This window comes from Sturnira hondurensis, unplaced genomic scaffold, assembly GCF_014824575.4.
Source record: "Sturnira hondurensis isolate 20B ecotype Veracruz unplaced genomic scaffold, ASM1482457v3 Scaffold0020080, whole genome shotgun sequence".
Taxonomy (NCBI): domain Eukaryota; kingdom Metazoa; phylum Chordata; class Mammalia; order Chiroptera; family Phyllostomidae; genus Sturnira; species Sturnira hondurensis.
Genome location: NW_028092711.1, coordinates 2,678,691 through 2,750,779, shown reverse-complemented (window position 1 = coordinate 2,750,779; position 72,089 = coordinate 2,678,691). Strand labels below are relative to the sequence as shown.

The following is a 72,089-nucleotide window of genomic DNA, read 5'->3' as shown; positions in this document are numbered from 1 at the left end:
TACGCCCTCATAGAAATTCTATTTCCTGAGTCTCGGGACTTAAGTCCACCTTTGAGCTCAGATATGCCCAAACAGTACTGACTTCCGGAAACTATGCATTTTGTCTAGAGTTCAAAACTAAAACAGGAAAAGAATATTTCAGACATTTGTCACAAAGCTAGGAAAGTGGGGAGAAAAGCATAGATGGAGTTAACCTAAGCCAAATACAAGACAGATAATTCATCCAAAGAAATGTTCAAGTACTACTTAACTAAGGACATAAATGTCTAACATGCTGCATCTACATTTGTTTTAACTTTTGTCATTCTGGTCACAATGATACAGGGTGCAGCCAAGGGGGGGCCCCAGAAAAGATTTGGAATGGTGTCCAGAACTCAAAGTGTACAGAAATATTGGAGGAAATATTAGGATGTCCTCACCGCCCCCCCCACCCCCACAAGCTGTCAGTTGGGGGAAGGGACAAATGGAGCAGGGCCATTGAGAGCTGTTTTGCATAGCAACAGTTTTGCAGCTAACCTCTGGAATGGTCATTTAACATATCTATAACCTTTAACTGGTTTCATAGATATGTTAAATAGCTGTGGCCAAGTTTTGGGCCAGGGAGAAGTGAGTGGCTGCTACCCAGGCTAGAATTGGGAGCTGCTTCTCTGAGAGAGGGCCTGCCAGAGAGCCATGTGGCTTTAGCAGAGTGGGGGCTACCCAGGCTGGAACTGGGGCTGCTTCTCAGAGTGAGGACCCTCTGTAACCATTAGGAGAGAGGCATGTGGCTTTAGGAGAGTGAAGACCCCCTCTTGGCCAGGGGAGGGGGAGAGCCACGCTGTTTTGGAAAGATGTAGACCCCTGTAGCCATTAGGAGGGAGAGCCATGCGGTTTCAGCAGAGTGCAGACCCCCTCTTGGCCAGGTGAAAGGGAAGACCACGCAGCTTTGCCAGAATGGAGATCCCTGCGGCCAGGTGAAGAAGAAAGACACGCTTTCGGTGGAGTGCGGCTTTGGTAGAAGAGGCCCACGCAGCTTTGGCGTGCTCCCTTTGGCCGAGTGGCCTGGAAAGCAGGAGAGACTTTGACTAGGACTTGGTACAAAGAACTCTTGCCGGAGAAAGGTGCCGCATGATTTTGGATTACTTGGAGATCCTGCCTGGACAGGCAGGCGACACAGCTCACGTGCCAGCGGCCTGGGAGAAAAACGGACGTGTGCTCTTTTCCTGATTTACGGTACCCGGAGTTGGGACAGTGGGAGAAGGGAGCGCTGTGTGTGTGTGTAGGTGTATATCCTTAAAGACTTTAATATTTTAAGGAAGGCATTAGGCCTGAATAGCATTAAATAAACATTTTGTTTCCTTTTCACAAATCTCTGGCATTGAGAGATGTGTTTCCAATTGGCGGCGGACAGAAGAGCCCTATAGATATTAGAGTACCGTCCTTGGGAGGGGTCCCTGTTTTCTGTAGCAGTTTTTGGCATCCCTTGGTGGGCCAAGTATTGCCCCCCCCCCCTCGGACCCTTGTTCGGTCACAACAATACTCAAAGCATTCCAAAATTGAAAGCATCTTCATAAGGTCTAATCAACATGAATTTCCTGCTAGGGGAAAAATACGATGTAGGCTTCTATGTGAGCATGTCACCAAACCGATTAAATGCTGAGGGGAGCTTGTGGAGATGACTCTAAGATCATTGGAGTTACCAGTAGAGTGACTTTATTTTTCATCCAATTGCAAATTATTTAAAAAGTGTTATGCTCCTTAAGATGTAAACACGTTTTAGAACAACTGAAACAAATGATCTTTATTTCAGACAGCAGTGAGCCATGTAAAGATGGGCTTAAATCAATAGATGATAGGTACCTAATCATTTATGTGTCATAGAACATTCTACAGAGGTGAAGCGACTTGTCCTGGATCTCACTGATGGTAAGTGGCGACATAAGGAGTAGGATCCAAGGTGTCTTTCCCCTAAGCCTGGCTGCATTTACGCAGGTGGGCAAAAGTAGGTTTACAAGTATGAGTATACAAAATACAGAGTTCATTCTTGTATTATTATTTATTAATTATTGTATTATTTTCCACAGGAACAATTGTAAACCTACTTTTGCCTCACCCTGTATATTACATTGCTTCTAGAGAGAGCCATGAGAGGCATAGATGTTCGAGAAATAAACAACTTCAAATATGCAATCTGATACATTCAATGCCATGATTGTAATCTATTTTTTGCAGTTTTTTTATTGATGTTAAAATACAGTTGTCCCCATTTTCCCACCACCACTTTCCTCTGCCCTACCCACTCCCACCCTCAATCCCACACACCTTTGGCTTTGTTCATGGTTCCTTTATACATGTTCATTGAAGACCCTTTCCCTTCTTTCCCACCTTATGCCCCTCCCCCCTCCTCTCTGGTTACTGTCAGTTTGTTCTTAATTTCAATGTCTCTGGTTATATTTTGCTTGATCTATTAAAACAATTGAAAAATTGGTTCAAGCATGTACAGTCATTGGCTATGCTGTTTTCGTCCGTAGCTTAACTGAAGCTCAAAAATAAAAAACAGCCCTGGCTAGTGTGGCTCAGTGGACTGAGCATCAGCCTGCAAACCAAGGGGTTGCTGGTTTGATTCCCAGTCAGAGCACACGCCTTCGTTGTGGGCCGGGTCCCCAGTAGGGGGCATTCAAGAGACAACCACACATTAATGTTTCCCTCTCTCCCTTCCCCCACCTGTCTAAAAATAAATAAATAACACCTAAAAAAAAACACCCAGAAAACAAAAACTTCCTCTACACTCCAGCCCCCCAGCTCACCTTGGGTTCATCTTAGACTGGTCACATATTAGGCTTTATAACTGTTTAAAAAATATCTCTCAAATAAAGCAGGAGGACCCAAAGTTTTTTCTGTTGAAATGAGTTCATTGATTTGATTTTATTCCCCACCCTTTGTTCTGTTCACCTTAAAATGGTATACTTTCCAAAGCTCATAAATAACAGATTCACACAAAAAGGTAGTCAAACTCATAAGTATATAAATGAGGACAAAGAAATATCAGTAGAAGTGAAGCATGAATTTGTGTGCATACTAGAAAGCTTAGAAATGGCAAGCATTTTTGTCACTGAAGGGCTGTAAGGCCTCCAAAATCAACATAAGCCAGTAGGTTATATACAGAGCTTGTTCAACTCTGGACCCAGTAGTCAAGATCAAGGCCATTTACTGAGAAGAGCAAACCTTGAACAGTATTTATCCAGGTCTTCTTATCTTTAAAAAGCACTCCAGCTGTTTGGAACATTGAAACCAAATTACTCACATGCGGCCTTGATCCTTTGTGTGCCCTACTTTTCACGGTGTTTTTAGGCTGAGGCAGTTCTCCTGCCTTAGGTCCAGAAAATCCAGATAAATAGCATTAAGAAAACAAACCACGATACTGTCTCTGCGCTTTCACTAAGAACCCAAACGATTACGTACTCAGTAGGGAAAATGCTATTTACAACTTTAAAGGAGGCCAATATCATTGAACGAACTCCCCACCTTTTTCTCAAGGACCTCAGTTGGTCTGACTATTGGCCTAAGTTTAGGAATTAGAGACAGAAAAAAGGGTCCACTTAATGGAAGGGTTTGGAACTGTAGGGAAGTTCAAACAGGGAGCGTAAGCCTGTGGGTGCAGCCGAGCAGGAGGCCAAGAAAAATTCTCTGGGGGTGAACAGTAAGACTTCTGAAAATAAAAATGTTGAGTGTTCCGTCAAAGTTGTTTCTTTGGCTGAAATACTTTATTTCCCTCCCCATGCAATCTCCTTTTAGTAAAGTTCACTGCTGAAAGAAAGAAGGTCTTTCATGGGAAGTTTTATTTTTGCTGGGCGTTGCTTTTCTAGGAGGGCAGTGTGGGAAAGGAACCCACAAAAAGTGTTTAAGTTTGACATAAGACAGGAGACGTAGGAGGGGCAGTGGGTGACCCTGAGTCAAAGTAATTAAATAAAAGCAAGGAGTTTGGGGCAAGGATGCTTGTGAAGACCAAGTGAATGGGGAGCGGTGTTGGGAAGGGTTTTGATCTCCTTAGGACATGGAAAAAAGTCAGAGCCAGCCTCATCTAGAAATTAGGAGGAAGGGAAACCCTAGTTACTGCTGGTAGAAACACTTTCTCACCCTCTCTCTGTCTCTCTCTCTGTCTCTCTCCTTCTCTTTGGAAGGTGGGTAGTTAACAAATAGGTAAGTATTTTGACCCAACTTAATTTTCTCACCCTTGGGAGATGTTACTTCATGTCATTGCACTTCACAAATGTGTGTTTTTCACAAATCAAAGGCAAAACCCTCCACCAGCGGAACTTCGGCTCACTTTATTGTGGTGGAAAACAGCCTTCAATATCTCACAGGTGTGCCTGCAGTAGTGCTACAGGGTGCAGCCAGGGGCGGGGGGGCCTAGAAAAGATTTGGAATGGTGTCCAGAACTCAAAGTGTACAGGAATATTGGAGGAAACATTAAGATGTCCTCACCCCTTGCCCCAGGTGTCAGTTGGGGGAAGGGACGAATGGAGCAGGGCCATTGAGAGCTGTTTTGCATAGCAACAGTCTTGCAGCTAACCTTTGGAATGGTCATTTAACATATCTATAACCTTTAATTGGTTTCATAGATATGTTAAATAGCTGTGGCCAAGTTTTGGGCCAGGGAGAAATGAGTGGTGGCTACACAGGTGGTATTTGGGGGCTGCTTCTTAGAGAGAGTGCCTGTGTGAGGCATATGGCTTTAGCAGAGTGAGGATCCCCTCTTGGCCAGGTGAGGGGGAGAGCCACGCTGTTTTGGAAAGATGTAGACCCCTGTAGCCATTAGGAGAGAGAGCCACATGGTTTCAGCAGAGTGCAGACCCCCTCTTGGCCAGGTGAAAGGGAAAACCACGCAGCTTTGCCAGAATGGAGATCCCTGCGGCCAGGTGAAGAAGAAAGACGCGCTTTTGGTGGAGTGCAGCTTTTGTAGAAGAGGCCCACGTGCCTTTGGCGTGCTCCCTTTGGCCGAGTGGCCTGGAAACCAGGAGAGACTTTGACTGGAACTTGGTACAAAGAACTCTTGCCAGTGGAAGGTGCCACATGACTTTGGATTAGTTGGAGATCCTGCCTGGACTGGCAGGCAACACAGCTCACGTGCCAGCGACCTGAAAAATGGACGTGTGCTCTTTTCCTGATTTACGGTACCCAGAGTTGGGACAGTGGGAGAAGGGAGCGCTGTGTGTGTGTGTGTGTGTGTGTGTAGGTGTATACCCTTAAAGACTTTCATATTTTAAGGAAGGCATTAGGCCTGAATAGCATTAAATAAACATTTTGTTTCCTTTTCACAAATCTCTGGCATTGAGAGATGTGTTTCCAATTGGCGGCGGACAGGAGAGCCCAATAGATATTAGTATACTGTCCTTGGGAGACGCCCCTGCTTTCTGAAGCAGTTTTTGGCATCTCTCGGTGGGCCAAGTATTGCCCCCCCCTTGGACCCTTGTTCGGTAACAGTAGCGTCTATTTAACTTTATGGATGAAGACCTTAGAGCTCTGAGTGGCTTTCCCAGGTCACTCAGGAACTAGTGGCAGAGGTAGGGATTAAACTGGTCTTTGACTCCAGGGTAATGTTTATTCTTCCAGGCTACCGGGAAGTGCCTTGGGCCTCTTTCTGAAAAGCATACTCGTTTACTGCACTGGGGCCTGGGGTGGCTTCTGTGACTTAGCATCTGCAAAGCTGTCTTGAAACATTAGTGACCCTAATTGTTTATTGATCTATGATCTGATCCCAAAAGAAATAAGTAGATGATTTAAAAGAAATGAATGAACTTTGCCTTATCATAATTCTCTTTTTGTTTTTCAGCATTTGCTCTTCATCAGAGTCAGTTTTCTTGGATGAATGTTCTCGAGAAAATAGAACATTGCCGTTTCTTTCATGGAAATTGCAGGAATTAGAAAATATGCATGATGAAAATATGGGAAAGAGTTCATTATGTGGAATTTAGGGACAAGTGGGAGAGAATGACAAGTAGGCTGCAATTTAAATGCAGTGAGATTTAAATAAAATCTTGGAAAGGTAAGAAAGGCAGTTAAATGTCCGTTGACATAGATGAGACCAGATGTTAATCACAAATGGGAGCAACTGGAAAATTTGAAGATGAGAGATCACAGTGAGGAAGTGATACAGGGTGCAGCCAAGGGGGGGGGGGGGCAGAAAAGATTTGGAATGGTGTCCAGAACTCAAAAGTGTATAGGAATATTGGAGGAAATATTATTACGATGTCCTCACCCCACCCAGGTGTCAGTTGGGGAAAGGGACGAATGGAGCAGGGCCATTGAGAGCTGTTTTGCATAGCAACAGTTTTGCAGCTAACCTCTGGAATGGTCATTTAATATACCTATAACCTTTAACTGGTTTCACAGATATGTTAAATAGCTGTGGCCAAGTTTTGGGCCAGGGAGAAGGGAGTGGTGGCTACCCAGGAGGTTACTGGGGGCTGATACTCAGAGAGAGGCTGAGTGCCTGTGGGAGAGGCATGTGGCTTTAGCAGAGTGAGGGCCCCCTCTTGGCCAGGTGAAAGGGAAGACCACGCAGCTTTGCCAGAATGGAGATCCCTGCGGCCAGGTGAAGAAGAAAGACGCGCTTTTGGTGGAGTGCAGCTTTGGTAGAAGAGGCCCACGTGCCTTTGGCGTGCTCCCTTTGGCCGAGTGGCCTGGAAACCAGGAGAGACTTTGACTGGAACTTGGTACAAAGAACTCTTGCCAGTGGAAGGTGCCACATGACTTTGGATTAGTTGGAGATCCTGCCTGGACAGGCGACACAGCTCACAGTGCCAGCGACCTGAAAAACGGACGTGTGCTCTTTTCCTGATTTACGGTACCCAGAGTTGGGACAGTGGGAGAAGGGAGCGCTGTGTGTGTGTGTGTGTGTGTGTGTGTGTGTAGGTATATACCCTTAAAGACTTTCATATTTTAAGGAAGGCATTAGGCCTGAATAGCATTAAATAAACATTTTGTTTCCTTTTCACAAATCTCTGGCATTGAGAGATGTGTTTCCAATTGGCGGCGGACAGGAGAGCCCAATAGATATTAGTATACTGTCCTTGGGAGGGGCCCCTGCTTTCTGAAGCAGTTTTTGGCATCCCTCAGTGGGCCAAGTATTGCCCCCCCCTCGGACCCTTGTTCGGTAACAGAAGGACTGTGGAGGTTGTTGAGGAAGAAGAGGCTGACGAAAAGCCCACCGTGGCCTTTTCTGACAGTGGAGGGTGGTGAAGTGAGGGCCCAAAGCGAGGAGAGAATTGGAGGGTGGACGGCTCAGGCAATTCAGGTGTTCAAACAAAGCACTTCAGAGGCAAACTTTGACTCGGACTCCACCAAGGAGCAAGATCGAGGAACATATGAAGACATCAGAAGTGTAGAGACATTCAAGGAGAAAAACTGTTCTCTCTTATATCTTTGCGGGGAGGAGGGGCGGGAAAGGAGAGAGGGACAGAATTAATGAGAATAAAGCAGACAAGATTTTCAGGAAATAAAGAGCTGAAGGAAATTATGACAAGTCAACAAGAAAAAAGATTGTTGGGGGTTGAGGGACTGTGTGAAAAAGTTGAAGGGATTCAGAAGTACAAGTTGGCTGTACAAGAATGGTCACAGGGATGTAAAGTACAGCACAGGAAATATAGTCAATAAGATTGTAATTTCTATGTACGTTTCCAGGTGATATTAGACTTACTGGGGGGAAATTACTTCTCAAGTTAATTCAGTATCTAACCACTGTGCTGTAGCCCAAATCTAATATAATGTTGAATGCCAACTGTAATTGAAAAATTTTAAAGAAGAAAAGATATTGTTTTAAATGAAGAGTCACCATGCAGCAGAGTGGCACAGATTGTTGAGTTTTTTAGTGATAAAGACCTCAGAGAAGTGACTAATTATGTAATCAGATACTAATTATGTATCTCTGCACTCAGTGGCACAGAGATACTGAAGGAAATTTCACACCAACTCCTCATAATACACAAGGATAGAATCAAAGAAGCAAGAGTGGAAATAAGAATGAAATAAAATGAAAGCCTAAAATAGTGAGGAACAAAGAAAATATTTTTTTAAAGATTTAGAATAGAAGAAAAATACGTCAACCATCTGGAGGTTAATGGGAAAAGCATAGTAGTTACTTGCTACCCTATGCACTATTTTATATAATTCCCATTACATTTGAATCAAATTTTGGTCAATATAATCAGGTAACTAAGGTTTAGAGTTTTAATGCCTTGACTAGCTGGTGAATGGTGAAGTCAGGGTCAAACCCAGGCCTGTCTCCAAAGCTTATACTCGGCTATGCTTGTTAAGTAACCCTTGTCTGCTAACATATTGTGTTAATGAGGATTAGCAGTTTTTGAAGACCTGACTTTAGTCTACATTAAATAAGAGTATTTTCTACATACCTAAAAACATTATCACACTTCACAGAATCACCCTTATTTTCAATATATCCAGTCTGTATTTTATAAGTTGCCCTCAAAATATCACATAGAGCTGGTCTTTCCAATCAGGATCTGGTCCAAGTCACACTCGTCCAGCTGTATTCCTTTCCTGTAAACTAGAAGAGTCTCTGTACAGAATGGTCCCAGGGATGTGAAGTACAGCACAGGAAAGACATATGAAGACATATGTCTTCATATGTTTTTTTTTCATGACGCTGAGCTGTCATGTAAAATGTTTTTCTTCTGGCGTTGTCAGATTGCCTGTTGTGTGGCAACATCCACTTATTCTTCCGCGTATTCCCTTCCAGCTGAAAGTCACGAGTCAAGGCCTGATAGACTCACGTGAAATGCTGTAGTTGAGTACATGGCAGGTGACATGTGCGCACCCCAGGCCGTCCAGTAGGTGAGGCATCACAGCTGGTTGTTCCACCGCCACGGGTGCCAGGTTTGGCCAGGGAGTTAGGAGGCTGACACTGTTCCCCGCCTCATTGCTCCTCTTCACGGTAGTCACGATGTTCCCCGTGTGATGAGAGTGCAATCCCCTAATAATTTTAACACCAACTGGTAATCCTTGCCTGAGTCAATCATTTTATGAGGGACTGCAAAATGTTGATTTTATATTTCAATCATCATCTATGTTTGTTAGCTGGCATTTTTCTGTAAAGTACAGCTTTTACTTTATCAACAGGGCCATTGGTACTCAGGAGTACGGGGCTTTACTGGAAAGGCAGGATAAATACGCACTTCCCTCTACTCACCGGTTTCCAAAGTAAGGAGTGGTTTACTGGCTGCCTCAAATGGGGACGAAGAGATTCCCATGGCTCCTTTGAGAATCATGAAGGACTTAGGGGTTTTTATAGACCTGATTTCAGTTAACTTTCATTTTGATGCTGAAATGGTGCCAAACTAGGCCAGTGGGGACCACTTCAAGCTGGCTTCTGTGCCCTTTTGCTCTGACTCCACTGGTCTTTGAAATTACCTTTACTTCCAATCACAGCATAGCCTGTGCTCATCTTGTATTTCCTTTTCCCTGAAATCAGCCATTTCTTCGAGGAGCCCTGGTTACTTTTTATACTTTAAAGATTTTATTTATTTATTTTCAGAGAGAGGGGAAGGAAGGGAGAAAGTGAAGGAGAGAACCATCAGTGTGTGAGAGAAATATCAGTTGGTTGGCTCTCAAATGTCTCCAACTTGGGGGCCTGGCCTGCAACCCAGGCATGTGCTCTGACTGGGAATTGAACCAGCAACCTTTTGGTTTGCAGGCCAGTACTCAAACCACGGATCCACACCAGCCAGGTCTTTTAAAAAAGATTTTATTTATTTACTTTTAGAGAGATGGTAAGGGAGGGAGAAAGATGAGGGAATAAAATATCAATGTGTGGTTGCCTCTTGCATGCCCCCTACTGGGGACCTGGCCTGCAGTCCAGGCATGTGCCCTGACTGGGAATTGAACTGGTGATGCTTTGGTTTGCAGGCCAGCTTCCTGGTAAATTTTAGTGAGGAATTATAAAAGACCTAAATTTGGGTTGGAAATGGTAAGCAGGGTTTAAAAAACAAGAACAACAACTAGACTCATTGATTTGTTGTTCCACTTTATTTATGCATTGATGGGTTGCTTCGTGTATGTTCCCTGACTGGAGAACAAACCCACAACCTTGGTGTATTGGGATAAGGCTCTAACCAACTGAGCTATCTGGAAAGGGCAACTTTACTCTTATCATGACTTTTTTTCCACATCACTAAATATTCTATGAAACATTTCAAAAATAACAACAGTATTATATGAAGGCACCAACCTATTTTGTCGAATAGATCTGTGCCTAAGAAAATTCTATCGCCTGCAAAATTTTCATTCACTAAGCTATTTGTTAATGCTATCCTTTACCAGCTATTACACAGATAATACTACACTGAATATATTTTAAATAAGAATTCTCAAATTTTCTTATCAGTAAATAGCCCCAGAAAACCAACCCAAAAGGAAGACAAGAAACAACAAAATGTATATCTTCTCTGGATTTATTAAGTGGTTTCCAGTGAGTTGTATCATTTGTCTATCTTTAAGTCCATCACAACATCCTCAGGCATGTTATGTTGGTTAGTGCTTAATTTTGTAAAAAAAAGAATCAGAATTAAGAACGGAAGGATTGTGTTGTGATCTTGTTCTGGAGATGAGAACACTGGGACCTGCAGAGTTGGTGCTAGGCACACGATAAGGAATTTAGGGCATCCTACCTTTATGCCAATTGCTCCATTTTCACTTCACAATCCTGCCACTCATGTTCCTCTTCGTGGACCTGGCAATGATAAAGTTGCACCCACTCTTGGAAGAGGGAAAGGTGGAGATCAAAGTAGAATTCATGATGGTGAGAAGTGGTGAGTGCAAAGATATAAAGAACCCAAGAATTGAAATCTGAGCAATCCCAATTTAGCATAAAAAAGGGAAAAAGAGTAAAGTAGTAATTTGTTGGCAGCGCATCAAAATGGAGTAAGCATACTCAAGGGAGTTGAGACCCTGGTGGGCATTTTAAATTTCTTCCAGGGAGAACGTTCAGTGGCCCATACACCAACGTGATAAACAGCTGGGCAATGTTTAATGGGCAAATGCTAATTATTTTTAGCCAAGTATTCCTTATCTATACTGTAGGAGAAGAGAAAAAGCAGAACTAAATACTACTGATGTCTGGGTTATTCCTTGCTCTTCTTTGAATGAGTAACTTTTATTCTGTCCCTTCATTTTACTAAACCAGCCAAGGGAAAGAGTGACATGAATTCTTTGCCAGGGCCCACACACCCTCTGGTGGAGAGGATAAGTAACCAAATTCCTATACACGGATGTCCTAATGTCACCTTGTCAAAGGTAACTAGAGATTTTGTTTTACTATCAGCAGCTTCTTTGTAAAAATTAACAGGGCCCGTGACCTTAAGCACTTATTATCAGATAATAACATGAAAAAAATTACTTCGTTCACTGTTACCTCACATGACTTCTCCTTCGTACATGCAGATCAGCAGGTGAAAATGCATTTATTCTCATGCTACACCCTGGACTGTTGTATGAGATTGGAGGGATCACACTAACTGATATTGAGCCATCCTACAAGGCCATTGTAACCTAAACAGCCTGGTGCTGGCATAAGAACAGGCATATAGACCAATGGAACAGTGAAGAGAGTCGAGAAATAAAACAATGCTTTATGCACAATTAATGTTTGACAGAGAAGGCAAGAGAATACAATGGGGTAAAGACCATCTCTTCAATAAATGGCGTGAGAAGAACTGGACAGGTACATGCCTAAAACAAAACTAGATCGCTAACTTACACCATACAAAAGAATAAACTCAAAATGGATGAAGCCATAAAAGTCCTAGAAGAAAACACAGGCAGTAAAATCTCAGACCTCTCCACAGCAGTGGTTTTGCTGATATGTTCCCTAGGGCGAAGGAAAAAAAGGAAAAAAATAAAACTATCAAACTAAGAACCTTTTGCACAGCAAAATAAACAATCAACAAAATGAAACAGCACTCCACAGTAAGGGAGAATCTATTTGCCGATGATATATCTATCTAATCAGTGGTCAATTTTCAACATACATAAAGAACGTATACAACTCAATCCCAGGAAGACAAACAATCCAGTTAAAAAGTGAGCAAAGGCTCTCATTACACACTTCTCTAAAGAGCACATACAGATGGCCAAGCGACCTATGAAAAAGGGCTCAACCTCCCTAAACATAAGAGAAATGCAAATTGAAACCACAATGAGATGTTACTCACACCCGTCAGAAAGCTATCGTTAATAAATCAATAAACAAGTGCTCTCGAGGATGTGGAGAAAAGGGGACCCTAGTGCACTGTTGGGGGAAGGCAGATTGGTGTAGCCACTGCAGAAAGTTTCTTCTACATTCTTCAAAGTTTCTTCTTTTTCAAGAAAGTATGCAGTTTCTTCGAAAAATTAAAAATGGAACTGCCCTATGACCCAGCAATTCCACTTCTGGGTTATCCTAAGAAACCTGAAAGACTAATTTGAAAGACTATATGCACCCCCACGTTCACAGAAGCATTATTTACAACAGCCAGGATCTGGAAACAGCCCCTTAGTAGATGAGTGGATAAAAAAACTGTGGTGCACTCACTGAATGGAATACTATATGGCCATAAAAAGAAGGAAAAATCTTATCTTTTGCAACTCATGGATGGATCTTGAGATTATTATGCTAAGTGAAATAAACCAGTCAGAGAAAGACAAATACCATATTATGTGTCTTATATGTGGAATCCAATGAACACAATAAACTAGTTAACGAAATAGAAATAGGGGCATGGATACACGGAACAGACTGACAGCTGTCAGAGGGAGGAGTAGAGGGAGTACTGGCTGAAAGGTGAAGGGATCAGCCAAAGGACACGTGTACAACCATGGACACAGACACCGGTGTGGTGATGGCCTGAGGGAAGGAGGACCAGGGACTGGGTAGAGGTGGGCAATAGGGGCCGGTGGGGGGGGGATTTGGGGACATCTGTAATAATGCCAACAATAAAAATAAAGTTAAAAAAGAACCTTTAAAAAAAGGAATGCAAACACCTTTTATAATTTTATTTTCACTATTAGATTCAATTTTAACTATCTTTTAAAAAAACAATTTAGAAAAAAAAAAACTAAATACAGTTTGTGAATCATCAGTGGTCCCGTGCACTTGAGGAGATTAGATCAAATGAACAGACACCATGGCATTCTTGGAACTAAATCCAGCCTCTTTGCTATGTTCATTACATCTAAAAAAAAATGGCCTGTAGTGCTTGTGAATAAAGTGCTGCATTAAAAGTCATTTCTTATTTCAAGACTGCATATAGAGAACTGCTGCTCACTTATAATTATAAGCTTTGGTGCCATTTTTAATGTCAAGTATACTTAAGATTTGTACTTATAATGTGTTTTTAAAAGAAACCTATGCATATTAAGCAAGTACTAGTTGAGTATTTTAACATATATAAAAGGTGGCTATTAAGAAATATCAAAATTAGGAGAATTCTATAACATCACCGCCTTTCTGAAAAATAAGAACATTGAAACTCATAGATGTTTGCATATATCCTTGGCTGTTTAAAAGGTTATTAGGAAATCAGTAACTCCAGGTCTTTTCTGCCTTCTTTGCTTGCGTAGAAGAGTGGGTAATGGGGTTAATTTAGAGAACAAGAATAATAGCTAATGACTAGTGAGTATTTTCTTTACAAGTTCAGCCAACTTGAGAGGGTCGCCAGAGTCAACATCTCCTCAAACTAGTGTGATTTTAAAGTGGTATGTCATGTGCATCTAGTATCATCCTTCTATAGCTTCTCAGTTTATAAAGGTCTTTACACATATTTTAGCACACTCCCAATTTATTGTGATTAAATTTCATAAAATTAACTTTCACTTTTTGGAGCATATCAACATTAAAGTAAATAAATGATGATGTAGTATTATATTCTAAAATAAAACATTAGCCCTGGCTGGTGTGGTTCAGTGGATTGAGCGCTGGCCTGCGAATCAAGGAGTCATTGGTTTGATTCCCAGTCAGGGCACATGCCTGGGTTGCAGGCCAGGTACCCAGTAGGGGGCGTGAAAGAAGCAACCACACATTGGTGTCTCTCTCCTTCTCTTTCTCCATTCTTTCCCCTCTCTAAAAATCTAAATAAATAAAACATCGATAGCTAATAATTTAAAATTATGTGTAATTAATAAAATATATCAAGGAATAGCTGATATAAGGCTAGTAGTATTTTAACTCTGATATACAGATAAAATCTATGATGACATTTTTATTATAAGTAATCAGATTATATTACTTATAATGACAAGTGACCAGTATACTTTTCTGGGTAGTCAAAGAGAACTTAACAGGTTGAGAGATTTTCATTATGTCACCACAGAACAGTATTCTCCTTTATCCCCAAATTTCTAAAATCACAGCACCTACCTAGCACCGGCTTCAGACACACCCAGGTACTTCACATACTGTTAGTTTCTCAGGAGGGCATTCCTTAGCCCTCTTCACCCCTATTCTACCCTGGGAAACTGCCAGGACCACTCATTTGCAGGAACAGGTGCCCCCACCCCTGGAAATGAGCCAAGCTGCCACTTATACAACATGTCTCTACCCCTTCCTTTAAAACCTAATCAAAATGTACAAGCTTTTTTTTTTTTTTAAAGATTTTATTTATTTAGAGAGGAAAGGAAGGAGAGAAGGAGAGAAATATCAATGTATGGTTGCTTCTTGTGAGTCCCCTGCTGGGAACTAGCCTGCAACCCAGGCATGTGCCCTGACTGGGAATCGACCCGCGATCGTGTGGTTCGCAGGCCTGCGCTCAATCCACTGAGCTACACCAGCCAGGCCTACAAGTGTTTTCTATCACCATTATTAATTCTGTTGACACTATTCTGAATCTCCCATTTTTAAACCATCAATGCATAGATTCTAATGTTCAGAGGGTCCCATTCTTAATCCATGGATTTATTACTTGTTAACAATTTACTGAGTGAGTCCTCCATTGAAGATACTGCTCTAGGCTGTAAGGATACAGCCATTGGAAAAGGAAAACCCCTGCCTCACAAAGTCATTCTGAGAATCTGAGGTGATACAGTTAATTCATATATCGGGACCCACAAAAGGGAGGTGGCCCCACCTCACAAATCTAAACCTAAGTCAGCTTCACACATGGGAAATAGGACCTACTGTCTTTATAAGGAAATCCTTGCCCTTCTGGCCAATCATGGCCTGTTTCAGGTTGCCATTGTAAACCTCACTCCTGCCCAAATCCCTTACTCCACCGCTTGGGAAGCACTGTAGCTCCCCCCTTACTCATAATGGATAGATTCCCCCCCTTCAAATAAAGAACATGAACCGCATCACTACATTGTTTTGGCATATGACAGGAAGTAAGAACGGGAAAGGCTGCCTCTACGTTAAGAGATGGGGTAAATGTCAAGCAGATCTTCCCGTCAAGATGGTGGCATAGTGACATGGCTCACCTCTTCACACAGCCACATTTAAATTACAGCTAACATACAGAACCATCACTCAGAACCATCAGATATCAAGTTGAATGGAAGTCTGACAACTGTAGAATTAAAGAAACCACATCCACCCAGACTGGTAGGTGGGGTAGAGACACAAAATGGGCTGGTCCCGCACCCATGCATGGTGGCTAAAAATTTGGGAGGGGTATCTTGGGGGCAAGGACTCCCAGTCCCACACCAGGCTCCCCAGCCCAGGATTCCAGTGCCAGGAAGATAAGTCCCTGCTACTTCTGGCTGCAAAAACCACTGGGAATTGAGTCAGTGGAAGAGCCCCAAGCAGTTCCTCTTAAAGAACCCACACATGGACTCACCTACTCAGACTCACTCCCTCTGAGCTCCAGCACCAGGGGAACATCTTGAAAGGCACTAGTGGCATAAAGGGAGGAACTAAAGTATCTGGCATCAAGGCAAGAGCTAGGGGACAGCTTCTTCCCAGACAGAAACACAGGCAGAGGCCATTGTCCCTTTCTTAAACCCTCCCCCACAGAGAGCCACTGAGATGGCAAGCAGATGCCATATCTGAGACTCCATCAACCTGGCTAACACTGACCCTCCAGGGAGATCCACAGAGACTCCAACCCACACAACTTATGGGCCCACACAAGCTGCTTTTCCATATGAATAGCTGGTCTTGGTTCTTGAAGCACAAATTCTAAAATCCTCTCAAACAAGCAATAGTTGGCCTCACTGAACCCCAGGCCTGGCACTAGCAGCAGCCAGTTCAGATTCACAGCTTGGCTTCGCCTGAGAATCTCCAAGCCCAGAACAAGTAGCAGCCATCTCCGACTGCTTTATAGCTCAGGCAGGGTGGTCCTGGGCAAAACACAGGTAGGGGCTGACGTTGGCCTGCACCGCCCCGCTGGAAACCTCAGGGCCAGCCTACCCGGTGGACAGCTATAGACCACATGTGAACACCACCACCCTGCCCCTGCACAGTTGATCTACTAAGGAGGGCAGAATTTTGTGGTCAGTGGTCACAGCCAATCCTTGCAGCTGACTGGCCTGGGTAAATCCCTCCCATTGTCCTGCTAATAGGAACCAAGGCTCAACTACAAGAGGAAGGTGTGCTCAGCCCACCCAAAGAACTCACCTTGAGTACCCAACTTGGGTGATAGGGAATGCTGTAGCACTGGACCCAAAACGACACCTACTACATTAGGCCATACTACCAAGACACAGAGTCAAAGCATCTCTACCTAATACATAGAAACAAACAGGGAGGCTGCCAAAATCAGGAGATAAAGAAACAGGGCTCAAATGGAAGAATAAAGCAAAACTCCAGAAAAAGAGCTAAACACAATGGAGATAAGGAATCTATCAGATGCAGAGTTCAAAGCACTGGTTATAAGGATGCTCAAGGAACATAGTGAGGACCTCAGCAGGATAAAAAAAGATCTGGTCAGAAACAGAGGATACACTAATTGAAATAAAGAACAGTTTACAGAAAACAACAGTTAAAGTGGGTGAGGCCAAAAATCAAATCAATGATTTGCAGTATAAAGAAGCAAAAACCAGATAATCAGAAGAAGAAGAAGAAAAGAGTCCAAATAATGAGGAGCATATAAGCAGCCTCTGGGACAACTTGAAGAGGTCCAACATTCACATCATAGGGGTGCCAGAAAGAGAAGAGAAAGAGCAAGATATTGTTTGATAAAATAATGAAAGAAAACTTCCCTCATTTGGTGAAAGAAATAGACAGGTAAGTCCAGAAAGCACAGAGAGTCCCAAACAAAATGATTGCAAAGAGGCCCATGCCAAGACACATCATAGTTGATGGGTTAAAGGTTAAAGATCAAGAAGAAAAATTTAAAAGCAGGAAGAGAAAAGCAGTTAGCTACCTATAGGAGAGTTCTCCTAAGACTGTCAGCTAATTTCTCAAAAGAAACTTTGCAGGCTAGAAAGGATGGGTAAGAAATATTGAAAGTCATGAAAAGCAGGGACCTATAGCCAAGATTGCTCTGTCCAGTAAAGCTATCATTTAGAATTGAAGGGTAGATAAAAAGCCACCCAGATAAGAAAACACTAAAGGAGTTCATCATCACCAAACCATTATTATATAAAATGTTAAAGGGATTAAGAAAAAAGGATCAAAACTATGAACAATAAAATGGCAATAAATATATATCAATAATTGAATCTAAAAAAAAACTAAGCAAACAAGAACAGAGACAAAATCATGGATATGGAGAGTGTTTTGATGGTTGCCGGATGGGAGGGAGTGTAGGGAAATGGGTGAGGAGGTGAGGGGATTAAGAAGTGCAAATAGATAGTTACAGAATAATCATGGGGATGTAAAGTACAGTATAGGAAATGGAGTAGCCAAAGAACTTATACCCATGACCCATGGACATGAACAATGGTGTGGGGATGGCCTGAGGGAGTTGGGGGTGTTGGGTGGAGGAGGGCAAAGGGGAAATCAGGAGAACTGTAATAGCACAATCAATAAAATATAATGTAAAGTAAAAAAGAAAAAAATTCAAGCAGATCAAGAAGAAAATGTCAGGTGTTGCTAATGCTATACAGTAAACAGAGTGACGTGCCGAGAGAGACAAGGGGATGGTTTTAGGTTGGGGCATCGGGCAAGGCTTCTCTGAAGAATCACATGTAAGTGGTGGTCAGAGAACAACTGTAACACTGACCAAAAGCCACAGGCTGCTGCTAAATTCAGGATTCTGCTCTTTGCAAGCCTTTGATAAATGTCCAAAACAAGTGGTTGTCTCTAAGATATGTACCCCTTATTGGAAATAAATCACACAATGCTTAATATTAAAGATATAAAGTCAGAATAGTTTGAGTTGCTCTAGAACACCTATATATACAATGTTTCAAATTACATTTACTTACACTATAAATATTCAAAATGGGTTTTCAAGGGGGAAAAGATCCAGCCTTGATGTGATCACCACATACTTTATACCATGTATATAAAAGATTTGTACATATAGTTTTACCACATTAGTAAATATGACCACCTGACCTTGGAAAATGTCAAATCATTGATTTGTAGAAAGGATGAACATTTCTTTCTATTAGATGCTACTTCATCTTACCACCTACTGTGCTCAAAAGCCCAGGCCCAATTTAAAATTCTGTGCTGGTGAGAGCAGGGCTCCACTTGAAGTCAACCATGTTCATGCTTCCACTGTCAAGCCTAATGATGTTCTAACAATAATACAATATTTGTATTATTGTTACTTTTTAATCAACATAAATTCTTATAGAAAACTAAAAATTATACTTTTCACCATTCCTGATTCCAGGAAGAATGATAAAATCTGTTAATAGCAGAAGAAACAAGGCCATACCACAGTTAAAAAGAAATGGCAAGCCCTAAATGGAGTCACTTATGCTAAGCAAAGCAAGATGTAACACCCAAACTACCTGCTGTTACACTTTGCCTAGGAAGGCAACAGCCACTGTAAGGGTGAAATTTTTTTTGTTATCATCTATAAAGTAACCTGCCACATAGGAGAAGGAAGGCCTTTTCCTTCCTCAAAGGAATATAGACAACAGAACATCCAAACCTACAGAAGAATTTTACAAAGAATTTGAGCCAAATTTTGAGGATATGCCTAGAAGCAAGATCTCAACATACTGAGAATATGGTTCAGAGAATTACAGCTCTGCAGTCTCTTTTACGCATTTAACATCAAGGAAGAAAATGTTAAGGAAGGTACACGAGGTGCATTTTTGTGCCAGGAGAAAGCAAAGCAGGGAAATCTCTAGGACTGAAGAAAAAGCAAACTGGAGAAACACATAACTACTTCTACATTCATGGTACAGGACAGTTAATAACTAACATTTACAGCACAGAGGCGGCACTGGGGGGAACAGGACAACAATGAGGGGTTCTGTGGTCTTGGACTCTGGTGGGAGGTTATGCCCTGAGGAGTCGATAAGAGGAAATCACTTTGATACATGTAAGGTACGTTACCTTCAATTCATAAGAACAGTGGAAAGGGCTCTCTTAGCAAAGGTAAAGATTGACCTTTGAAAGAAAGTAATAGGCCTGAGCAGTTAACTACCGGCTATGACCTGACCAGCTGGGAACTTGTGATCAGAGCACCCTGCATGGTTACTGTTGGTTACTCAGTTGTCAGACCTGCCTGCCATGTGACCTCCAGAGCTTGCCAGGTTTATTACACAGCCCTACCTTCTGCCCACAGGAGGAAGTAATCTGCCACACAGACTCCTTCCGCCCCCGCAGGCATGTATGTTACCTCCACCTGAAATACACTTCCTTGTCTTGCCTTTAAAAATCTTTCCCTTTCTGTACCCTTTGGCTCTCCTCTCTGCTTGCTAGGTGAGATGCTGCCTGATTCATGAATTGCTCAACAAAGCCAATCAGATCTTCAAATTTACTCCACTGAATTTTTTGCATCACTGAGCAGGGACAAAAACTCAAAGAGAAGACAGGCTGTACTTTATTAACGGTATATGTTGTGACAAGGTTTTCAGAAATCCACTGTGGCGAAGAGTTGAGAAACATTTGCACCTTTATTTTGGTGGATTAAAAACAGAAACAGGAACGGGAAATTGAGATTCCATTGCTTCAGCTCAGTGTTTTTCCTGCTCATCAAAAAGAGGCATCACAGGAAGTGTCACTTCTGCTTAAAATACTCTGTCAAGCCACTCAAACAAAACTGCAAATCAAGGAAATTTTGAAAAGGACTTTCTGTTTCTAAGAAAACATTCTTTATTGGTTAGGCAGACACTTGAAAAGTTCGTGATTACATATGTCATGCAAACAACCGACTTCACACATCGTTGCCTCGCTGCTGTGACAAACTCTTTTCTGAGAGGATCACAGATTTTCAAAGTTACCATCACTGCAGAAGTAAAAAGGAACCAGGAAAATGGCTCCGAATGAAACAAAATACTATGAAGTTCATGGAAGCTTTGTTCATCCCTTCTGGGTGTTTAATTCTCTCTCCTAATGTAAATTCCTGTATTTTGGAAGACTACTGTGTACAGAAATGGGAGTTGTCCTGTATGTGCAAGTAACTGATAAAAATCAACTATAAGAATAAAATTTCAAGTAATTTTACAGGGTTTGGCTATTCTACCCACCCCCATTTTGTTAATTCAAAGCAGAATGATGCCCTTTTATTTAAAATGCTCATTTGTTTCAACAGCGTATTTCCTTAGGAAGATGATTTTGCCCCTGAGAAAATGCAGTGTATCCCTTGTCAACTTTCTGAACTGCGACTTGTTCTTTAAACTATTATTTATATATTCTCCAAGTTGTTGGCAATGAGGAAGAAGAAACAGGGTGTCCCATCCTGAGGAGAAGACTTAGGAATAGTATTCTTCTCTCTACGCAACACTCAGAATTCTAAGTTTTCTTGGTGGTGGTGTGATCAACACTTTTATAAGTGGGATTTCTGGTAGCATTCCCAGTATTAAACGCCCCCCCACAGGTAACACCACTGCCTTAAAACCACCAGGGCCCCCTGAGAAAGGTGAAGAATTCAAAATCTCTTATTGGCACATTCATGTCAACTGGCAGCAAGTAGGTGAGAGAGTTTTCTAGATACCTAGAAGCGGGGCGTTGCCACAACAATCCCCTGAAACTACAGAAGTGGCTCTGAAACTGCCGAGTAGATGTTGGAAGACATTTTAAGAGCATGACAGAGAAAGCCAAGACTGCCTTAACACTGTTAGTCAGGGCTCCAAGGAGGGAAGCCACGGGGCAGAGAATTGCCATAGAAAACATCTAAATTATCGTGAATAGACCGTGAGGAGAGACAAGGACAGGAAGGGTGCCACCTGTGAGAGCTCAGAGGGAAGTGAGGAGCATGCTGTTGGAAACTGCAGGAAAAGAGATGACAGTTAGTGGCAGAAGCTTAGCTGAATAGTGTCCTGCAGTTCTGTGGAAAGCAGACTTTTTAAGTAATGAACTTGGTATGTTTAGCTAAAGATATTTCTAAGCAAAGTGCAGGAGGTGAGGCCTGCTTCCTTCTTGCAGATTATAGTAAAATGTGAGGGGAGATAAACGGAGGGAACAACTGTGAAGTATAAAGGAAATAGGACTTGATGACTTGAAAATTCTTAGCCTCCCCTAACTGCCAAAGACATTAAAATTGCGAGATTCAGGAAAGCCTGCTCTAGGGAACGAGGCAAGAGGGCAGCTGTACAACTTTTGCTAATACCTCGGTCAGATAAAAAGGCCTGAGTGTTCGGTCACACAAAAGGCCCTTTGAAGAGATTAGGAGTGTGACTTACAGACCCTCTCAGCCATCTCGGAGCAAACTCAGAGATGGAGTTACTGATTTTAGAAAAACACATGTGGAGGAGCCTCTGGTCTATAGTGAATCCTGTAACACGCACAGAAGATCCAGCAGTTTTTTGATAATGTTAGACCAGCACACGGTACCTCTTAAACTAGAAGGTATAGTGTGTATGAAATGGCAGGTGATTGGACCTCCCAGATTTCCAGACAGGAAACAAGCTGATGAAACTATTTGGCTGCAAACATACGCTACCTTTCATGAAAAAGCTGAGGACCCCGAGAGGAAGCCTTAAGCCTAGAGGATGGTACTGTCCGCCACAGAACACCAGTTCCAGGCTGAGGCCCAACGCAGCGCACCTAACTAAATTTCTAAGTTGCTTGGCACTGGTGCACCCTCTTTCCATTCCGTTTTCTGATTTTTTGAATGGGAATATCGTAACTGTTATTCTACGCCTGTCCTATCTTCATATTTGGGAGAAAAATCACTGGTTCTAGGGCCACAGGTGGAGGGGAACTGTGTTTCGGGAATGATACACAGGTCTCACTCATACCTGATTTAGATGATTTGAACGAGATTTGGGATTTTTCAGTGAGATTCAGGTAAGATACTGCACTTGAAGCTGATGCTGTAATGGTCTGAGATTTTTGAGCACCTCTGCTTGGGATGACTTTTTTGGGATGGATGTGAATTTTTGAGGCAGGAATAAACTGTGGTGAATAGAGAGTATCCCCAGCTTCGGCCTCTAAAATACTTGTATGTCTACTCTTCGAATCTGTGACTTTGCAGATGTCGTATTCATTATTTTGAAATGAGATTATCCTGGATTATCTATGTAAACTAAATGTAAGCACAAAGATCCTTAAAAGAGAAAAACAGAATTAAAGTTGGTAGTAAAAGAGGTAAGCACAGGAGCAGACTGGAGGGATAGGGATGCGGACATCAGGGCGGGGGGTGCAGCAGCCTCTGCCGGCTGGAAGAGGCAAAGCAGACTCACCCCTGGGGCCTCCAGAAGGAACCTGTGACATGGTACTTCCCATGTAAAGGAGAATTGAAAGATGTGGTTAAGGTTCCTATAGACCTTATGATGGGAAAATAATCCTGGATGACCTAGTGGACCCAATCTGGTCACATGAGTCCTTGAAAGCAGAGCATCTTTCCTGGCTATCGTCATAGAGATAAAATGACAGAGAAAAGTCAGAAAGATGCAATGTTGCTGGCTTTGAAGATGGGAGCGGAGGGCCACAGGCCAAGGAATGCAGGTGGCCTCTAGAAGCTGAAAAGGCCAGGAAATGCTTCTCCCGGAGTCTCCAGAAAGACATGCAGCGCTGCCAGCACCTGAATACCAGCCCCGTGGGCAAGTTTAACCTGAGGAACTGGAAGGTAATGAGCCTGTGCTGTCACGGGCCACCAAGTCTGTGGTCACCTGTTAACGGCAGCAACAGGAAAGTAATCAGGAGTGGTGACCTAAGATGAAGTGGTCTCTGGGAAGAAAAAAAAAGCTTTTCTATCATTCCTGACATAGCCGCCTCTTTCAGGAAAAACCTGGCTTCAGCAGAAATGCGAACATTCCTGCTGGCCATTCTTTAGATCCAGACAGCTCGAAAGAATTGACATTCCTCTATTTCTACACTTGTTTTGTTCTGGAGTAGAATACATTCTGGTGTTGACACTTCGAATAGTGTTTAATGTCTACAGTGGGTCCCCTAGAACAGGGGACTCCAATCATTTTGGCACCAGGGACTGGATCTGTGGAAGATGGGGTGTGGGGTGCGGGGTGTGGGTGAGCTGAGACAGGTGGTGAAGCTCAGATGGTAACACGAGCAAAGCTTCACTCGTTTGCCTGTGGCTCGCCTCCCGCTGTGGGGCTCGGTTCCCAGCAGACCTTTGTCTTGGCTAGGTCTGTGGCCTGGGGGTTGGGGACCTCTTTCCCAGAAACATGCGTTGAACAGATAAATGCATGTGATCAGACAGGCTCTGAGAGGGACTGTAACTTCTCTGTATTAAAGTGCTGTTGACTATATCTCAAGATTGCTGATTGTTATGTCTGTTTCTAGGTTAGGATGTTCACAGTTCTGTAAAATACAAGGCCAAATCATATTTTCTTGATACAGTAATATAGCTAAATCAGTAAAAAGGACACATTATTTCTCCTTAATAGGAGAAAATAATCATCATATGACCAAAGCATTTCAAAAATCAGAATACAGATACTCTTTAGTATATGTTACAAATTTTTTTCAAAATATTTGATCAGAAGATTCCTTAATGGCTCTTGATCAATGCAGCATGAAGAAACTTTAGTGTAAATGTCACCATTTATCAAAATGGAGTTTTGTTCATTTTCGCTGCCAACAAATGTTGTCATATTAACACTGAGCAGGTAACAAATTGGTTTGCTGGATATTTAAAACCTATGAATATAAGCCGGCCCTACAACTAAATATTCAAACACATTTATCTTGAGATCCATTCCCAGTCCAAATTCATCTATGCTAAGGTTGGAGGATAGAATGAGAGTAAAACCAAAAAGTATCTGTATAAATAATAAAAACAATTTGGTATTTTTATAAGAAAGTTTTCCTTAGTAAATATGGCATGTTATCCCTGTCCTATGCGACCGCACGAATAGGAGGAGCAGCATCATTTCAGTTGCTGGAGTAGCACAGTGTTAAGAATATCTGCTTCTTGTAGTGTCAGGCTTTCATCTGTTAGCTCTCTGTTTGGAAATGAAGTCACAAGAACAAAGTCAAGAGTTGCAAATTCAGGGCGGGACTGTACAATGAAGTCCCGAACATCCAGGATCCTGAAAAACAAGATAAAAATAATTTGTGATATAGAAGTTGTATCGCCATGAAAGCTTTTAGCTAAAATTAGATAATAAAAATTACAAGATTCTAACCGTTTTAAAAATGTGTTGTAACTTTAATTTATACTATTTCAATGGATGGACTTAGCTTTAAGTCCATCACAAAATGTGAGGAATAACTTTGGAGTGCATGTAGTACCTACTTTTACTGTAAAACAGACAATCTTCATGTGAGTTATGCACAAAATATCAACCATGTTTGGTTTGTTTTTAAGACTTTATTTATTTATTTTTAGAGAAGGGAAGGTGGGGAGAGAGGGCCTCTTGCGCGCCCCCTATTGGAGACCTGGCTTGTAACCCAGGCACGTGTCCTGACTAGCAAACAAACCAAGAGACCCCCTGGTTTGCAGGCGGCACTCAATCCACTGAGCCACACCAGTCAGGGCTCAACCATGTTACTACCATGAAAGTGCAGGTTCTACTTTTTACAGAGTATAAAATATTTTAGCAGCATATGATCCAGAAAAAGCTACCTCAAATTGGCCTGTGTCAGAGTGAGTCTGAAACTATAAAAAGTGTAAGTCATAAGAATAATTTTCAAAAATTATTTTGACATAGGGCTGCCAGTCAAGATGGTGGCACAGTTAAGTGCAGTACTCAACTCCACCCACAACCACATCAAAATTACAACTAAACCAGAGAATAACCATCACTCAGAACTCCCTGAAATCTAGCTGAACAGAAGTTCTACAACTAAGGATATAAAGAAGCCACACTGAGACTGGCAGGAGGGGCAGAGATGCAGAGTTGGCTGGTCCCATACCCATGTGTGGCAGATAAAAATTGGGGAAACATCTAAGCTGCAGAAGTCTCCCCTGAGAATAATGGGTCCCAGCCCCACACGAGGCCCTGCAGCCTAGCGTTCCAGTGCCAGGAGAAGTCCCCTAACTTCTGTCTGTGAAAACCAGCAGGGACTGTGGTGGCCGAGTGAGATGGAGGGTTGTGTAGTCCCAGACATTCCTTCTAAAGGGCCCATGCATGGACTTACTTCGACTCACTTACTTGAGCTCCAGCACTGGCGCAACAGCTCGAAAGGCACCAGGGACACACAGGAAGGAACTGAATGTCTAGCATCTGAGGGGTGGGGCAGGAGGGGCAGCTTTCGCCCAAACAGAAATGCTGATAGAGGTCATTGTTCCTTTCCTGAGCCCTCCTACACAGAGCTGGCAGGTGGGCACCATATCTGAGCCTCCATCAACCTGGCTAACACTGTTCCACCTGCCATGGTGACTCCCTGAGATCCTGCTCCACCAACTTGTGGGCCCACCAAGTTGTTTCCAGTGCCTTTTCCATACAAATGGCCTGTCCTGGCTTATGATTCTGAAGTTCCTAAAATCTCTAAAACAAGCAGCATCTGGTCTTGGCATGCCCCCTACCCTCTCACTAAGTGGCCCTAGGCCCAGTATGAGTGGCGGCTTGCCTTGGTTCACAGCATGGCCTTTCCTTGGTACCACCAAGCCCAGCACAAGTAGCAGACAACTGCAGATCACTTTGTGGCTCATGCTCGGTGTCCCAGGTAGAACACAGGTGGTGGCTGACCTCCGCCTGCATCCCCTTGGAAGAACCAGAGCCAGAGCACCCAGTGGACAGCTTCACACCACATTAAAGCACTACCCACCACACCTCCACAAGTGATACACTTAAGAGAGGCATACTAGTAGGCACCAGAGGCCTGCTGAAGTAAGTCCTGCTCTATGGGATGTTCCCGTGCACAGTTGATCCTGCACGGTAGTAGCTGCAGCCAGTCCTTGCAGCTGACTGGCCTGGGGGGTAAATCCCACCCACTGACATGCCAATGGCAATCAAGGCTCAATGACTAGAGCAGTAGGGTGTACACAGCCCACACAGGGGGTGGGGCGTACCTCAAGTACCCAACTTGGGTGATGGGGAGACTGTGCCACTGGACTCTACAGGACACCTACTATGTAAGACACCGACTATATAAGGCCACTCTGCCAAGACTGGGACATGTAGAAGTTCTACCTAATACACAGAAACAAACACAGAGAGGCTACCAAAATGACAAGACAAAGAAACGTGTCCCAACTGAAAGAATAGATCAGAACTCCAGAAAAAGAACTAAACCAAGTGGACACAAGCAATCTACTATATACAGAGTTCAAAACACTGGTTATAAGGATGCTCAATGAACTTATGGGAAGAGTAGATGAACTTAGAGAGAACTTCATCAGCATATAAAAAAACATCATGGAAACTGTAAAAAAGAACCAGTCAGAAATGAAGGATACACTAACTGAAATAAATAATAACTTACAGGGAATCAACAGTAGAATGGATGAAGTTGAAAATCAAATCAGTGATTTGGAATATAAGGAAGCGAAAAACACTCGATCGGAACAGGAAAAAAAAAAGAATCCAAATACATGAGGATTGTGTAAGGAGCCTCTGGGACAACTTCAAGCATACCAACAGTTGCATTACAGGGATGCTAGAATGAGGAGAGAGAGCAAGACCTTGAAAACTTATTTGAAAGAAAATGACAGAAAACTACTCTAACCTGGTGAAGGAAACAGACATACAAGTCCAAGAAATACAGAGTCCCAAACAAGATGAACTCAAAGAGGACCACACCAAGACACATCATAATTCAAATGCCAAAGGGTAAACACAAAGAGAGACTTAAAAGCAGCAAGAGAAAAGCAGTCAGTTACCTACAGGGGAGCTCCCGTAAGTTTCTCAACAGGAACTTGGCAGGCCAGAAGGGACTGGCAAAAAATATTCAAAGTGAGGAAAAGCAAGAAATGCAACAAAGATTACCCAGAAAAGCTATTACTTCGAAATGAAGGACATAAAAAGAGCTTTCCAGACAACAAAAAGCTAAAAGAGTTCACCACCACCAAACTAGTATTACACGAAATGTTAAAGGGTCTTCTTTAAGAAGAAAAGAAGAAGAAGAAGAAAGAAGAGGAAGAAGAGAAGATGAAATATGAACGATAAAATGGCAATCTATCAACAACTGAATCTAAGAAACAAACAAACAGAGCAGAAACAAAATCAGATACAGAGAACATCTTTACAGTTGCCACATGCGGGTGGCCGCAGGGATGTGTGAAAAAGGTGGAGGAATTAAGAAGTATAAACTGGTAGTTACAGAATTGTCATGGGGATCTAAAATACAGCATAGGGAATCTAGTCAATAATATGCTAATAAATATGCATGGTGTCAGCCAGGTACGAGATTTATCAAGATGAGCACTTATTAAGTTATATAATGTCTTACAACTGGGTTATGCACCGGAAGCTAATATCAACTGCAACTGAAAAATAAAATTGACTTAAAAAGTAAAAAAGCTTACTTTCACATATAGATGGTCACTTAAGAGCATAAAATGTATCCCTCAGAGGGATGCAACGAACAAAAATATTAACACAAATGTTGATGTCCAAATAAGTGTTAAAATGGCATTTATAATGGTTTATATGAAGTACTAGACAATATCACAATGAAACTTTACACTACAAATTTATATTATGAAGAATTTGCTGTGTAAAAGTTAATCCCGATCAGAATTACCATACATTTTTATATGAGTGAAGTCCAAGTAAGGTTTTACTATATTAAATTAAATCTGATTCCACTTCACGTAGTTTCAGCAACACTGCAAAACTGCAGCTTCTAACTTTTTTCTTTATTTCTTTTGAGTGATACCTGTATTTGCATGAATATTTGGACAGTTTACAAAAGATATTTAATAACTAAGTATTTCACTTCTTATACATAGCTATTAGCCTTTTAAAGTTTTTCTTTCTTTTGTTAAAAACTTACTGCAAATCTAAAGAATTTAATATTCCGCATTACGCAAGTCACATGCAATTTACATAAATAGCCATGTGCATGTCAGCAAACTAGAAGCTTACCTGTGTGTACTATTGAATCTTTGTATCAAACGACTCCCGTCTACCAGCCTGATTTGTATCTTTGTTGTTGGCACTGAATCATCAATAAGGACAACTGCATTAAGTATTGACTTATCCTCCTCTTCTGGTGAGGAAGGCGTACTGATGATTTCAGGTGTAAGGCTATGAAAGAAGAATGCAAGAATTAGAACACAAATCCAAACACGTTAAGACCTAAGACAAACAGAAGAAGTGGAATAACCACTGAGTCCTATACCTGACTCCCCAGCTATCCCCCTCCTCCATGGCTTCTGGCTGAGCAAGAACATGGTTTCCTTTGTGTCTCCTATACTTCTTTCAACGTCTTTCATTACATCATACACTATTTTGGACACTATGATTTTGATTTAGTTTTCCAATCTCTTTCAAAACCCTATCTCTATATCCATTCCTCCGTTTATCCCTTTGAAATTTCATGAAACTGTTTAACTAGCACTGATGTTTGGTCAGAGATCTGAGCAACTTTGAGTTAACATCAAATAATGGTTAAGAGCACAGACACTGCGTAAACTTAAATTAATCTCTGTGAATCACAGTTCCATCATTTATAAAATGGGCAAATGTTATAAAGGTATGTTACACAGGCCTCCCTCGAAGATACTGAGACTTGGTTCCAGAACACCACAGTGAAGTGAGTATCACAATAAAGCAAGTGGTAATCTTTTTGCTGGTAAAGGGGCTTGCGCTCAGTTTGTCAAAAATGCAACATCTACGAAGCACAACGAAATGAGGTGCAATAGAACAAGCTATGCCTGTACCAGTAATCCCAGGACAGCGTATCAACAGGCAGCAGCTACTTCTGCACTCATCATAAATGAACTTAATATGAAATAAAATATTTTTAAAAGTTATGTTAACTTAATGTTTAGCCTTCAAAGTCTCATCTATTTGCCACTTAAAACGTTCTCCTTATCAAACAGTATAGGAAATGGAGAGGCCAGAGAACTTCTACGTACGACCCATGGACATGAACTTCTACGTACGACCCATGGACATGAACTGAGGGGGGCAATGCTAGAGGGCGGAAGGGTTCGGGGTGGAGGGGAATAGAGGGCAGAAAAAATGGGACAATTGTAATAGCATAATCAATAAAATATACTTAAAAAAACTTTCTCCTTATCTCCCAATGAATCAAATGATAGTGACATTATTAATATATTGTTTGTATGTTTGAGTATTACATTAAAAAGAAATTTTAAAAAGGGAAATAGTGAAGTAAATTGATAAAACAAGGTTTCCAGGCAAACTGGAGGAACGGATGTAGGTTGTAAGCATACTTGTTCCCTTGGACACAAGGAGAAACATCTTCCAGCTGAAAAGAAGATAAATTTAATAATAAAGTCAGAGGTTAAGGGGAATACATGAACAAAGTTCATCCTTATCAGGCGCTATTTTCTCAGTAAAGCGGGAAGCAAAGACACGTGCTGTGGTGGAAGGGGGAGAACAGGAGGCTTGGGGAAAGCAGGGACTACGTGGGAAGTTCTTCGACAGTGGGAGAGGTGCGGCCTGCCTGCCCAGCACTGGTGGGCAGTCGCCCTCAGCAGCAGCCCACAGCACAGGGCCAGACAAACCCCACGCTGCACAGTAGGGCGAGGGGGCCGCGGAACTCCTGGGTTAAGGGAATGTGGGGAAGGGAGGGAAGAAGGGGTTGGCTGTTAGATTTTACAGAAAACAGCTCTCCAGGTCCAGAGACCAAGGTGCAGTCAGACCCCAGGTATAGTGGCTGCAATGAGTGAGGGTAGCAAATAGAATCTTTTGGATTGAACAGTGTGACAAACAGGCAGTGACTATTGAGGAGAAAGAGAGATTGCTTCACATCATGTTCTTCTGCTTGTCCTGATCTAGCTCACTAAACTTACTTTTATTAAATAATGCCATCTAGTCTGCCATTGTAACTATGCAGTTCTATATCTATGACTTATGCTCTTATTATATTAACTGAAAGTAATGGTTAATGTTTTTCTTTATGCTTAGGTTTACCCCATAATTCTCTGTATGCCACAATGAAAAATTAGGTTAGTTTTCATCTATGTAGTCTTCTGTTTGCAATTAGACTGCCAGCTATGGAGGACAATGGAATATGTCCACTTCTGGGTTTTTTTCCTGCTTCTTTTTAATTACTTCTATGTTTAATAAATAGCTGCCTGAAACTATGGGGAAATAAACTACTTTAAAAAATTACTACTGTAACTGTCAGAACTTTTATATTTCAACATACAGTCATATGTTGGTACTCATTTGTTGGGAACTGCCCTGCCTGGTTTCAGAAACTGTAACCCCGATGGCTAAGGCTGAGTAAAAGACCTTGGGACCATAAGCCATTAAAGAGACAAAGCTTATCTTCCTGGTAGGGGTACTGCCTCTGCCCCCTTTTACTTCACCCTGCTTGGGTTAAGAAAACCCTTTGGGTTAACCATGACTGGTTAGCCAAAGATGGGTAAGATTCTTCAAAGGAGGGACAACCTAAGACAGCCAGTCATGAAGGACCCCTCAGGGAAGGACTTGGGGGACTATAGAAAAAGGGGGTTATGGATCCTTGCCCCTAGGCTTTGACATAGCCTGAGTCCTCATTCTGTCTGTGAGAAGTCTCCTAACCCCTTGGCTGCAGTACTCCCCCTGCCTGACTTAAACCTGAAACAATGCCGGAGGACAGAGCAGCCTTGTGCTGGAAAGGGCGGGTTCCCTGGGGGATCAGGCATAAGAAACAATACATAAAATCCCGTGAAACCTACTTTGCTAATACCCTCAATGTAAATGATAAGGGTCCAAGCATGAAATGAGTTTGTTTTCCCAAAGTTTTATGGCCCTTTAGCTATCTGACCCTGACTCAAAATAAGCCCTCATAGTTCTTTGAATGTTATCTATTGTTTGATCATTACTGCCTGACAATGATTGAAGAACTTTACTTATATCCTATATTCCTATGCAAATTTTATATCCCAATAAAAGCCCATTGAGGAACAGGCTCCTGGCCCCTCTCCTTTGAGAGATTGGCCACCTTTCCTTCCCAAGCAGATTGTGTCTTGGTAGACTTATTCTCATCTGTGGCGGCCTGTGGGTGAAGCCCGCCCCATCAAGCCCTACACTCATCACATTTTGACAAGGGAAAAAAAATGGTTCGGTACTTTGCACTGGCTAGAACTTATATGAATCACACCGCCACCCCGCAAGAGAAAATGCTTTATCACTTGTCACTTGTTCAGTACTCGTCGGTTTTGGCCCTTGTTACAAGTTCCAGAATGAATTAAAAATAACAATAAATACCGAGATACCAATGAAATTCTTAATGTAAAGTCTTCAAAACTTTCTGTGCAATTCTTTGCTTTCTTGTAATATATATATTCAATTGTTTAGTATTTGGATTCATGTGCATCACACAGGCTCACAATACTATGTTCAAATTCCTATACATGAGAAGCTGAAAATTCTAAAGGCTCCATTTCTCAGACTCCTCTGCAGCTAGGATATTATACAACCCCACCTTTACTGAGCAAACCAATGGGGAAAGTAAGCACTGGAAGTTTCGTTACCAAGGTGCTGGAGGCACTTCATTCTTCTAGAGCAGCCACGATGGAATGTTTTAGTATCTGGTCCCTAGATTCAGGAGCACTGAGCAAACTGAGGCGGACACAGGAGGTGTTTTCTCTACAAAGTTCCCTGTTGGCTCATTTCTGACTAAGGAATGCTTGGCTTGCTATCTCTTTCAGAAGTTCTGCAAACTATCCAAGGATCTGTAAGACCCTTTACTATTTAATATAGCAACTAGATTTTGTTTTCTGCAATCAAAAACCCTGACCAGTATGGCTGTTTAATGCAGCATTACCATCTCTATTCTTTGTCATTCTTCTCCATCACTTTCTCCTTTTTCCATCAGTGTCTCTAGCTATCTGCATAATAAGAAAAAGGCTGGCCTTCATAAGATACTATAACCACATAATATCCTAATTTTCATTAGTGAAAATTACTGATTATAATCAGCTAACTTCTCCAAGTCTAGGTTTATTGTCCTTCTACTAACAAGAGACATGCATTCCAACTTTAACTCTTGGTCATAAATTTATATAATATAAAAAGAGTATGTACAGAGCAAAGAGATGACTGGACATTTTATCTATATTCTAATTAAAATAATCATCTCAATAAATATTAAGTGAAAAAGAGGAGTCCTAGGAAATATTTTTAAAAATCTATCTGTGGGTCAGAGTTATAAAAACAAAAGGAGAGAAGAAAGAGAACAATTCATGAGAAGTCTGACCTGTGTTGGTAGTAAAGAGAGATGAGGAAGACCTGGAACCAGGCACTGAAGGACTTGGGTGCTAAAAAAAGCCAGGTCAATACATGTTCCTGTATTTCCTACATGTCTCAGGAATCAGCCTCTAAAAGCAGAAAAGGATACAGAAATGGGGACCTGAGATATGAAAGACAGGAATTAGGGACCAATATTGAGTGGGGAATATTGTACCAGGATGTGCAAGGCAACTGAAAAGAACTTGGAAGGACTCATATGAAGAGAAATGAAACATGTACAAAAGGGTACATTGGACACACGGTCAATGCTGCAACAATTCCATGGTCATCTGTAGTGATACATGGACAGATAGAGAATAACTTTCACCAACTTATTTTACAAGGTTTATGAAGAGTCTTTTAAGCCAGGTGTCACAAAGGAGTCCATTCGCACATTATACTATGCATACAGGTTTCTAAACTTCTCACCAAAATCCTAGGGGTTCTTTGGAAATGTCTCAAGAGATAATTCCTTCTTCTCCTGCAAGCAGAGGAGCTCAGGTTTTATATGTGTTTTATATCTTGGGCTCCCATAACTTAAGAGTTTGGCTACTTAAAATACTTTGAAAACAACCAACTTAAATACACTGCTCTTGCTGCAAGAGCTTAATGGCAGACGGGCATGTTTAAAGCTATCATCTAAGACATCTATTGTTTTGTCTAATCAACAACCCTTACAACATCCCCCTTTGAACCCAGGTGATAAGAGGCAGGATGGCATAATGGTAAAAGCAGACTCTAGAGCCACAGTGCCTGGTGTGAATCCCACACACTAATCACTTCACAGCTCAATCAATGTGGGCACAATACTGTATCTACAAATGGAATAATAGGATTGGCAGGTGAAGAGCAGTTGTGAACACTGAGTTACTGTATGTAAAGTGCTAGGGACAGGCCTACAATAATTGCTATCTAACTATTAGCAACTAATCACCAGATTTGCATATCTGACCCAGCAGCAAAGTCTTAGTTTTTACTTTCTAGGTTATTTTGATGTTTCTTTAATCCTCAAAAGAAATTCACGTTGAACAAAGACAAGCCTTTTTCTCATTTTAGAATTCTACCTTCCAAGTTTTTGTCCTTCTCCACTAAAAGCCTTGAACCTCCATCTGGGTTTGATGTATTCTTGATCCTGATGGTCCTCCATATCCAAGTTCACTTGGCCACCATGAACCAGTCGCTGAAGCTCTGGAGGAATTTCTCTTAAAAAGAAGAAGGTTTTTAGTTAACTTTTGAAAAAAATGAATCAAATTGTGAGCTATACTGGAAAACCACACTTCTTTGTAACACAAAAATTTCTGGATAATTGGCTAGATATTTATCTAACTGATATTTCTGTAGATATTTCCTTCTTAAAGTTGCATCACTTTTTTCCTTAGTGATTCTCAACAACGTTTTTTTTGTTGTTGTTGTCCTAGTCATCTTGGAGTGGTTCTCACAAGCTGTGAGACAGCAGTTCTTACCTAAATAAACACTAGAAAATTCCTGTGAGGACATATAGTTAATGCAGATATTTCTTTCTAAACTCTCTGAAGGAAGTTTGTAAAATGATGGGGGTCGTTTTTATTATTGCGTGACTCCTGAGAGCTGCTGTTCAGTCAAGGCAGGGACGAAAGATGCTCTGGCTTGGAGGAGTCATCTTGCACGATGAAGACTTCTCCGGTTCCGCGGACCCGCTGAATGCCCTCCCAGAGAGTCACATGATGCCAACACCGTGTCTGAGCCTAAAACCTAAGGCTTAGGCTCTGTCTTACCTATAAGCAAAAGCTCAAAAACTGGTACTCTATTAATATGCTTTGAAATTTCCACCTTCCATATAAACTGAGGAAAGATTACAACTTGTTTTATTTAGAACTTGACCAAGTCCATAACTGTGATGCCACTTATAGTAATGAAGTCGCCAACTTCACATGCATCATTATTCTGTTTTTATGTCTGTCACATTTATCTGAGAAATGCTGCACACAGTTGCAAGATATCTGACTGCTTTGTTGTAGCTTCTGGTGTGGTCTTATCCAGGCATTTAGAAATTGAAATACGTATAATTTTATGGTAAATTACTTTCTTTTATTCCCTGAATATTTTAAAGATATAATTTATATTATTTTTGGAATATCTATATATATGTGATTTTTAAAAATATTTTATTTATTTAGTTTTAGAGAGAGGGGAAGGGAGGAAGAAAAATATCAATGTGTGGTTGCCTCTTGCATACTGTCTACCCAGGATGTGGCGTGCAACCCAGGCATATACCCTGACTGGGAATCGAACCAGCAACCCTTTGGTTCATAGGCCTGTGCTCAACTCACTGAGCTATGCCAGCCAGACAGATGGTACTATTTTTGAGTTCTCCTTTGATGATGATAAAGATGGTGTTACAAAATATTTGTTATGAAAGGGGGATAATGATTACACAGTAGATAATCATTATCTGACATCATTCATTGTTTTCAAGGATTCTTTTTTAAAACTGTTCTTTTTTTTAAAGATTTTATTTATTTATTTTTAGAGGGGGAGGGAAGGAGAGAAGGACAGAAATGTCTATGTATGGTTGCTTCTCATGAGTCCCCTGCTGGGAACTGGCCTGCAACCCTGGCATGTGCCCTGACTGGGAATTGAACTGCGATTGCATGGTTCGCAGGCCGCACTCAATCCACTGAGCTACACCAGCCAGGGCTGAAACTGTTCTTAATCATAATTTGTACTTGAGGACATGGTGTGGTTCAAATTAAAAAAAAATTTAGTATACCATGATTGTGTGAACAGTAGCCTACAAAGTTCAGAGATTATTTTCATTTAATACATTAGTTTTGATGTGCAGTATAGTACATTCATCATCAATATGTTTTCTTCCACCGTCCTGAAATAAGCATCAATTTCAATAGTATTGTTGATCTTCACTTAGCAGATGAACACTTTGCCTACTCAGTCACTCCCAGCTCTTCCCAGTGATTCTGCAGGGTTCTATGTCCACAGCACTGACAAGACTAGTATGTCCTTGTATTTATCACTCACCATATACCCCCCACCCAGGACAGCATCCCACCTTTCTCTATGACTTCGGCATATCACTAATAGCATCTCCTCTCCTGTGTTGTTTTTGTTTCTGTCTTTGTATCCTGATACTATCTTTGTAGAATTCAAGTTGACAATTCACGCTAATTAGCATCCTGAAATACCTTTCCTTCCTTCACTATCTCAGCTCCAATGAGTTCCACCTTCATCCCACTGAAGCCGCCCTCCTCGGACAGACCTCATCACTCAGATGGGCAGAGAAGCCCCTCCTCCAGTTCCTGGGCGGAGTATAACCTCCGACTCCAGTCCCTTCACTGCTACTTAAACCTCCCAGTTCCTCATCAATATCTCAGCAAAATATCTTATCCTTTAGCTAGTGAGTTATGATGTTCTTTAGATGGGTCAGAGTACTGTACATCCAGTTTACTTTCATAAAGTATAACTTCCAACTAACCTTTTGAAATCTTCTGCGAGGAGTAATGCCACTTTAAAAGATTTCTAATATAAGGTGCTGAATTTCAGGCATACATGCAATGAGAGTCACCCTGTCAACAGTAAGCAGGACAGTGGCTTAGTGGATGGGCAGCTACATGCCAATCAATTCACCGATTTATTACGCTGAGATGCTTCTTCTTAGAGTTGGCAGCACAGCTCCACCAGACTTTTAAAGGGACCAAAGCCTGACTGCCTCCCCACTCCCAGAGTTAACAGCCAGCAATATATCCTTTCTCTGCTTAAAAAGACCCTTCCCCAGGAACTACTCACATAATAGAACTCTTACCCAGTAGTGCCCTACTGAACAGCACTCTGCTAAAAAAAAAAAATCCACTCTAAGTAACAAATAGAACACAAACAATCAGGCTTACCCTCTCTTAACAGATTCCAGAAATTCAGCATTTGTTGGGTCATTATAAGGTCTCAATTCTCCATCATCTAAACTGAACCCATTGCTCCACAATTTAAGCAAAACCTGAACCTTTTGAGCAAAGGAAAAAAATGATAAAGTAATTAAAAAATCCATCAGCATCACTCTTAACTTTCAGATTTGATATTTCTCAATATATTAAATAATTTACTTAATTTAAAATATGGGGTTATTTGTACTATTCTTTATCCACAGTTAAAATAAGGACATAAATGAAATGGTGTGTGCCTGCTAAACCAATTTGTATTTAGCTTAACAAAAGGACAATGGCCAAAATACTGAAGATACCACAGGTCTTATACCTGGACCCTGGCCTCGAGGTAAAAATATTTCTAGTTCATTGAGAAAACGAAAGCAATAAGAGCACCTAGTTGCTACTCCACACCCACCCTTCTCTTTCTGTGCCCAATTTTCTGGTACGGAGCTTACATATTCATTCCAAGAGGCAAGAGAGAATTTCTAGCAACCCTCCAATGCTAACCTACATGCTTAAAATGAAGTTATAACTACAAAATTGCAAAAGGTAATAAAGAAAGACTTAAGGTGTTGTTATTATATTTACAACTTAGCTCACTCTATATTATGACAGGACACCATTTACAGTAATTATCATATATATGTAAGCTCATTTTACAATGAATCATATATTCTTTCAACAAATAGTTATATGTCTATTTTTGTAGGCACACTGGGATACAAAAGATTAAATCTGAGACTGAAAACATACACATTAACATTTTAATCCACATTTCACAAATTAAGAAAACAGATACTTATATAAGCAATTTTTAATTTGAAAAGCAGTAGTAACGAGAGGCCAATATCTATAATTTCTCATCTGGATCACTGTACCTACATCTTGCAGCTGGTTTTCCCCATAGATGTACTCAGACTGCTCACCGAAGGAATTACCCAATCTGTACCCTCCACCTGTAAAAGACTGGAACACACAGCCAGTGAGCCAAAAATCTACTAAGGCTTATTAAGCAAAATCTTACAATAATGTGGGACATACATTTTAAAACTAGGTAAAACTGTAATTAGTCAAACTGGTTTGTAATTTCTAGGAAAACGTTAAAATAAAATTAAAATTTTATGTTACAAAGAAGTGTATTCAAGTACGAAATTATGTTTCTTTCCATAAAAACATTAATCATTCAGGAGCAGAAATAACTTAAGCCAATCTTAAACTAAAATATGCATATATACACTAAAATAAAAAATATCAAGTATAAACAGACTTTTAAAAGCCATCGCTAATATTTTATGACAAGTCATAACAAAAACTGTAATGTTTAAATCATATTTGACAAAGTAAGTGAGTCATAAAGAAAAAATTTTATAAGCGGGTATAAATTACCCCAAAGAAAAGCTCTCTACTTATTTTGTATGTTGCTTTTTATTCAACTTTAACAAGTCAACTATGACTGTGCTTTTTATTTTGCTACACTGACCACAAGGTCTTCTGTTCTTCAGGAAGGAGAACTTATGAGGTTAAAAAGTCCATTCCTTCTAATGACCATTTATATCATAAATGAGATTTTAATGATCAGATTGGTTTCTTTCCTATAGACTAAATTATATCAATTCCCCATTTTTCTTACAGAATCAGAGAACTTTCAAGAATAAAAATTACCTTAGATTTCACTAAAAAAAATTTCAAGCTATGGTAAATAACAAAAACTAAAAATGTATTTTTCATTTAAAATAGTGTCTCTCAATAGTGTTGTCTTCCAGGACACGCGTCCACCCAAACACATGGGAAAGCGACTGGTCTGTAACATCTGAGACGATGTGGTAGTTTAGAAAATCTCCCCAAAAAATTTGACAGGGAAAATTAGGTGGATAAATGTTAATTATGAAGACATATGATAATTAACACACAAATACACTAAAGTTTTTTTTAAAATATACCAATACTGTGTCTATAGTTTTGCAGAAATTGAAGAAGGTACAGAAATAATCCAATGAAGGAAAAAGAGCCTTTCAATAATGGTGGAGCAGCTGGCCCTTCACTATGCCAAAATATGAACCCTGACTTAAACTTTATGTAAAATTAACTCAATATAGGTCACAGGTTTAAACAAAAAATGTAAAACTATGAAATTTCTCTAGATAACACAGAAAATTTAGTGACCTAATGTTAGGTGAGGTGTTCTTAGACAAGACACTAAAAGCATAACCCATTAAAAAAAAGATAAATTGGACTTTACCAAAATTTTTGCTCTATGAAAATCCTGGTAAGAGAATGAAAAGACAAGTTCTAGTCTAGGAGGAAATACATGTAAAAAATGTATCTTCCAAAGAATCCACATCTATTAAAATAAATAACTCATTTTGTTTGTAACAAGACAATCTAATTTGAAGGTGGGCCACCATCATGAAGAGACACTCTCCTAACGAGGATAACAAAGACAGTGGCAAATAAGCACATGAAGAGATATTCAACATACAACTGTCAGGAAAATGCAAACAACATTAGCCACCAGGGTAAAGGGGGCAATGCGTACACGGTACACAGGACCTTTCCATGTACATTTTGTAAATTCCCGTGCGCCTATAATTATTTCCAAATAAAAACATAAGTAGAGGATTTATATAAAAATGTAAGATACTGCCTCAACTTTTAATCATTAATTGAAAGATTATATAATCATATGAAAAGGCATCAAACATTTAAAAGAGAAATATATAGTAAGGAAAAAATAATGTTCCATAATATAAAAAACTGTAGAGGACACCAAAAATATAAATAGCATACTTAGTTTTAAAACTGAGCATTACCTTAGACTGGTCATCACCTGAGGCTCTGGTGGCTTCATTCAGAGGAACAGCCCCATGTTCCCTGGCCTCTTTGAAAAGTTCATTCACAATTTTCCCAGTTGAAGGTCGAGCTATATGTAACCCACTGTATTCATGCTCACTTGAAAAGAACCTTTAAATATCACAGTTCATGAATAAAAAACTTAGCATACAGATATAAACTACTTTAAAGTACAAAGCTACACAGTCTTAGAACAAAACTTTTATTTAAAAGGAAAAATGTATATGCCTTTTGTGGAAATATTTAATTTTAAATGTAGGATTAAAGAATTAAATGGTGAACAGTCCATATAGTTTCTCACGGGGTTTGTGGAGATTGCGGTAGCAAGCTCAGCATGTGGCGTGAGAACCTGCTGGCTCTGCCTCCCTTACGCTGGGCAGCGGTTATCAAAGGCACGTGTGGTATGTGGGGAAGAAGTGCTGACCATCGGAGGCTAAGCCTCTTCCCTGAGGAATCCACACTCAGTACAGACTTAGTGAAGGGACCTCTAGATTCAGACAGTGCGAACACTTAAATAGAGACCACAGGGCTACACGTAGAGGGTTTGCTCAATTTTGGGGATTGAAAATTATAACCTCCTGTGTTAAAGGTAAATAATTTAGACCACAAACAAGTTTTTTCAGTGTATAAACTAATATGTTGAAACTGATGTCTACTCTCACTCCAACTTCAGAACATAGGAATTTCCTTTACGCGTTAGTGTCCTATTTTATCTTTTTAAGATTTTTTTCAATCAAGAATAACAGAAAATACAACCAAGGAAATATTAAATACAAGCAATGAGGCACTTCTAGTATAGATGACAATCAGAGCTCATGTTTTTACTATCTACCCATTCCCTCCAAACCAGTTTCAAATTTGCACTGAACCAACTCACAAAACGAAAGAAAAGAGAAAAATCAAATCAGCACTGGAGACTAAGAATAGAAGTCACCTCCAATACTTTCTCCAAAATTAGTATGTGCAAAACTGAACAGAAAGCGGGAAGGGCAAACCAGCTCTCAATTCACTACAAGTGAAGAAAAAAGTCCACCTGGTGAACGGACACCAGCAAGCAGAATCCACAACAGAAGCTAACAGGAGGCTGGCTCACAACAGCTGAGGGTGGGGCTGGGAGTGGAGGTGGGGTTGCGTCTGTCCAGAGCTCTGGGGAATACACTGGGGCCCCTGGTTACCCAGAGCCAAGAGGCCTTCCTGCCAAGCTTATACTCAGAGAGTCCATATGCTGCCATAGCTGGCTCTTTTTTCTTCTCTTTATTTTTAAACTTTATTTTTCAATTAATATTTATATTCGGTATCATTTTGTATTAGTTTCAAGTGTACAGCACAGCGGTTAGACAGCCCATATACCCTACAGAGGGAGCCTCCAATATCTCAAGTCCCCATCTGGCACCACACATAGCTGGCTCTTAAGGCAAGTGTTAGTATTAGGAGCTGGACAGCAGATGATTTTAGGAAGCTAAGAGAAAGGGAAAGAAAATGATAAAGAAAGGAAGGGGAAGGAGAGAAAAGAAAGAAGAAGAAAGAAAAAAGAAAAGAGGAAAAGCAAGGCTTCTTTCTGGACATAGCCGTCTCCTGTCGCAGGTCCTTTGCTCCCTACACCACATCCCTTACCTGGGAAGTACAAGTACTGTATGTAGTTCCTTTTATCACAGTCTTGGTGAGAAAGACTTTACTGGAGAATCAGATGCTGGAAGAAGATTTACTGGCTCCTTTATGGTTAGTGGTTTTTACTACCGGTCTAAGAAATCTTTGCCTACCTCCAAGTCATGAAGACACCAAGTTTTATTTTCCTTTTATATTTAGATCCAGAATCCAGCCATCTTTCCTCTTTTGAAATTAAGTACGACTGTATCCTTGACCCTTGCTCTGCTTAAACTCATCTGATCACCAAAATATTTGTCCACTCCCGTAAATAACAACATCCTCTATAAAGATGACTCTAAAATATGTTTCAGCACCCTCTTACTTATGGTGCGTTGATGAATTTAAAAGCCCCCTACTTGAATCAAGTTCATTTCTCCCAAAGTGAACTTATGTTCCCCACATAAATCTTCCCATTAACATTTTTCCTGTATCTCAGAGTAAGAACCTTTAAAGACTTCTGTCTTTACCATTCACTTATTCCCTACATCCCACATCATCCAGTTTCAACAATAATTTTTTGAAGGTATCCTATATGGATTTCAGCCTTTCTCCTCCATTCTGACTCCACCCCAATCCAAAACTTTACATTCCTTAGATTACCACCGTTGTTTTCCTCATGATTTGTCTCCTTATCCTTTTCTCCCATTACTATTAATTTTATATTATATTTCCTTAAAAGTATATAATAATAGCTAACATTTGTCAAGGTAGTTTGTGTTCCTTTACTCCTTAGTAGTGATACTCTCTCCCCATTTTACGAATAAGGAAACGGAAGCTTAAGAAATTTAAAACACTTTTTCATTGGCAAAACATAGAAAAAATTGTAACTGACAGTAACAGCAAAGCATGAAACCAGCCTGGTCCATTCTCAGCACGGGCTGCACGTCAGCACACATCGCACGTTCATGAGGCGCGGCCCCGGATGAACTCAGCCTGTGCCACCTCAGTGCCGCTAGTGTGTTAAAGTCCTGCTGGGTCCTTCTCAAGGTCCTTCCTGTCACTGTTACTAATTTCTTCCTTTGTGCCTATGTGTTGTTGGAATTTTGTCTCGTCTTCTGTGCTAATCAATATCCTAATAATTTTAAAGACCCAACTAGGTACCAGCACTGTGCTAAACAACTTAAACACTTTATCTAATTTAATTCTCAAACCAATACTATAATCGAATTACTTGCAGAGGACATTTTTTAAGTTCTCACATTTTTGAAGAAGGATATTCAAATTATTTTCAAAGTTCTACTTGTGATACATAATCTTTCATGGATAAATGTGTTACACCAGGTGTCAGGATATATCCTGAAAGTGTTTCTGTCAGTTCTGTTCTTCCTCTTGCAAACAGAGATCACACTGTGTCTAGAGCTTCAGATGGTAAAAATATATTAACTTAAATGACAGTAAGCAGACACATGTCTTGATATCTAATACTGTCTAAAAATGTAGAATATGGAAATGAACACTATTTTCTGTACTAAACAAAGTGGTAGGCATATAATGAAATTGAGGAAATGTCAATATTGAATATGAACTCACCAGAACTGTTTACTTAGTATTAAAAAATATATTTAGCAAAAAAGAAAATATTGCTAATCATGTGTTTCACATTGCCTTTCAAACAGATTATACATAGCTTAAGCCCCAACCAAGTATCACTTAAGGCAACTCCTGCATTTGGATATGTAAATAATTCTAGAGATCAAATCTGACGCATGCTGTCCTTAAAAACTGCATTATCAAATTACAATGACTAATGACGACATTCTTTCAGATATCCTATCTAAACATATGTAGCACATAAGAGAATAGAACATTCATTAAAATGTCTTAATGATTATATATGAACAGCAAAGAAAATATTAATATACTAATCTAGTAAGTCAAATATTATATAGTGAATGAATTAAGTCATTCAAAATATACCCACATTGGGAACACAATGGGCAAACAGTTAAAGAATAAAACTTTTGTACATAAATATTGTAAGTATTTTCAAAACTTTGGAGAATGTATAAACTAAGGAAGCAGTTAAAATATATAATATAGGTATTATACACACATATGTATGTATATATGTATATAGACACATACATGTCAAATAAGAATGAAATGAAAGGTAGGATATCCAAATAGTGTCAAGATACCAACCTACATATTACAAAGGAAAAGCGGTACCTTACAATGGAGTGATGCGGTGGTTAGCACCCTAACCAAGTGAACATATCACCACTAGCGGGAAAACCTGAAATTATATGGCTCCTGATGTGATATAATAAACGAGACAATATGACTTACTAGTATTCTGGACAAACGTGTTTAGTAAGAATCTAATCATGAAAAAACAGTAACCTTGAATGCAGGACATTATATAATACATCTGGCCTAGACTCTTCAAAAAAGTCAATGTATTGGGTTGGCCAAAAGGTCCACATAGTTTTTTCTATAAAATAAAAGACACATTTTTCATTTTTACCAACAATTTTATTGATTTGGATATTTTGATTATGTTTGCTCTCTCCTGCTATTGGCTTCTAGTGGGTAGAGGCCAGGGGCGCTGCTAAACACCTTCCAGTGCATAAGGCAGCCCCAGAGCAAAGAAGTATTTGGCCAAAATGTCAGTAGGACCAAGAATCTTCGTAAACCACTTTGACACATTTGATCAGTCACAGTACCTACTCCATATCCCGCACAAATCTTTTTTGTGTTTCAGTTGTTTTTTGCCTTTCTTAAAATAATAAACCATAATATGCCAAAAATGTTGCATATTTTCTTCCATCTTCAATATTAAAATGGCTGCACAAAAATTCACCAATTTTAATGTTTTTTTTTAAAATGCTGTCATAATACATACAATCTGACAAAATTGCTTTGAATGAAGTCAGACAACCATTACTACAGCCACTATACAGAAATGACTACACAAACTTTCTGGCCAATCCAAAGTTTAGATTATACAGATAAGCTGAAAGAAAACAAAAGGCTGGGGAGGATGTCCGATTCAGATTCAAAACAAGCATAATCAATGGAATGCCTGGCCCTTGGCTCTAAGAGACCCTGACTACGGGTTGTTAAGTGATTTAACGAAATCACTGCTCATTGTCTAAGGTGTGATGTGATGCAGGTTATAAAGGGGTGTGTGCTTCTCACAGGAGGATGCCCGCTGAGGTGAGTAGGGGCAAAGTCTAACGCCGGCTGCAATATAATCTCAAACGGTTGGGTGAGAGAACACTCGCATGAGTGTAGTGCTGTGACATGTGGACCATCCATGAAGCACACAGAGCATATGGTTCATGGTACAATGTTTTGATTATCCATGGGCTTGAAAATGTGTAAAATAAAAAGTTGGGAAAGAATTTTACATTCTTTCTTCTCATTCAGGTCCACAAAAATATGTCATTTTTAGCTCCTGTACAGAAAGAAACGATGCAGAGTAGCAACAATCACCACAAATGAAAGGAAAAGATGAAACAATTTTTAGTGAATTTTTTAGCTTTTGGTAAAATGACAGATTTTCTGACACTAAGATATAATGGGGAAATTCAAGTGTCTCTCCAGTAATGATATTTGCGGTACTAAAAAGATGGTAATAAAGATTCCTAGAAAGAAAACTTGTGGCAATAAGAAAGCTCTCATCTCATTCTCATCATGAGACATCTCATCATTATGAGATGTCTTAATGAGAGTCTCATTAAGACTCTTATCTCTTAAATCTTCACGGTTGGTTCTTTTTATAGTTCAGAGACTTTAACAATAGTAAATACTACCTAGGAGATCACTTATTAGATGGACAGTCATCCAAGGGAATCAAAGACAGATTCCTGATGTTACTGATCCTCAAATGGAGGACAATACACACATAAGGGGCTCAATGGATGGGCTTTAAAATTTTTTTTTTTATTTACTGATTTTAAGGAGAGAGAATAGGGGAAGAGATAGCTAGAAAAAGAAACATTAATTCGTTGTTCCACTTATTTATGCATTCATTGGTTGATTCTTGTATGTGCCCTGACTGGGAATTGAACCTGCGACTTTGGTGTCTCGGGACAATGCTCTAACCATCTGAGCTTCCCAGCCAGGGCTGGATGGTCTTTAAGAAACACAGAACCCCTTAAAAACAATGGACAATATTGTCTATAAATGTTTTGAGAGGAGGGGAGCTTCATTATATCCTCAGTGAGTCCTATGTCTCAACAAAGAATCACATAATTCTATGTTGTATGTATTTAAGATTATGTTTCCATAAGTTTCTTCCAGCTTTCTGAATATTATAGTTTTAGAAATAGCACTAAATAACATTTACTTTTACAAATTACAGATTTTAAAAAAATGTCCAAGGCCATTTAAAGTAATTTAGGATTAGTAAACTAAAAAGGGATACAATTATTTTAAAAAAATTTTTACTGTATTTTTCCCATTACCATTAATCTCCTTATATACCCTACCACCCCTGTGATCACCACACTATCCATGTCTATGAGTTCTTTTTCCTTTTTGCTCGACCCAGAAAAGACTTACCTTTGAGGTGGGGTTCGTGGGCTTTTAAAGATTGAAGCTTTAGGTCTATCAGATTTGGAAGATTTGCATTTCACTTCATCCTCACACAATTCTGCCAAGGCCAACTATAAAACAACAGATTCATTACTCAGTGTAACAGCAGAAATAAACTCTTCTACACAACGAGAAATTATGAGCAGAACACTAACTTGTAATTGCATAGTAAAGGTTTCCAATGAAACGTGAAGGCTGCTGCATTAGACAATGACTCCCTTTCAAAACAAAACCATTGCATCTCTCATTTTATAAAACAAAATGCCACATATATCAGGATAAATTAAAGTTACAATGATGATTTAATTGTTTCCAAATAATTATTTTAACAGTTTCAAAAATCGTGTTTAGTAACAGATCATTTTTAAAGTTGAACCTACAATTCTGCAATTCTTTCAAAACCGCTTGAAGATGTTTCAAAACTTGCTTGCATTAGATCTCAAAAATCATTCCACTTAGCTGTTCAAGTTTTCAAAATCCAAACACACAAAACAATTTAATTTAAAATTATTCTATTTGAAAGTCTATCAGACACATGAGAGAGGGACCCAAAAATACCTGGAATTATCTTCTGGAGGGTGGGTCCATTGTAGCACAAGCTTCCCCCACTAGGAGAGTGTTCTAGAAACCCATCCCTATCCCTATCAGTGTACCAGCTGGCAATTCTGGGAGGCTGATTTCAGCTTCGGTGAATTTTTTTGGAATTCTTGATGTGTCTGCCAATTTCACAATGGGTGATTTATACATTGCACCTGCCCACACCTGAGTGTTCAGCAGTTTTGACCAAAAAAATGGCATAACCCCCATGCCCCGTTCTTCCTATTCACCTGATCTTGCCCCAGGGATTCTTTTTTTGTTTCCCCAGATGAAAAAAGTCCTCAAAGGGGGTGAGTTTTGCTGACTTCCTAGAGGTGAAACAATAATGGCAGAAGCACTGAAAGGCATTTTCTCGATAGGTGTATTACATCAAATGGAGTGTACTTTTGAAGATGACTGAAGTTTAAACACGTAAAGAATAAATACACAATTTTTATAAATAAATTCCACTTTGGGAGGCTCCTCCCTCATAAGTTTCATACAGTTTAGGAAAACGAGCTGCTGAAAAATGAAAGACAATGAATTACATATGCAGTTTGTATAACTTTTAGAAAGTAATACTACCAAATTATGCATTATAGATATGCGGGTGGCTATCTTCAAAACTAAATAAACAAACATAATTCTCGAAATTGGAATCTAAAAAGTTATCCAAATATTTCAATATTAAGTTACTTTGTTCCCACTATTGATATCTTTGGACAACAGCTCAAAAACTTTCCTTAATGCCCCTGGCTATTCAATTGTAATTGGCATGGCCTTGGGAAAACAAAAACAAAAAACCAAAAAAACAAGATAAAGTGATCCTTCTAGAAACAGGAGATAAGAAAACTACCTCAAAAGTTTCTTCCCTCACTAGGAAAAGAGAAATAGGGAATTAGGTCAAAGTTAATTTTTGTGAAGAAAATTCTACTAATCAACTTTTAAAATACACACACAACAAAACCAAAATAAAAAGCTTTATTTTTCCTCCCTAAATTTTCACCCTCACCTGCCCACACACACACCAACTTCCATATTTTTAACAACACATCCTACTCACAGAAATGCTTTGCAATCTAGATGAACCAATTAGGTTCTAACTTAGGCTCTTACTGTGACATTGGGTAATTTTTTTAACTTCTCTCTGAGTACTAGTTCCCTCACCTTTGAATGTCTATTAAAAAATTGCCTTAGAGGGTTGTTTTATGAAGTACATGGTGGATGCGAAACACAAGTCCTCCTTTACTAGAAGATATTATTTAAATATGCTTAATAATGATTACATAATTATTTTCATTATATAAAACTGTTTTGTGCTCCCTAAGACCTCTTTTCTTTCTGCAGCGTTGTCTATGTATCTGCTATGGCTTTTCCTACCTTTACCCATAAAAACAGCAACAAGAACAGGAGAGAATGCGGGAGACGGGGACAGAACCAGGGGTAGACACTCTGACAACTTGGGCCCAAACTTTCTGGAAATTTTACCTCTCTGAAATCTCTTCAAAAACAGCATTTCTTCATGAATTTCCTCCTGAGCTGATGATATTATTCCAGCCCTGTGAACTACTTTTACAGCACAGTCCATGGGAAGGTTATCTGTGTTGCACAGGCTCATTTCACCACCCTTCACAGTGCCTTTCCTAATTTTTCTCAAAGAAAGATACTTCTTTTCTAAATCCTCATGGCATATGCTAGTTTATTACTGATATTTATATTAAATGTTATATGCTATCACTTGTATAATTTTCTTACTATTTTATTTCCCCAGCTATATATTAGACTTTCTAAATTGTTTCTAATTTAGTACTTAATTGGCCCCCAACAAATTCATGTTGAATTATGTAGACTATGAACACAACATAAATCATAAGAGACAGAAATAAAGTTAAAGATTTTAAAATATTAAGTATTTGCTAGTCTTGTATCTTGTTAGGTTTTTGCTTTAAAAGGATCTGAATAAATCCTGTCAATCAAAAAATTTTTTCTATGAGGTAAATAAACTAAGCATTGCCTTTTGACACCATGGAATGTGGAACATATATTAACAAAATAGGAATGCGAAGAAAATCACGTAAGAGCAGGGAGTCCGCTTTGCTGAAAGGTCCTAGTTAATAATGTTACCTCATTAACTTAGAAGAAAATGAATGATATTCAGAGGGAATCAATGCCACGCCGTATGATGTCCCTGTAGCATAACATGGCATAAATTCATTAGCAAATATTTGTTTTTTTAAAGGATCTTTTTAAGGTTTTTTTTTTAAAGATTTTATTTATTTATCTTTAGAGGGGAAGGGAAGGAGAGAAGGAGAGAATATGTATGGTTGCCTCTCATGAGTCCTCTGCTGGTAACTGGCCTGAGACCCAGGCATGTGCCCTGACTGGGAATTGAACGGCAATTGTGTGGTTTGCAGGCCCGTGTTCAATCCACTGAGCTACACCAGCCAGGAGCAAATATTTGAAGAAATTTAATTTATATTATTTGACATAACAAATGATATCACATCAGCAGAGGAATAATTGTTTAAACTGATCAAAATAAAGTGAAGTTCTAGTCAAAACCAAGAGAACAACAAAATCTGTCAAATAAAGAGGTAAAACATATGTATTGTGAGATAATGATGTATTGTGAATTATCAGGATGGACTGCTCCACAAGTGAAACAATTTGATTATGAAGGTATTTCAAATACTCAGAGAGACTAAAGTATGTAAGCATTGATAATCTTCTTTTTGGAATTTGCAATGTGAAGATCATTAAAAGAAACCTGAAAGCAAAGTTACTGAAAATGAGAAAAGTATAAAACAAAAGATTAAAAGTACTGGAATTGTCAGTCTTAGAGTAACAAAGACCAGAAGGTATAATACAGATATTTTTTGTATAGAATAACAATATCGGCATCACCTAGCAACCTTGAAAATGCAGATGCCCAAGCTCACCCTAGATCTAAAGAAACTCTGGGGTGAAGCCCAGCAATCATGTTTTAACAAGCCTTCCTCTCAGGTGATTCTGATGCCCACTAAAATTCAGATTCAATGATACAGAATACTGAGATCAAATAGGATCAGGATACATGTGGCAGTTGTTAACAAAAGTATCAGACAATCTTATTCTTTTCTTACTTATACAAATTCCCCTTTGTCCCACCCAAAGCAGAATCCTAACCCTAAAGTTATCCCAAATTCCCTTCAACTCCAATGTATATGGAAATGCAGAATTAAGAACAGAAAGCTTTTCCTTTTTATATTATTCTGCAAAAACTGGGACAGAAGCATGTGTAAAGTAATCTGATATTTTAAGCTACAGTTAAATCCACGTGTGTGGCTTGACTGAGGGGCACCATAAGTTGCAAAGGTCTCTGAAAATGTTCAAAAATAAAGAATGTTGAGGTTTTTAGGGTTAGTACTGTTACTAACAAACCTGCTCCAAACTTTCCCCCCAGAATGTTTCCAAATTTTGGGAGATGAAAGGAGCAGATTACTCTTGGTTTGATATCCGTAGGAGATTTCTGCGGTTTTTAATTCGGAGGCGATAGCGCTGGGAGGTTTTCTGGGAAACAAGTATTCATCTTTCTCCTTGTGGGAAACCTCTTCCAATTTTGGGCAGACAAACCCTGCACTATGCGGCAGCTAGGATATATGTACTGAGGGGTACATTTGCTTGTTCTATTAGTTCATCACCCTTTTCCTCTATAATACTGTGACAGCCTCTTAAAGCAAGCTGTCAGGAAAGCAAAAAAGTATCTACAGAAAACTGGCTAATTAGGTAGATCTTAAGATAAGCATGGCTTGATTAAAATATAAGATAATCCAAACATAATGAATATCCAAGAAACCAGTCAGGGAAAAGAACATTATCCAATTCTTTTAAACCTTTGATACATACTCTATTTCTTCACATGTCATCACTTGTTGTTTTCAGGTTTCTTTGCAATTTCTTCACATTCTTACTAAATTGTAAAAGGAAAGATTATCAATACTTAGTGTATTTAATATACCAACTCGCATTCATTAAAGAGAAAAAAAACAAAACCCCAAAACCTCATCTTCTAATTGATGGTGGAAACGAAGGCATTCTCACCATTAGTGGCATCACCAGTATATCTCTGACCATGAATCACATATTAATAATCCACTGAATTGTTGGTAAATTTGCCAAGAATCAAGAGATCAACAATCAAACTGTTCTCAATGATCACATAAAAGGAGATGGACTTAAATTACAGAAGGGATATTAAGTTACATAGTTTTGACTTCAATGACATTAGAATGGAGTAACCAGTGAAAAGTTGTCATTTTTCTTCTTTAAGGGAAAAGGAATCAAATATTTATCAAGCAAGTACTGGGCCGGGATATATGGGAGTTCTGCACAGGCATTTTACAGATATCATTTCACCCATGACACCACCACCATCACTGCTAGTTTATAAAGAAAACACTGAGGATGACAGAGGTTAAGACATTTCTATGTTCACACAACTACGAAGTGGCAGGACCAAGGTGCTAACTGAAGTTGGCTGACCAGAAACTCCATTTCCCTCCAAGCATCCCATGTCACCTCTCGGTGATGGCGGTCTGCAATACCAAAGTGAAGGTGGATGATGGCTTCCTGGTCCTTGATCTTCTTTGCTACTCCTGGATTGACTTATTCTACACTAATCTTCCCATTCTCCAAATCTCTCGTTTCATGCACCGTTTATTTTGGCACTCAATCATATGCCATCTTAAATGTTATGTTAAATATATTCATATCCTATATCTGCAACAACAAAAATAGGTGGAAATGTCTTTTTTATATTCTATCCTTTCCAGCAGTGTCCAGACCCAACCGTGGGTTTGGCGCCCTATGTATCTCAGCGCCCCCAGAGCTCAGCAGTGTGCCACAGGGCAGGTGCTCGGGCTGTTGGTTCAGAGCCGTGTAGAAAGAAGGTGTGGCTATAACGTTAACAGAACTCTTCTACCAAGACTGTGGAATTAGTGTCACTTATGTTTAACTATATAGTTCCTATACACAGTCACTTGTTGAATTTTATTAATGACCTTCTACGGAGACAGAAAGCCTAAAATGAGCCAAGTAGTGTTAAGCATCTGCTAAAGCCAAAGTCGGTGCATTCATATTTAGTAGCTACCTAATGTCAGTGCCCTATAACATCACAAAGTTTTATTCCCTGGATTTTTGGCTGCAATGTTTCATAGACGGTAGCTTTTACAACTAGGCTGTGCAGCTGTAGGATGAAATACTTAAGTTCACTCCTTTGAAAGGGAAAAGCTAACTGACTTTTAAAAAAACAAACACAATTTCATATACTAGAAATCAAGGCAGAAACACCATCCAAGACAAAGATCAAACCGGCACACCTGTTACTACTTTTTAAAGTGATCACTCATTTCCCCACGGCTACTGTAAAGCTTTCCTCCGCAGCTCGTCTCCTGAAGCGTCGACCTGTGAGCCACTCAACCGACACCACAAAACCACATTCAAAATGAACGGCTGGTTCTTAAATTGCCCTCGGGTCGAGGGGAAACTGACACTTGTTTCCAGAAACACTTCCAGACGCTCCGCCGCCCTGGGGCATAATTCCGACCCCAGATCCGATTTGCGGAAGGCTCAGCCCTGGCCGGAGACAGCCTCGCATACGTCCCGGCCCGCACCTGCTGCCGAGCCCACGTCCTCCGGAGCTCACCGCACCTGCAAGTCCCGCGCGCTCGGAGGCCGGGGCCCAGAGGACCTGTCGCGCTCGCCCGGTACAGACTCGCCGCCTTCCGCCATCTTTTGACTCGCTCACCAGGATCCGCAGCCGCAACTTCCGGGGCCGGTTGCTTGGCAACTGCGGGAGGCGGTTCCCCGCGCGCCCCCGCTTCCTCCCGAGCTTGCGTCTTCCCCTTTTTTCCTGCGCCAGCCCACCTGTCCTAAACCTTTTTCCCTTCTTAACGGGAAATGATTGGCTCAGAAAATCTCTCCACATAGAAGTCTTTACGTGAGCCTCTGGATTCCACTGTGGCGCGCCTGAAAGTGCTATAGGCCGCCCTAGGGGGCAACGTAGACTTGCAGGTTCTTTTAACAATGGGAACGTCCTTTGCACGTCTATCTGAGCGAGATTGCTGCCTTACTTTTCTAGTTCAATTCTCTGGTGTATCCGACCAAGGGCTGGGTGGCCCCAAAGCGCGATTGGTGTTGTGAATAAAGAACATCCTAAAAAGCTCTTTGCAATCAGAGCTAGAGACTGCTAAATTCTCCGCATTGATCTGAGGTTTATACAATCAGAACTAAAGACTACTAAAATCTTCACTGATCGGAGGTTTATTTAAACTTGTGTCTTATCCCAGGCACTTTATGCCCCGTGGATACACAGGTTAAAAAGTTGTCCCGCTAGCCTTGGCTAGTGTAGCTCGGGGGATTGAGTGCCGGCCTTCGGGCCAGGGGATTGACCGTTCCAATCCCCATCAGTAGGGCACATGCCCCGAATTGCAGGCCGGGTCCCCAACAAGGAGCAGATGAAAGGCGGCTGCACGTTGATGTTTCTCTCCCTTTCTTTCTCCTTCCCTTCCCCTCTTCCCCTCTCTAGGATAAGTAGTCCCGCTCAATATAAATATAGAAACTCACCATCTCATCAAACTCACCATCTCGTGGGGAGGGACGTGAACAGATAATAAAATGCAATTTGCAATAGAGTTTTGCAGGAAATGTGGGGTGTAAAGGGAAGTATTCTGTTGGTGCCTACTATATGCACCAGGCTGGCTAGGTGCATTCTGTGTGTAATCTCATTCATAGGCCCAGATAAGTATTAGTATTGTTATTACCGTGTTATGCTTGAGGAAACCAGATGATGACTAAATTTCAACCCGCTGTAAATGGCGGTATCAGATAGTAAAACTTGCATTTCTTGTCCCAATATATTTTTTAATATACTTAATATAACATTCTGCCCTATCTGGATCCTTTTTTGTCCCATAGAGCCAATGATATTTTGGCTGAAACTTAAAGGATAAATACTTCCAGTAGACTGTGGACCAAAATGCAACACAGGAAAACACATAGATTTGAAATATAATGTGTGGTAATAAACAAGTATGTGGTTGAAGTTTAGGAGAAATGATAGAAGATGGTTTAGGGATGGGGTGTGTGGATCTAGATTGCAGAGTAGGTTAGACAGATTCTGAGGGATGTTGCCTTAGTGAAGAAATTAAGCATTACCTCTGGGCCAGTGATTCTCAAATGTTGCTGTACATTGGAACATACTTCCCTCCCCCCTTACCCCATGTACTCAGACTTAATTAGTATGTGGTGGAATTCAAGCACTGTAGTATATAAAATGCTCTCCAAGTGGAATTTGATTCTGGCAAAGGCAGTGTACCTGGGGCTGCACTTACCATCCTAACTCTCCCAAAATAATAAAATATGAAACATCTATTTTTAGACATTTGAGTAATAGGCAGTACATGTCTGTGATTTTTCAGGGAAGGGAAATGTTAGGGTGGGTGGGGAGAGGATGAAGCTCCGGCTGGACTTTTCCAAGATGGACATCCTCACAGTAACCTGAGTCCTAGGAAGAGACCATCAATGCTATATCACTGCTTTATTCAGAGGGCACCAATCCCCAGCTCCCACGGGGAGCCAACGAAAATAAATCCCCACAACATTCCCTGCTTGCGCGTGACTTCCCCAGCCCCATTCTGCAGACCAGGGAACTTCACCCGGGTGCACAAACCCCAATAAAGCGCTTTATCACTTACTTTATGGCTGATTGGTATTTCTTTTTCGGCAGAGCCTAAGAAAACCTCTCAGGAAACAAGCAGGATGGGCCATGTTTGCTGTGGCTTTCTGCCTGGAACTCTCCCACAATGCAGTGGGAATGAAGAATGGTGTTGCTACATTGGAAAATAGTTAGACAGGGTCTCCTAAAGTTAAATATTCAGGTGTCATAACATCCAGTATTTCCACTCTTAAGTGCAAACCCATGAAGAATGAAAATATATATTTACAAAAATGTTTGTACCCAAATGTTCATAGAAACTTTACTCATAATAGCCCCAAACTAGAAATAACTAATCAACAAACAATAGGTAACATTTCGATAAATTCACACAATAGAGTACTACTCAAAAGAAAAAGGAAGAAATAATACACCATGGATGAATCTCAAAGACATTATTTTGAGTAAAAGAAACCACATGCAAAAGGGTAAATATTTTCTGATTCAATTTATATGAAATTCTAGAATAGGTGAGACTAAACTTTACTGCCAGAAAGCTGGTAGTTGTGTTAAACAAAAAAACTTCTTGGCCAAGAGCTTTTCTGAAAAAAAAAAAAGTTTTATTGTGCCGTATGCTAACCAGGTAAAGGACCAGGTACTGGGGCATGTGGTCTGAACCCCCAGCAAAGGCCAGCTGAGGAAGCCAAGCGTGTCCGCAGTCCTGTGGCTATCAGGGTTTCCTGGTAGAGTGAGTTTGGGAAAGAAAGATGTAAGTCTTTTTGAAAGAATTCACATTGGCTGTAGATAATGCGGTTGGGAAAAGGTAAAGTGGAGACAGTTCTGGGATAGGTGCATAGTCGTTAAGGAAGAAATATTTGCTACTTTTGCCTGTGGGCAACAGCCTGGAAAGTTCATGCACAAGCAAGATGTGTTGGCCTCTGATGTTTAACTATTTCCTCTAGATAATAGCTGAAATACCCACTGAAAGTTGCCTCAAAGTTTCCGTTTACACTAGGAATGTAAACAGTCTTGTTTCTGCCCACAGAGGTTAACTGGTTAATCTCCCTGCCTCTCTTCCCCATTCTCAAGCCTGCTGTCATTAAATTAAGAACACATCAGAATTTTTCTCAGTTGCTTGACGTTGTTGCTTTGGAGAAGAGTAAGCTTGGTAAGTTTGACCTAAAAAGGGACATAGGGAGCCTCTTGAGATGATGGAAATCTTTTATATCATGATTGTGGTGGCAATCACACAGGTATGTACATTTGTTAAAACCACAGTGAGCTATTTACTTAAAATGAATGCACTTTATTATATGTAAACGATACATTTATAAAGTTGCTTGAAAAAACCTCCCCAGGTAATTCTGCTGTGGTTAAGAGACACCCATCTAAGGCAACTGAGAGCTATTAATGGATTCTTAATTTAGAAAGATCATAGATGCATCACTGTTGATTCAGTCAGATTTAGGAAATTCAAAGGTGATTACAACAGTGAGGCATGATTACGACCTAAGTTTTGTCAGTGGCAGTGACTAGAGAGAAGCAATATTTGGTAGAACTACTAGAGTCAGACTTAAAGGTGCTGGTGTCTAGCGTGTGGGAAATGTATGAAAGAAGGAAGAATAAGGAATGACATCAGGGGTTTTGGTTAGGTAAGTTCATTAATGGTACAACCTGCAAATTACCGAGTTGAAAGAGAAAAATGAACTTCAAAAGGAAAAACTATATGCTATGACCAGTGTGAATTTGAAATTTATGTGAGATCTAGGGTAAAAACACACCATGCTGCAATTGTAGATTTGGGTGTAGATATGAGAAGCTAGGAGAAAATTTTGGAGTGGGGATACAGATTCGGTGTTGACTGTGTAGAATCAATAGCAGGGTAGATGGGGTTTCCAGGGGCGGTGAGGTGTGTGAGAAGATGTGAGGACTGAGAATGCTCAGAAACATCAACAATGAAGGGCTCGGTGGAGAAAGGACATAGGAAATAGACTTAAGGGATACTCAGAGGTAAGATGAAGGGAAGAAATTGAAAAACATTCGTGACAGGAAAGTTTCAACGAAAAGACGTGGTATCATTTCTTACAGATAATCAAGTAAGATCAGGACTGAGAAGTAGCCACTGGATTAAGGAAAGAGGAGGTTGCTGTTGCAAAGGTCACTCCTAATTTCACACAGAGGAAAATCTATATTTTAGTGACTTCAGAGTGACAGTTAGGACAGGAAAGACTATATTTTACTCTGCTTAAAGTCAACGGTGTACAGGAAGTGGCTTATACTGGCTCATGAGAGCCTATTGTTAAATTTTCAGGAATTTTATAGGCAGTTGTTAAACACGGCTATTATTAAACATTAAATTATATAAACTTACAATGAAATCACACTAAAAACGAATGTAATAAATACCCCAAAATTATTTCCTGATCATTTAAATACATTTTATTATTGTGTATGCTTTTGAGTCTATTTATGTTTATTGCGTCTACATGGGGAGGTGCCATATGACAGCATGCTACTGCACAGCTGTTTGTCACTCCACATTCAGTGACAGTGTCGGCAGTGTGAAACTCACTGTGGTGGCAATATGTACACCTCCACAATTGGTAAGAACCACAAGTAACAATTTGCTCTATTGTTTTGTTGGTTGTGTACTTTAGATTTAAGAGTGTGGTGAGAAAAATGTTTATAATGCAGTTAAAACTTAAGAGTGCTGTGTCTATAGATATTATATATTTTTATAATTTTCTATTTAATTATTTTTCAAGTATCGTTTTCTGTCTTTTACTCCCATCCCAGCCCACCTGCCCAAGTACTCCCCACCTCCCTCCCATTTCCACCCCCCACCTTAGTTATTGTCCATGTGTCCTTTATACTTGTTCTTGTGAATCCTTCCCCTTTCCCTCTGAAATTCCCTGCCCTCTCCCCTCCCTGTCTGCCTGTTCTCTATTTCAGTGTCTTTGGTTATATTTTGCTTGTTTGTTTGTTTTTGTTCTTTAGGTTCCTGTTAAAGGTGAGATCATATGGTATTGGTCTTTCACCACCCAGCTTATTTCACTCAGCACAAAGCTTTCCAGTTCCATTCATGCCGTTGCAAAGGGTAGAAGCCCTTCTTTCTTTCTGCTGCATCTAATTCCACTGTGTAAATGTACCATAGTTTTTGGATCCATTCATTTACCGGTGGGTACCTAGGTGGCTTCCAAATTTTAGGCTATTGTAAATTGTGCTGCTATGAACATTGGGGTGCATAGGTTCTTTTGGATTGGTGTTTCAGGGTTCTTAGGATATAATCCTAGCAGTGGAATTACTGCATCAAAAGGCATATTCATTTTTAGTTTTCTTAGAAAATTCCATACTGTTCTCCATAATAGTTGTACCAGTCTGCTATAGCTATTATATTGTGAATAGCAAAAAAAAGGGGGGGGAGACATTTTCTCCCAGTATTTGAAAATTATTAGCCAATTGAAGAAAGAAGCTGTTCATGTCACATCATTGAGTTATTGCATATGTTGGTATTGTTTCACTCACTTCTTGTTAATGTGAATAAAAATATCAACCAGCGTTCACACGGTCCCTTTAAACTCCCCTGTCTCTTAGCTTGTGATGAAAGTTGTGGTATCTTTCCCCATTCTTCTCCAAAGAAGTATGATCACAAGTACCTCATTCTCTCTATTTGATATTCTCAAAGTTGTTGAGGGGTCCAAGAACCATGGAATTTATTCTGTATGGATTATATTCCAGGAGCTTCTGTCTCATACTTGCTTTGACATATAATGTGTATTGTTCTTTGGGATGCTTAAACTAGACACTTAATTTTAATGCCTCATTGCACTTCCGTTTTTCCCTTCATTAGACTGTAAGATCGTAGAGACCCTGGGCCATGTCTTTATCTTAGGTGCCTTAATATATATCCTGGAACATAATATGTACTTTATTTTTTTTAATATTTTTAAAAAATTTATTTATTTACTTTTAGAGGGGAAGGGGAGAGGGAAAGAAACATTAATGTATGGTTGCCTTTTGTGTGTCCCCTGCTGGGAGTTGGCCTGCAGGGAACCTGCCTGCAACCCAAGCATGTGCCCTGACTGGGAATTGAACCTCGATCCTCTGGTTCGCAGGCCTGTGCTCAATCCACTGAGCTACACCAGCCAGGGCTCATAATATGTACTTTAAATAATGAATGAATGAAGGAGGTAGGGGTCCATAACCCAAACCCAGGTTTGACTTTCTCCAAGTCCATTCTCCATTCATAGAAAGTCAAGCTATAACAAGATATATCAACAGAGCCCTGGCTGGCGTAGCTCAGTGGATTGAGCGCGGGCCTGCGAACCAGACGATCGTGGTTCGATTCCCAGTCAGGGCACATGCCTAGGTTGCAGGCTGGTTCCTTGCAGGCCAACTCCCAGCAGGGGACGCACGAAAGGCAACCATACATTGATGTTTCTCTCCCTCTCTCCTTCCCCTCTAAAGACAAAAAAAAAAAAGATATATCAACAGAGATCTTCACCATAAATGGGTAGGAGAGATAGTAAAAAGTAGGCCTATTCATCTTGGACTAGTAAACTGCATCCAACTTCAACTTCCCAGTATAAATGAAACTCACACATGATTTTACTTAATGGAAGGCATGGTCAGAGGTCACTGTGGTACACAATGGCCTTATTTCATCCTTTAAAATATTTTAATCTTGATTTTTTCTTTCTATTTTAGATTTTAGACAGAGGGGAAGAGAGAGAGGGAGAGAGAGAGAGAAATATCAATGTGAGAGAGGAACATTGATTGGTTGCCTTTTATATGCATCTCAACTGGGGACCAATCCTGCAACCCAGACATGTGCCCTGACTGGGAATCGAACTGGTGACCTTTTGGTTTGCAGGGCGATGCCCAAACAACTGAGCCACAGTGGCTGGGGAAAGCTTGGTTTTTTTAATGTTTATGGAATATAGAATATTTATAGTTGCTTATTTTCATGGTATGCTATTTTATGGAATCTATAACATTTGTCTTCATTCTACAGAAGTTACTGAGGACCAGAGAAATAAGATGAATTTCCTCATATCATCCAGCTATGAAGTGGCAGAAATAAGTTTTAAATTCAGGCCCAATTTCACTTAAAGTATATGCTTATTCTTTGTACATTCTATGTGTCATCCGGGAGCTTTTTTGAATCTCCTTACATTGGTGCCTGTTCCCATCCTGAAATTTCCTCAGGGATTAAATCCTCATCATTCTCTCCTCACCTACCTGACCATCCCTTCTGAACTTTCCCTAACATTTCATCTCCTGTCCACCTTCTATATTATGTTCCCTCAAGTTCTGCCCCCAGCCCCCCGTGTGTTCTCACTGTATGTGCTTTCACTGCACAGTCTCATCCACTCTCATACCTACCATTTATACACAGTAAATTCTTATTATTTGCACTAGTTATGTTTTCTAAAGTTGCTGAGAAAACTGAATTAGTGCATACAGAACCATTGTTCCTAAAGGAAATACAGAGTTAGGTTCCTGCAACCATTGTTCCTAAGGGAAATACAGAGTTAGGTTCCTGCAAGATTCTGGTCACATTTGACTGACTCATGACCTTGTTTTATGACTGCTTCTGTTGAAAGACAATTAATTTAATATTTATCATTGGTTCATGAACCCTGAACTTATAGCCAGCACTACTGTGTGACACATGCCTTATCTAATGTATGTATTTTCTCCACAAGGCATATCACAACCTTCTAATGCGTAGGATCTTGGACTCGCAAACAGCAGTTCTGCTTTACATGTGGGGCTGTTTCCAACAGCAAAATCGTCAACAACATGTACAAAAATGCAAAGACTATGACATATGACCATGCATTTGTTTACAGGACAAAAGCTAAAACAGGAAGCTGGAACATTTTCTTGTTTGCCCTCAGTTGGGAACATGCTCATTGGGCAGCTCGGTTTTTTTTGCTTTTGTGTTAGGTCTGTGAATGACCACACCAACCCATGAGTATTGATTTGGGGTTACAAATACATTTTATTGAGTAGGTAACCTTGCAAATATGGAATCTACAAATGAAATGGGGTACAGGGCAAGGGGTGCCTGGGGAAAAGAGAAAACCCCCACAGCCCATGGTTTGGGGGGTAGGGGAAGTGGACGATATGACTTAAGATACTTTTCATGACAAAGGCTGGTGTAACAGCTGAGCTACTTACTGCCTTGGAGCAAGATGGGCTTGAGTTTCAGGATATATCCTGACCTGTGAAGTAGCAAAGGAGGTGGGTCTCCCTGGATCATTGAGTCACTGTTACCCTGACTGGGGATGGCAGTTGAATAAATGTAAGCAATTACAGGAGAACTGGCAAATGTAGCTCACTGTGCGAGGATTCAGAGATGAGGTCACACAGGAGGCTCCAGATCAGGATTTAGACTAAGGACAGGCAGCCACGAGGGGATTTGGCCGTGTGACTTGGAAGGGAGTGGAAAGGCCATGAGGGAGGAATGAGGTAGCAGCCGTATGAAGGGAGAAGTAAGCAAGCATGTAGTTTGTAGTCAGGATCGGGCCATGTAGCTTGGTGTGGTAACGAATGAGACATACTGCTGCTCTGATTGTGCCTGCTCTAGCTGACTCCGAAGACTCTCCCTTGCAAGACATTGACCTTGCAAACCGGGACTCTCCCTGGACACTTGGTCCTTATGTCTTTCCTGAACTTCACCCTGATCCAGTGCACCATGGCATGTGCTTTCCTGGACTGTAATATGGAGGCTGGTAACACCGTACGCCAGATACTGGAGGAGAGATTACGCCAGATCTCACAGTACGCCAGATACTGTGAGATTTCATGCAGCTGCCTTAAGATACGGAGATGAGGAACTTTGGGGGCTTCTGGCTTGTAGCCTTTTAGGGACCAAGGGAAGTGCTGGGTTTCCCGGGAAAGGAGGGTTCAGAGCATCAGTGCTCTGAGTGTCCCCAGGGTTGGAATATCGTAAATAAAAACTTGTTCCTTCCGATACTGATCGTTGGGCCATTCACTGAGGCACCACGTGGGCGTGTCCATTCCCTCAGTTACATGAATAGAGGATCGACTGCTTTTAGGACTTCCAAACCTGTTTTCCAATACCTACTTTTTACCATTACCTTTCGTATTGTTCTTTTAACTGTTATTTTTATTTGGATACCTTAAACCAAGCTTTCCCCCGCTCCAGTGCATTTCCCTGAATGCTCCAAAGGTGAGGGATAGAGAAAAATGGATTTCCTCTGCTTATATATAGGACAAACAGGCAACTGCCTGAGAGGAGGGAGACAAGCTTTGTTCCTGGAGATGGGATGAGAGGGTGCTGGGTTCTCACTCAAATCCTTTGGAATGTAAATATATCTCCAAGGCCACAGGTTGTCTCATGTTTCTTTTCTAACCTGGAGATGTCTCCAGAGTCCTGAGCCTCATTTTTCCTCACCATGTAAACACATACCATGAGAACTTCTGGATTTCTCTCTCTGGATCTCTTCCTATATATAAAGTTGTAAATTAACTTTCTAAGACTTCCTCTTAAGTCAGGATCCAACCTTTTTTTTTTTTTAGCAGAACTTATTCAGAAAGACCCAACTCTGTATAATACAAAAGAGATCTTCTCTAAGCTCTGCAGGTCAGTGACTGACTTTGCCAAAAGAGATGTCGTCCTCTCTTACCTTACCCTCCTCACTCCTCAAAAATGTCAGAGGCTGATGTCCAATCCTGAGGTTAATGTTTGCTATATATTATTAGGTTCATTACAAAGGCCTCTATTTTTTCTCTATTCTCTGCTGAGAGTTTTTAGGGTCCGGGGAGGTTTGGGCATCTCAGGTTACTCAAAGTGTTTCGTTTGGACGCTAGTTAGCCTGTGTTTTCTGTGGCTCCCACTCTGCTACGAGGCACTGCCCCCAGGGGAGAGGTGGAATTTCTCCCTCTCCAATCCTCCAATCCAAATTTTCCTTCCTTTATGAACCAGAACAATTGTTTCAAAATAATTAGTACTGAGAAGTGGTTTTCAAGGCTATTATCAAGCCATTACTTTTTAACAAGTTCCCTTAGAAGAATTCTGGTGAATCTGATCAGTTCAGTCTTATCAGATCTGTACATTTTTGATCATGTAGTGGTCTTGGAGTGTACTTCCTGGTTGTTCTTGGCTTTATGAAAATTTTCTTGGCCTATGAATGAGGTGTTCCAGTAATTAAAAATAAAAAATAAAAAAAAAAAAGAAAGAAGGAAAAAAGAAAAAGCATGTGCAATGCAAGAAAAGTTCACCAGAGGGAGCACCAGCTCACAGATTTCAGGTGTAATTTGAGAATCCTCTCCAGCTTCACATTTTTTCCCCAAACCGGATAAAAAATATTACTGTGATTGTTATTATATAGAAATTTAAAATCAAATTTGGTATAAAAGAGAAAATGAGACAGAGAGAATGAATTACTGATGTGAAATTCTTAGTTGTTTTCATTCATTTCATAATAGCTCGTTCTCGAAAGTTGAAAGTTGAAAAATTGTTTAAAGCATCTAGTGTAACTAAATTTTATTAATTGATGTGATTGCAAGTTTGAGGTAAACTGTTCCTTAAACCTTCATCTTTTGGGGGAAACATTCTTTCTCTGGAGGTTTAACAAACAACCCAAGTTTTGTTTCTCCATTGCCCTAGGCCCTCCCCAACCCCCACCCTTCATCCCTGTCTCTTAACCTCAAGATAGACACTCCCACTCCCACTCTCAGAGCAAGGACCAGGATGAGGGCTGCACACATGAGTAACAGTAACGCAATATATGACGTTTCAGCCTACGTTCCTCTGACACCAGAATCCTCCGTGCCTGAACGTGAGTCTGCCAGTTGAGTTTACATTTCGTAGAACCAATAGGTTATTCCTCATTGTCATAATGCAGCATAAGTCTGAAAAGAAAAACCTTTGAGATTTATGAGCTATAAGACTAAAACAAAAATTGTATTTAGAATAAAAAGAACTGTCGGCTTTTGAAACTGGGTGAGACTTGTTTGGGCCTGCTGGTCTTCGGCTCTGACTGTAGCCAAGAACAGATGAGGTCAAAGTTAAACAGCTTCGATGTTATTCCTGTTTATGTTTCTTTGCTTTTTACAGGAGAGAAGATAGGGGGAATCTCTTGCTGGTTCCCTCTTTTAACTTTTTATTTGTCTTCTACTTCTTGCCAAGTAACATGAATAAATCTGATCAAAAGACTTGATTTCAGGCTCCCATTGTTCTCCAGCCATCAACAAAAGCATCAGCGAGTTTCTTCAGACTAAGCACAGCTATATAAACAGCGTCTGCTCCTGGGAGTAACAGCTGAGACAGAGGGATTAAAGGAATATATCTATTAAATAAGTAAATATAGCAAAGTAAGTGGATGCATTTAGGGCTGCACAAAGCAGCCATAATGGGTATTTCCATTGTTGTTGCCCAGGCAACATTGTTGTTGCACAGGTCAGAGATGCTCAAGAGCATCACCGACTACAATGAGGTATCACCTAGGGACCCAGGGGTTAATAATTCATCAAGGCCATTAAGCTAAATGAAATATGCCAGAGGAATTTAAAAGGCAAATACTGCTTGGTATCATTTATATGTAGAAAAATTTTAAAAAGAAGTGGTATTCATAGAAACAGAGTTGATGCAGTGGCCAGATGCTGGGGGTGAGGGAAATGGGGGGCTGACAAAGGGGCACCAACTTTCCATTGTAAGATGAATAAGGACTGAGTATTTAATGAACAGCATGGTGAATATAGTTGAGACTACTATATAGTATAATACTATATAGTCAATTATACTATAGTGTATAGTATAATTGAAATTTCCTAGGAGAGTAGATTTTAAGTGTTCTCTCCAAGAAAAAAAGTAAATATTTGAGATCATGGATGTGTTAACTTCACTGTGGGACTTTTTTTACTATATATATATGCACACATACACATATAGTCTGTTCAGAAGGTATCCACTATGTAATATGAAAAATAGAGCCCTGGCTAGTGTGACTCAGTGGATTGAGCACCAGCCTACGAACAAAAGAGTAGCCAGTTTGATTCCCAGTCAGGGCACATGCCTGGGTTGCAGGCCAGGTACCCAGTGGGGGGTACACAAGAGGCAACCACACATTAATGTTTCTGTTTCTGTTTCTCCTTCCCTTCCCCTCTCTAAAAATAAATAAATAAAATCTTTTAAAAAATAGAGACATTTATGGAAGAAGCTACGAGATTCAAGAAACATTGTACATATGACAATGACTCCTCAGTTCCTTTCAAAGTAGGCACCTTGGGACCTCACACAGTTCTCCCAGTTGCCATCAGCTGCCCCATCATATTTTCCTGAATCTCACTGATAGTCTGAAATCTCTTCCTTTTCGATGGTGATTTTGGGAAAAGCCAAGAGTCTCAGGGCACCAAATCTGGGCTGTTGCGGGATGAGCTGAGTCACCTGGGTGATGTGATGTTTTGCCAAAAAACTCTGCACAAGACGTGATACACGAGTGGGTGCATCGTTGTCATGAAGCTGCCGATCACTGGTTACCCATAGCTGTGGCCTTCTGAATCATCCAAATAGTTTTTATGGAGGAATGTTCAAGCTTAATGCAAAATTTGATGCAGATTCGTTGCTGTACTTGCTCAGTTATTTTGAATGTGATATCCACACAGCACACATATTCACTCAACAGTGACTACCACCCTCCCTGACTAGTACAGTGAAGTCATCATTGTCCGTGCATGTGCATTCCAGTCCGCTCTCCTCGGCTTGCAGGTTACATCCATGTTGGACAAACCATTCTTGCTCTATGAACAATGGCTGGACTTTTTGCGGGCAGACTATATAAATATATATACCCAAGCATCAGATACACTTTAAATATCTTACAATTTTGTTTGTCAATTGCCCCTCAGTAAAGCTCTGAAAACAAACAGAAACAAATTTGTGCCAAAAATCAAATTCTAAGGGTTCCTTCACTTCAAGGATGTTTAAGTACCAAAGTCCATATAAACAGGAGAAATGAATAGGAATAATTATTTTTATTTCAGGAGTTTTTGTTTACTTTCCAAAAGGTTGTAGGTTTTTTTGGTAGGTCTTATAAATAAAACAATTCTATTGAATGTTTATTTATATTGTAATTATAAAACTTTGTATACATTTTAGCAATATAAGTATTGTTAAAGAAGTGGTACTGTGTAAATATTTTTATATTCTAAACATTATACTCCTTTTGAACCTCTATATCAAGCCCAGTTCTAAGTGCATCATAGGTATTAGGTTGATTGACTCTGGACCCCAGCCAGTAAAGCACTAAAGGCCTTAAAAATACAATGAGTCCTCACTTCACATCGTGGCTAGGTTCTTTGACTTTAAGTAAAATGATGTATAGCAAAATAAATCGTATCTTAAACCAATGGAAATAAACACAAGTTAAGTTCCTGTTACATCTCATCCACATTATAACACAGCATCCAATGAAACGATGTTATTTGAGGACCGGCTATATGTATCTGTCTACATCATAAGACAGGTTGGACCCTTAACAAATGTGCTTCAGTGTATCTTAAGGGGAGACTGACTTTACACACAGACGGAACGGAGTGGCTAGATTATCATCCAAGGAAGGCTGGGGATTGACAGTCTCTATTCTCCCCACTCCTGGCCTCTACTAATCAGGCCTCTTCCTAAAATTCCTTCCGTTTGAATCACTGGGCCATCGAGTTTTAGAACCCAGAGGAATTTCAGCAACCATAGCTCCTTTCTTTCATTTAATAGTTGAGGGAAAAGAAGATGTGAGAAGACTCAAGCAGCACAGATGGTGAGTGACAGAGCTAAGGTTTTGGGTGTCCCCTAGTTATGATTGCACCTCGTCCACAGAGATGAGGCCTGGCAGCCACTTGTGTGACCCTGACCCTTGCACATGGATAAATGGGTTCCCATTAGTCACTCTGGCTTGGCCAATCTTGTTTCCTCCTGGAACATGGAGATGGGATTCAGACTTGGTGAGGCTGCTCAAGGAGCTGGAATGGAAACATGCAAACCATGGACAGCCATAGCGGCAAGAGTCACAAAGAAGAGAGAAGTAACAGAAGGAAGCAGACCTCCAGAGAAAAGCAGAGGTGATGTGTGAGCACCTTCCGGGTTTCTGACGTCTGTCGCTGCCTGCCCCCCATTAAGTTTGTGTCAGGCCTCTGACACAATTTCATTGCACGAAATTCTTCCAGCCTTGAGAAGTGGGCATTATCGTCCCCCCCCCCCCACACACACATGCTAACACACGTGCTCAGAGCAGGTAAATATGTGGCCATGTTACCCTGCTGGTTACGTGGAAGAGGCAAGTATGACAAGAAGTCACGGCTAGAGATGCTGGTGCTTGTTTTCAGATACTGCATCAACACAGCACATCTGGTCCTTCCAATCTCCCACAGTACGAGCAGATCTCAGAGGGGGCAGAGAGCAGGAAACTCTGAGCAGGCTTTAGATGTCCAGGAAATCCAGGGGACATGAGAACACAGAGGAAGGGGAGAGTGTTTCCCCCTGTGAAAACATTCTCCTATTTGGTGCATCTATTTTTAAATAGTCTGTGTAAACTAGTTTAAAAACAGCTTTGAAATACATAGAGATGGATAAAAATCATTCAGCCAGGATAGAAAGCAAACCCGAAACTCTTTTCCCCTGCGGGGCACACCACGTGCACACTCCTGAGCTTGACTGCTGAGCTTCCCAGAAGAGCCTGCAGATGCGCCTCAGGCCCTGCTCCTCAGCTCAAGGGGCAGCCAGGACTCCCACAGTGGCACTTTGTTCAGGACGCCTGACTGGCGTGAGGTCCGAAGCAGGACATAGGAAGCAGCTTGGAGACCAGAAGTGAGCAAAGGCTTGTGGCTTGTGCAGTGGCCCCCATTTTTATCTCCATGTATATTATTATTTTAAAAATGTAGACAGATGAGTTTAATTACCGGCTAGATCATCCACATGGAGACATGCACTAAATACATGGAAACACGGGTCAGGAACTTAAGAGAGATGCAGGCATTTTCAGACCAATTTAGTTTTTGACATTCACTAAACTGGGGTATTTTGTAAGATTTGACATAACTTTTTACCACAACGAACAAAACAATATATTAAAACTCACTTCCAGAATTATCCAAAATATTTTTAACATGAGTTATTTTTGTCACATGTCTTTCACTGTCAAATTTTCTTTGACAAATTTACCCCAAATACCAAATTTTTACTTTAGGACTTAAAGTTTATATTTAGAACTTAATTTATATTTATATAACCGAGTGCTCTAAATTTGATGTTGACAAGGATACCTTCCTCTAAGCCCTAATGGTTTATAGCTTCCTTTAAACTTACTTGTCATATACTCTGGGGAAAAATTATTGATGGAGTACTTATAAGTTCTTCCTCATTTCTGTATCGCAGAGCAAATCCATCTTGTAACCAGCTGTGGCACATCTATTGAGTAAGGGTTTCTTGTTCTCTCCAGACCTGACCGGCTGTACCTTTCAGACGAGATCGGGCGCGTTCAGGGTGGTGTATGGCTGTAGACCGGCTGTACCTTTCAGACGAGATCGGGCGCGTTCAGGGTGGTGTATGGCTGTAGACCGGCTGTACCTTTCCAAGTGACAGCTGGCTGCAGCCACTTCACGGCTCCATACCGAGTGCAGCTGAAGCAGGCCGGTCCTCAAGCTCCACCTTCTGGCTGGCCTCTGAAGGCCTTCTTTCTCCTGAGCCTACTTCACCATTTTGCTTTTTCTTTTAATCTTCATTTGGAAAGATTCTCATTCCAAAAATCATTTTGGGGACCACCTCTAGGACCCAGTATCGACTGATTGAGATTCACATGCAATGACAGTTTTATTTTTTTATTTAATAATTTAAAAACATTTATTGTTATTATACGATGGTTGTCCCCATTTTTCCCCTATGTCCTCCTTCCCCCAGCCCACCCTCCACTCCTATAGTCAATCCCCACACCGTTGTCCATGTCCGTGGGCCAGTCACACATGTTCTTTGTTTAGTCCCTTCTCCTTCTTTCCATCATTATCCCCCTCCTCCTCTCCTCTTGTCACCAACAATCTGTTCCATGATTCCCTGCCTCTGGTTCTGTTTTGCTTGTTAGTGTATTTTGTTCATTAGATTCCTCTTATAGGTGAGATCATATGGTATTTGTTTTTCACCAACTGGCCTATCTCACTTAGCATAATTTTCTCAGTTCCATCCATGCTGCAGTCTTGAAGGTAATCTTCCAAATAGGTCCTTTTGTCAAGTTCACTATCAATGTGTTTCAACTTTTGTGAAATTCCAGTTTCCTTTTGTTGATAATGCTGGTTTCTCTGAAAGGTTCTGATTGTTTCCTTCATTTTCCATTTTAACACATTTTATCACACTGTAGCAGGATTGAATAAAAGTCTTGTTTTCCTTAATTGTCCTCTATGTGTTACACGTATAAGTTGTTTTCTTAATTATTTGAATCAGAAGATGATGGACTGGAACAGACCAGTGGAGTGCTGGGTAGAATCACAGCTCGGTCTAATGGACTCTCCATCTTGAAAATAAAATCTTGGTTTACCTCACGGAAAGGAAACTCTGTCCTCCAGAGCCGCAGCTGACCCAGGGCAAGTCCAGCTCTCACACGTCCATTTCCCTCCATCATCCCCCGACTGCAGAAAGTGTGGGCAGCGGCCAGGGCCTGAGGAGTCGTATCCCGGATGCAAGTGGCATCCAGGTACCGTAGTGTTCCGGGGCTGCCATGACTGAGCATTGCAAACTTGGTGGCTCAAAATAGTATTTTCTCCTCTCACATTTCTGGAGGCCGGAAGTCTGAAATCCATGTATTGCCAGGGTGGTTCTTTCTGGTGGCTCTGAGGGAGACTTCATTCCCTGCCTTCCTCCGAGCTACAGGTGGTGGCCCTCAATCCTCGGCATCTCTTGGTTTATAGATGCCTCACTTCAACCACGGCCTCTGCATTCGCATCACATTCTTCTCTGTGTCCCTGTGTCTTCTCCTTTTCTGTCTCTTTGAAGGAAACTCAATTGGATTTTGGTCCCATCTTAATCCAGAATGATCTCATCTTGAACTTTATATCTCCATAGAATGTTGCTTCAAGTAAAGTCACCGTCTCATGTTCTAGGTGGACATGAATTTTAAGAGGACACTATTTAACCTAATACACCAAATACATAATTCTGTCTACTAGGGGCTGATGTACCCTTTTGGGGGCATCCAGACCACTTTGAGGGCGACTGCTTTAACAAGGCACATGTACTTATACAAATTAGATGTTATTTAGGCTCTGAAATAAATGGTATGGAAGTGTTAAATTAACTTGGCAATCCATTCACATTGTCAAAACAATTTGAACATTACAGTTATCAATGAAAAGAAAAGGAAAAGCTATTTCATTAAAAATAGGCTGTCAACTAGGTGTCAATCGTTACATGGTTGTAAAATGTTTTATTGTATGTTAGTGCAATACAGTTTTTCATCAATGGTGGCCATCAAGAATTAGGTTAAATCCTTTTTAGAATGTCTTGATTAGGAATTACACACAGCCATTTCAAGTGTAAAATCACATATGTATCAAGATTATATTGGTTGCAGCAAACTTACAAATACATTAAATACTTGAAAACAAATTTTGAAGCTTAAGTTTAATATTTACTATCTTTCCAAATACTGTATACATTTTAATTAATTTTGAAACATAGAAAAAAATCATGGTTTTTTGGTACCAATTTGCACACAGATGCTCCTGAATCCCTTCTAGTTCAGCACAGAGCGCAGGGCAATGTTTTTGCTGTGAACCATAATGGGAAAAGCTGTGATATGCCTGAAAGAGCTTTCTGTGTACAAACACACGCATCATTGTTTATGTATATACATGTATGTAACCACACATTTATACTGTATGTTACTGTGTAACTACATAAATGTGTGAAAAGTATGTAAAACCACATTTTAATATATATTTATTGTAAAGTTTATACAATTATATAGTTTTACATAAGTAGGGTAATAGTCCATGTATAATGCAAAAACTGGCTTTTTTCTTTAAAGACACAGTTTATTCTTCTTACAAGTCATTTTGAAAAATTGCTGCAGAGTATTCCATATAATATGGCTATATTGATGACCTGTAATTTATTTTATCAGTTTTTTATTAATAACAGATTGTCAGATTTGTTTTATTTTTCCTGTCACCAATAATGTTATAATTAATATTAGCAGAATAAATTTTTAAAAGTGGAATTGTGGTGTCAAAGGCCATGTGATTTAAATGTTTGATACATACTCTGAAATTATTAGCATACTTTAGCACCAGTTTATTCTCTAACTTGCAGTTTAAGAGGTAGCCTGTTTTCCTACTCAATTTCCAATGGTCTTTTAAATGATCAGAGAGTTAGAAAGTGCTACCTTCTTATGGGTGAGAAACAGGAGATATGAGAAACTAGATTGCTCATACCAGATAATTTTATCATAGTCATCTGTAAGATAAAACATAAAAACTTAATAGAAATTTAGCTTTTAACTATTCCATGAGGCAGTAAAAAATGGGAAATTATGATCAATAATTTTGGTAGAAAACCCAACTTTGCCTTCACTTTGCAAGTGTTTTATCCATTTCCGTAACAAACGCTGACAATGAACATGGTGTTTGTCACCATCAAAGGGCAAATTGCAGTCCACAGATTCTGGGAGTGAGAACTAGCAGGCGTGGAGTGTAGGCTTCTGTATCAGGGGTCTTTAAGAACGGGGGTGTCCAATCTGCAGCCCGCGGGCCGCACGCGACTCAGGATGGCTATGAATTCGACCGGCACAAAATCGTAAATTAACTTGAAACATTATGAGATATTTTTGTGATTACACATCAAAATGTATTTCATGTGGGGCCCAAGACAACTCTCCTTCCAGTGTGGCCCGGAGAGGCCAAAAGTTCGGACGCCCTTCATGGTGTGATTTGGGGCAAATCACTGAACCATCTAGTCTTTCTGTGTATATTTTCTCATGTTTATAAAGAAAAAGGTTAGGACCTCAACACTTTAAAAATATTATAAACCTAGAAATGTCCAGATGCAATCAATATTGCTGTTAGTGACGATTTCCGAAGTAAACCCTTCTGATTTTAATTCTCCAGTAGGTGGCGATATTAAAACATTCAAAACAGTTGCTGACCTAGTAACTGACAGCAACTCTCCCTTCAGAATTTGTTTTAGAAATAGTCCTTGCCATTATAGTAAAATTTAATGTTACCCAAAGAGTGCATTTATAAAATTTATTATGTCACATTCAATATATTCACTCAGGATATCGATTGTTAATTTGTTTCGTGTATAAAAATCAAATTTCAAATCCAATTACTTCAGATGACATGATTTTCAATCTCTCATAATTTCTGTAATTCAGTTAATTTTGTAAACAGCTTTGTTTTTAATTAATTTATTTAATTAGAAGACTAAGACTGGATATAAATTAAACTTTGTTTAATTAAAACATTAAAAACACTGTGCAGTAAGATAGTTAAATGGGAGCCTCAGATAAGGTCCCTGGACATCGTGTTAGAAAGTCAACTTTTACTACTTGTGTAATTATACAGAAAATTCAGGCCATCAACCAAAAAATTGGAAGTTCACAGAGTTGTAAGATTTTAATGTAATCTTCCAAAAATCAATTGCATGCTAACATTAATGACATGCAATTAGAAAACTGAGAAATAAATGTTTAGTAATAAACATTTATAAATGTATTCATCAATAAACATTTTGATGTTTATTCGAAATGTTTATTGAACATTTATTCATCAATAAATGTTTAGTAATAAACATTTATAGCAATGATTTAGTAATAAAAATCTTGCATAAATAAGTAGTGATTTATCTTGGAGCATAGAATATATATTAACAAAATATAATAAAAACCTCAGTAGGAAAAACTAAGAAAGACACTCACAATTACAGAGATTAAATATGGTAAACATAAAAATACTGTTTATGTTATGCATAGATGAAATGTAAATACACATTAAGAGATTATATGAAACATTTTATACAAATTGACAACAGTAAAAATCTGGAAGAAGCAGGAAGCCGGTACATA

At 40.1% G+C, this 72,089-nt stretch overlaps 1 protein-coding gene across 2 annotated transcripts; it reads right to left on the bottom strand.

Annotated features, from left to right (window-relative positions):
• Window positions 1-19,892: 19,892 nt before the first annotated feature.
• UBXN2B (UBX domain protein 2B) lies at window positions 19,893-52,111 on the bottom strand. 2 transcript variants are annotated; one of them, XM_037028564.1, is made up of 8 exons: window positions 52,011-52,111; window positions 45,714-45,817; window positions 39,518-39,668; window positions 37,590-37,673; window positions 36,675-36,784; window positions 33,858-33,995; window positions 28,468-28,629; window positions 19,893-24,525 (listed from the first exon to the last, which is right to left on the bottom strand). In XM_037028564.1, exons 1-8 carry the CDS (start codon window positions 52,089-52,091, stop codon window positions 24,363-24,365), a joined length of 993 nt encoding a protein of 330 aa, XP_036884459.1. In that variant the 5' UTR covers window positions 52,092-52,111; the 3' UTR covers window positions 19,893-24,362. The 2 variants fall into 2 exon arrangements, with proteins under 2 accessions (XP_036884459.1, XP_036884460.1); XM_037028565.1 differs by lacking the exons at window positions 19,893-24,525; window positions 28,468-28,629 and adding an exon at window positions 36,263-36,353 and having other exon boundaries at window positions 33,909-33,995.
• Between the last annotated feature and the right edge of the window lie 19,978 nt (window positions 52,112-72,089).

Bases quoted from the DNA above. Each gene is read 5' to 3' on its own strand.
- UBXN2B (XM_037028564.1), bottom strand. From the start codon at position 52,091: ATGGCGGAAGGCGGCGAGTCTGTACCGGGCGAGCGCGACAGGTCCTCT. The intron at 45,818-52,010 runs GTGCGGTGAGCT...GTTGTTTTATAG, and splicing joins CGAGCGCGCGGGACTTGCAG to TTGGCCTTGGCAGAATTGTG. The intron at 39,669-45,713 runs GTAAGTCTTTTC...TGATATTTAAAG, and splicing joins CCACGAACCCCACCTCAAAG to GTTCTTTTCAAGTGAGCATG.